The 71,917-nt window shown below is 41.8% G+C and overlaps 4 protein-coding genes across 6 annotated transcripts; 1 reads left to right on the top strand and 3 right to left on the bottom strand.

Moving 5' to 3' along the window:
- The first annotated feature begins 14,366 nt into the window (after nt 1-14,366).
- Nucleotides 14,367-21,453, top strand: zswim2 (zinc finger, SWIM-type containing 2). Its single transcript, XM_076302521.1, has 10 exons — nt 14,367-14,516; nt 14,596-14,672; nt 14,780-14,820; nt 14,929-15,148; nt 15,933-16,071; nt 16,308-16,420; nt 16,870-16,954; nt 17,512-17,603; nt 18,283-18,451; nt 20,704-21,453. Exons 1-10 carry the CDS (start codon nt 14,367-14,369, stop codon nt 21,451-21,453), a joined length of 1,836 nt encoding a protein of 611 aa, XP_076158636.1.
- A 712-nt stretch (nt 21,454-22,165) lies between these two features.
- Nucleotides 22,166-32,506, bottom strand: fam171b (family with sequence similarity 171 member B). The gene is made up of 8 exons (XM_076303466.1): nt 32,273-32,506; nt 30,800-31,033; nt 29,543-29,635; nt 29,256-29,408; nt 28,020-28,196; nt 27,229-27,345; nt 26,818-26,941; nt 22,166-25,680 (listed from the first exon to the last, which is right to left on the bottom strand). The coding sequence occupies exons 1-8, from the start codon at nt 32,481-32,483 to the stop codon at nt 24,423-24,425; spliced, it is 2,367 nt and encodes a 788-aa protein (XP_076159581.1). The 5' UTR covers nt 32,484-32,506; the 3' UTR covers nt 22,166-24,422.
- A 19,309-nt stretch (nt 32,507-51,815) lies between these two features.
- On the bottom strand, nt 51,816-52,595 carry LOC143141813 (leucine-rich repeat-containing protein 3-like). The gene has a single exon (XM_076302520.1). It carries the CDS (start codon nt 52,593-52,595, stop codon nt 51,816-51,818), a length of 780 nt encoding a protein of 259 aa, XP_076158635.1.
- A 10,234-nt stretch (nt 52,596-62,829) lies between these two features.
- LOC143142003 (poly(rC)-binding protein 3-like) lies at nt 62,830-71,461 on the bottom strand. Of its 3 annotated transcripts, none has more exons than XM_076302692.1 (12): nt 71,384-71,461; nt 71,215-71,238; nt 71,075-71,107; nt 70,833-70,949; nt 70,107-70,238; nt 67,913-68,041; nt 66,551-66,700; nt 66,020-66,061; nt 65,117-65,195; nt 64,186-64,238; nt 63,497-63,666; nt 62,830-62,884 (listed from the first exon to the last, which is right to left on the bottom strand). In XM_076302692.1, exons 1-12 carry the CDS (start codon nt 71,459-71,461, stop codon nt 62,830-62,832), a joined length of 1,062 nt encoding a protein of 353 aa, XP_076158807.1. The 3 variants fall into 3 exon arrangements, with proteins under 3 accessions (XP_076158807.1, XP_076158808.1, XP_076158809.1); XM_076302693.1 differs by having other exon boundaries at nt 65,117-65,192; XM_076302694.1 differs by having other exon boundaries at nt 66,626-66,700.
- Nucleotides 71,462-71,917: the final 456 nt, after the last annotated feature.

The following is a 71,917-nucleotide window of genomic DNA, read 5'->3' as shown; positions in this document are numbered from 1 at the left end:
ATTGTCGTCCCCGGCAATGACAGCTCAGCTCACCGCTCACGGCTGTGTCGGTGTCAGTCCCAGTGCTTAGTCCAAGTGACCGGAAAGCCTCCGGCTGCACGATAACCCCTCCCGACTGGAAGGGCTCTCGGCTGCCTCTGTCACGTCAGTTCTCCCCCGAACAAGCACCAGAACCGGCCAAACGTGGGTCGTGGTGTCGCTTGGGCCCTCGGTTTCCCGCCGTGCAGCTGCACTACCTCAAACAGCAGCAAACAGTCCCACTGCAAGCCGAACCCCCGGATACGCTGGAACCCCTGGACGTTTGGTAGCCCCCTCTGGCTACTGTGACAGCTTGTGGCCGTTGCCACCTGTCCACAGTGTGCCGATCTCCAGGCGGTCAGCAGTCCACGTCGAGGTCCCTCCTCGCGCTGCCCTCTTGTAGAACTTTTGTCGGCTGTCTCTCGAGCACAACGATGCTCCACTGTGGCGGGAAATGGACACCCCGACCCTCCCAGCAGGCTCGGGACACACAGGAACTCACACACAAAACATGAAAAACATTGCGCAGACTTGCGTCAACCGGAACGTGCGCACTTAAAATCTCAAACAGTCCACAAAACGATAGCTCCCAAGGCTCTACAGGTCGACGTTACCCTCTTGGTCACTAGCAGGAGCACCGCAAGCTCCCGAACTAGCAGCTATGACTCCATCACACTCTCGACCGGCAGCTGACGCTCTGGAAATTCTTCAGTAGCTGGCGGTGTAAACCCGGCCGCTGTGGCCGTGTTCCAAGGTCGTCAGAGAGTTCGCGCTCTCTATGGATGAGATCCTCAGATGACGGCAGCATCGACATCGGCGTCGAGCCGGGAACTTCTTGCCAGCCGCGGACACTTCCGCGACATCAGCCGGGGCCGCTTCCTCCAGCGCTGGCAGCTCTCGTTGGCTGTGCAGGGCTGGTCCCGCTGGTCGCCTGCACAGGTCCCGCTCCGGGCCGGAAGGTCCTCCATCCTCCACAGTGGCGAGCCCAGCGAGCTGGCTAGTCCTTAAAAGGACCATTGGAACATCTGCTGAGCTTCGCCGCCATCTTGCTGGTCTGGTCTTCGGCCTTCTTCTCCATCTTGATCTGGCGTAGATCTTCGCTCCCCGGGAGGGGCCCATCCCACTTCTGACACCAATGTAGCGATCTCACCCTCAGACAAGATTCACCTTTGGCCAGGACGGCCATTTATTGGAACAGGAAGACTCAGACACAATCAGACAACTACATAACATGGTAAACGTAACTACAACTATTATAACCGATATTACACATTCTAGCATTCACTCGCACTGCATTCTGGGAGACACTCATTCAACGTTAGACATGAACATCCACTGATGCAACAGTACTTTGGACATTAAGTCTTTTGATCTGCGTTTACATTTAATCTTAAAAATCTTAAAATCTTTTAAAAAAACACACACATACACACGCACACACGCACACTATGATTTTATTTGGAATAACCAATACTGATTAAAACAACACAGCATCCAAATATTTGCAAAGAGCCTGTTATGTTTCACCTGACAACACAAACACTGTGGTAATACTCACAACCACATGAATGAATAGACAAATAAATATGTATCTTAAGGGTAGAGATGGCATCGCCTTCTCTAAACATGCAGATTGCGTATAATTGCTGACACAGAGCACTATTTGGCTAGTTCTGAGTTCTTTTTACTCAGTCCAGCAATTTGCAGGCCTCTGACGCAGAGTCTGTGAACATCATAGACATAATATACATAGACGCCGCATTGGCTGCTGGAAACAAGAAATGCAGCCGCCATCTTGGACCGGTCATACTCCTCGTTGCGTTGCAGCAGAAAACACAAGATGACAGCACTGTGCAGGATGTTCCTGCTCAAATCGGCTTTTCACAAGTAAGATTTAACATTACCGTACTATTGGTTGTATTTTGTATTTTCGAACAATGTGGCCTGTATCATAGCTACATCTATGACATTTGCAGCATAAAAAAAACGCGTGAAAATCTGTTCGGTATTCAGTGAGATATGATTAATTAAGTGCGCTGACAGCTCATCGCACCGGCCAAACAGATTACACTGAGTGGAGTGGATGACCGGTCCAAGATGGCGGCTCCACGTCTCGTCAGCGCTAGTAGGGAGTAGCGGTCGGTGCAGCGTCTATAGTATATTATGTCTATGGTGAACATGTCCTAGACTACCATAAATTACTGTAGGACAATAATGAGTCCCATGCGTTTTCCCACCAGCGGAGCTAGTTGGCTAGTTCAAACTTTTGCCAACTTAAAAAAAGCTTAACTCGTGTCACGCTGTTCGCCAACAGCAACATCCATCTTCTTTGTTTTCAAGTAGCAGGGAATTCAAGCTGAACCATTGCATTTCTTTCCGGGACGGTAGTCTCAATGTTGCAAGGCTGGTTTTCCGCCTGGGGATGCTAGGCGCAGCGGGGAAAGTCACCATTTTCACTGAACAGGTCATTTAACCATCCAAATGATTTCTAAACGGGTTTATTACGTTGAAATAGTTGCCAAGTTCCACTTTAAATGTTGAAAAATAATGAAAAATGTTAAGCCCGCCTAACGTCTTTATACACGATGTGATTGGCCCTATCGAAATTGAATTTTTCCAGCTCGCAAGCACACGGAGAGTTGCTAGAGGGCAGTTCCAGCGTTATGGATGTGACAATTGGACTCATATTGGTAAACAAAATGCCTTAGAGTGGGGGCAAAATATCAGTGAATTAATTTGCATAACTTTTAATGTAACCTCTGTCCTCTGAATACTGAGAAATCCTCAAATTTCATATAATCAATTTCATCCTAAGAATACAAGGCATTTTATCAGCGTTATGGATGTGACATGAAATGGACACACTTTTGGGAGAGATTACAGGTTTTCTACAAACTGAGAATTTTGAAGAAAACTGCCGAAACTATGATATATGTAGCATGAAGGAGACATGAATGAACACAAAAAGTGTGATTTTTAAACTATGCGTCATTTTCGTAATGTATTATGTAGGAAAAACTGGCGTTATGGATGTGACGGTTTCACGTTATGGATGTGACGTGTCTGAACCAGTCCTCGACAAACTACATAAAACACATAATTAAGTAGTGAATTTTGATATGAAACAATTGAAATAGTAATCATGAAAAACTAAAGATGAAATTATTGCTTCCTCAGTTAAGATGAAATTATTGCTTCCTCCTTAAAATTAAACTGTGTTAAGCAGACGTGAGCGGCAGGCTGAACAGATCGGCAACAGAAGGAGGTTTCTATGTTAACTCCAGTTGCAAAGTCAGCCATCTTCACCAGCTAACACGATAATCCAGTTACTGTACAACAACAGTATGACAGTTACAGGAAGATAATCGCTCAGATTTTCGTTATTAGGCCACTTGAAAATAGGCTATGGCTAGGCTAATCACTGGAGGTATTTTAATATTAAGTTTGTTTTGCTAATAGTTAGGCAAGGCCTCCTGGTGGTTTTGATCAACCTAATAATCTTTGAAATGTCAATTGTAGGCCTAAACACTAAGGTGAAATGCGTTGAAACTGACATGCCACTAGAACAGACGTTTTATCAACTTTGAGGTATAACAAAGTCTCCAATCTTGTACCGGTAAATTCACATTATGTAATATCCATAACGTCACATCCATAACGCACCATTAAAGATTTTAAAAGTAAGAAAGGGACACAATTTGGTCATCACACTTTACATTGATATAAATCAGCTTTGCACAGACACTATGGACATTGTCGCATCAACACTGTATGTGTAGCATAAACTTTTCCTATAAAACGTTATGGATGTGACATGGCCATGGAACTTGCTGACTTAAAAACAAAAGCCTTACAAATGTAAGGAGTTGTGCTCTTAAAGGCAAGCTGAGCATAGACATTACTCTACCATTCCCTTGTCAATCTAGAATTTGTCAAATGACACAATTTGTTTGAACCTTGGGTCCATTTATCCACTTTTTAAATATGTATAATATTACCATGTGAAAAATTTTGTTTCTGTATGGTTGCACACCATATTTATGATGTAAAAAGAGTGCAATTCTCCATCAAATTCAATCAGATCAGTTACAAACAATAAAATATAGACCTAAATGAAGATTTTAACAACAGTTCTATTTGCATATGCACAACTTTTTCAACTGCTCAACTGTTTTAAAGAAGCCTTTAGAACACGCCACCCAGAATTTCAGTGCGGATGTCTGCAACAGTTCTTGTTAAAACATCAGAGGTCTTTGTTATCTTTGGCTTTCCTAATTTGCTCTGCAGTTGCTCATACTTTGAAGTATTTGTGCACCTGTTGTAAAGACTCTATAAAAACAACAGCTCAGTCATTAGGTATGTCCAAACAGCATGTGCAGCTGGGCCGTGAGTGTAAGGTAAGGCATCTTCTCACAGCGCCAGTGTTGACCATCATAACACTGCTTTGGTATGACAGCACGCAGGGCCTCCGCAGCTCGTCTCTAAAAAAAACAAGCAGTGAAAACACACGCCAGCGAAAGTGTGAGGCTGTTTCCTTTTTATTCACTGATACAGTGCGGAGCTGTGTTTGCTCTGGATCGCATGTCCGCAAGCGCTTAGACCTTTGGGTGTGTACTCGTGTGTGTGTGTGTGTGTGTGTGTGTGTGTGTGTGTGTGTGTGTGGGTCTGTGTGTGTGTGTGGGTCTGTGTGTGTGTGTCTGTGTGTGTGTATTTGTATGCAATTGTGTACATGTGTGTGTCTGTGTGTGTGTGTGTGTGTGTGTGTGTGTGTGATTGGGTTGTGTGTGTGTTAGTGTGTGTGTGTGTCTGCGTGTGTGTCTGTGTATGCGATTGTTTAAGTGTGTGTATGTGTGTGTCTGTGTGTGTGCATTTGTTGTGTACATGTGTGTGTCTGTGTGTGTGTGTGTGTGTGTGTGTGTGTGGGTGGGTGTGTGTGTGTGTGTGTGTGATTGGGTTGTGTGTGTGTTAGTGTGTGTGTGTGTCTGCGTGTGTGTCTGTGTATGCGATTGTTTAAAGGGACACCAGGCAAGCCTGGTGCTTTTTCTCTATGAAACTCCCCCTCGCTCGGTCTGAAGCTCTTTTCCTTTTCTTTGCGTCTTCTGTCAAGGGTTTTCGCTGCTTCTTCGCCGGCTCTGACACGTTTGCAACAATCTCTAGCGTTTTGTTAGCCTGCCTCTGTGCTGTAAACTGATCCTGCTTCGGTCGGCGGGTAGGATACACCGAACTTGCAAGTGGGATATTCTTCCTACAGGCAGTAGGGGCGGGCGAGAGAGCCTTCATTCGCCCCGTAATGAGTCATTTAACCATATACCGACTTACGAAGACGATTAATTAAGACGAAAACGTTGCCTGGTGTCCCTTTAAGTGTGTGTATGTGTGTGTGTGTGTATGTGTGTGTGTGTGTGTGTGTGTGTGTGTGTGTGTGTGTGTGTGTGTGTGTGATTGTGTGTGTGTGTATGTCTGTGTGAGTGTGTGTGTGTGTGTGTGTGTGTGTCTGTGTGATTAAAGCGAGGCTGACCTCCTCCAAGAAGCTTTTGGAACAATCTGAAAAGCACAGAGAGGAGGAAACCCTAAAACACTCAACAATTCATCAGCATCAGGGAATAGTTCATGCTCTCCACATGCTTGCACAGGCTACTCAGCTAATACAAGACATACTTTGTGTGCATTATTTCCAATACCTTACACCCTACAGTACATGGTTAAAATGCCATTACTTGCATAGAACAATGCTATCTCTCCTTTCGTCACATGATATGTCATAACTTGAGATTATCTTCGTATGTTTCTGGTGTCATATTCATGCCACGTTGCATATAAGAAAGGTTATTAACAGAAATTACCTTTATACTGTAGTTATTAAACTGGACATACACCACATTTGCAGGCAGTGACTTTACTCGCTCTGAGAGAAAGATGTTTTTGTATCAGGGTATGCGTATGTGTGTGTGTGTGTGTGTGGGGGGTTCTGTTGTTTTCTTCCATTTTTTGATAGCAAAGCATTTTTCCTCCTCCTGCAGTCTCTGCCAAAGTTAAAATAGACCAGTTTTCTAAAAATGAATGTTTGAGTGTGCTTGCGACTGTCCCGTTTTTTTTTTTGTTTTTTTTTAAATTGTGTTGGGAATGGGGTGGTGACCTTCCAACATGTGCTCAATGAACTTTTACCCTGTGCCTTTCCTGTGCAATTCCTTCCTGTGACAAAGAGAGACAGAGAGAGAGAGAGACAGAGTTTGAGAGAACATCAGATCTTTTACTCCACTTCAAACTACATGTATCATTATTTAACTGAAGAACAGTTACAGGCAGATGTTGACGTCTTGGTCCCAGAGAGACCAATACTCCCCTTGAAAATCTCTAGTCCAATTTCCAGTCCAATTCCAGTTTCTGTCTACCACATATTTGATACATATAGCCTATGCAGGCCCAAATCAGGGTGTTATGTATTTGGATGTGCCATTGTGAGCATGACTGTGCATCCTGTGTGTGTGTGTGTGTGTGTGTGTGCGCGTCTGTGAGTATGTTTGTGTGTTTGCATGTTTGTGTATGTGTATTTGTGTGTGTGCACTCATGTGTGTGCATGTTGTCCGTGCCCTACTTGGCTCCTCCTCTGTGTCTCGTCTGTCTCAGACTCTCGCAGGTGAACTGATCGCAGGTGTTCCACGTAATGCTAATTACTTTCTGGGTTTTGGGTTTTAAAGGCACTCCAGATGTCTCTGGTGGTCGACCACCACTGCTACTTCTTTGGATTTTGTTTTGCTTATTCACTACACCCCATTATCATGATTGCTTACACTTCTATTTTTGAAATCCAACACTAATCTCCGTTGTTAAGTCCCTTCTCTTTGATAAATCTATTTTTGATTATTGTGTTCATGCTACGTTGCCAAAGCCAGGCATTTGTAACAGATGGGGTTCCTGTCCTGGGGCCTATTGCACAAAACTAGGATAAGGGATTAAGCCGGGATATCTTGGTTATCCTGGCTCAATTTATCCGTGATCCAGTTGCACAAAAGCGGGATAGGGGGCAGCAGGATATGTTATGGTATAAGTTACCATGGCGATTTATTCTTTGGAGCTAGCCTGCTCCAGACCAGGCTAAGTTCCAGGATCTATTTAATCTCATCCCTTATCTCAGTCAGCAGTCACCACAAACAGAAACCAATAATTATTCCACTGCCCACTACACATTGTTATCACATGAAGAGTTCAGATGCAAAACCCTCTAAATCCGTCTGACTACTTTTCTTTTAAATGAGCATTTAAATTCAGGCTTCTATAGGGTTTTGCCTATAAATCGATATTTCAGACCAGGAAGAGAGTGGTATTTAGTGGGTTTAGAAGTTAAATTATTGGATTAGCGTATACTATGTGTGGAAAGCATCCCCTCACCATCTTTATCTCATTTTTGACATAGGTGGCATTTAGAGGCTTTTGCATCTGAACCCTTCACATATACCTAGACCCATTGTAATTATTTAAACGTTTGTGATCATTAATTAACTTTTACATACTCGCCATTCCCGACCTGTCATGCGACAATGTGACATCACGGGAGTGCCTAACCATTTCGCATGTGGTGGTCGCGGAACTAGTTGCAATATTCTCCTAAACAGAGGTGTTGCTGTTTGTTGCTGTTGTGAAAAGGCTATCGCTACCTACTTCACACCGTAGAAGAAGCAATGAAGCCGCTAGTTGCCATGGTAAATCAGTGAATCTGTGATCGGTGGCGGGGTCTATTTGAGGGAGCCGTGAGCGCGCACTTATCCAGGATAGGTTTCACCTGGATTGATGAATCCGTGTCTGCTCATCCTGGCTTGGTCTTTGTGCAACCAATTAAGCCTGTACGCTCTTGTTTTGGATTCATTGAGCGCAGCTCAGTAACTTATCCCGGGTGTCTTAATTCTGCTTTTGTGCAATAGGCCCCTGAATTTGGACCATTATTTGTAAATATGTGTTTATTATTCATAGCATTAAAGGAGAAATTCTGCAATTTTTCACATAGATCTCTATTTCTCGAGATCTATGTGCCGGATTTCTCCTTTAAGTATTGAGTAGTTGATAGTGTTAATTGTTAAAAACACTAAGAATTGTTATAGGTCCATTGTTTAATTGAGATGGTCTGATTTGTAAGCTTCTGTATCCAGATCCTGATATTTCTTGTCTTGGAGGACAGTATTAAATCAGAGGAGACTTTGGAGACCTTTAATAAGGAACAGTTGTGCTGATGAACATCAGTGAACTGAATTTGGTTTATCAAAAAGTTAGAAATTGGCCCAAATAATACGGTTAAGGGGAAAGTCCAGTCTAACAACAACCTAGGGACTATTTTTGGATGATACATTTTTGTACATTTTTGTTTGGGACCAAAACGATGTCAATCAATGCAGTTTTGAGTAAATCCAAAAAAAAAGGCATTTACAACTGACTTTGGGGTTAACTTCACTACGTCAAAGTAATCATTGCTTGAGCCATTTAGGCTAAAATCATTAATGTCTATGCTACTGTTGAGAGGGTCTCAGACAATCTGCAGACAAACTGAAGTATGTGTACCTTTGTAAGGACATGATATTAAAAATCACTGTGCAGTTAGTGCACAAACTGCTCATCCTCGGGTTGCTGGCATCATGAGAGGAGAAGTCTGTATAAGTCCATTACTGAACTGTCCACCTTTTAAGGCCATTGACAGTAGTAGCTTGTGCCACATTTGGTAATCGACTTGTAAGGACTCGCTCCACACAAGATGCCATGTGACGTTGCCCTGTTGGCAGACATGTGTGTGCAAGTGTGCAAATATGTGTGTGTATATGTATGTATGTTTTTGTGTGTGTGTGTGTGTGTGTGTGTGTGTGTGTGTGTGTCTGTGTGTGTATACATATGGGTGGCCGTCAAAGTGGGTGGTGTTAAAGTCCCATTTGTCCCGCTGTGGCAGAGCCTTGGTCAGCTCGGGCCGGTTGCTGAGCTGTGCTGACAGTTTAACAGTGTGGCGGGTGCGGGAATGCCTGGGTCCTGGCATATCTGGGTCCCTGCCTGCCTGCCTGCCTCTGCCTTCCCAGCCTGAGGCACAGGGCTGCCTTCTCAGGCTGCCTTTAGAACCACAGCAGCCCAGGCAGCTCAGGGGGACATGGAGGGGGCTTTTAATATGATAACTTCCTGTCTTTGCCAGCACGATGAAGGACACAAACAGGATTTGAGACACCGCCACACATTTTTTCATCCTCTGCCAGAGTGTGTGTGTGTGTGCTTGTGTGTGTGTGTGTGTGTGTGTGTGTAGGAACACAACACAGACAAGAAGGAAATGCCAACCAATTTTCTCAGTGAAATTATGAGCAGTGAGACCTGAATGAACTCTTCCTCTGTGACACACACACACACTATTTTTACCCCATAGAGAAGGATTTACATAACCCTGAATTCAAACATAACTCCTGGATTAGAGATTAATATATTCATACATATTCTAATCCTTGTCTTCCCGTGAGTTGACTGCATATTAGTGTTGCGTATTGTAAATAAGGAAGGTCTTTATTTTTATTGTATGTGAAAATGATAATTGATTTACATGTCATTATTTTAGAAATCGGACATTTTATCTCAAAGGGCCTGACAAACACACTGTAGGTAAAGTGAAAGAGTCCTGCATAATGGTAGTCCTACATAATGGAAAGAAAAATCACAGATTATGAGAGGAAATTAAGTCTCTAGGGTCTCTTATCAACTTGACGCCAAAAGAGGTGGTGTTCCCTTTCTCAGTCTCCTCAACACACACACACACACACACACACACACACACACTCACTCACTTACTGTACACATTCATGCACGTACAGTACACACTACACATTTGTGCACGTACACATGCGACACACACCCACACCCACACACTCACATGTTCCTTGATGTCTTAGCTGTGTCAGTGCATGTATTTGATCTCTGTCCATACTCTGTAAAGAGGTCTGACTATGGAAGCACTGACCCTGTGGAGGGCAGAGCTCACTCTCCACCACTCAGAACCAGGATGGGTGAGGAGGAGATGGGAAAGGAGTGTGGAAATCAACCAGGAGACCTACATCATTATCCAGGCAGGGCCAGGTCCTCTGAAGAAACGGCTTTGATTGTTAGTAATGGTGTCATAAATACAAATGGACTAAATTGGTAATGATGTGAAATGGGGTCAACAGATGGTGTGAATGTGTGTGTGTGTGTGTGTGTTTGTGTGTAGAAATGTGTGGTGTGTGTGTGTGCGTGTGTAGGTGGTAGGTGTGTGTGTGTGTGTGTGTGTTTTTATTATGATTCAAACAGCACATATGTATATCATCTGAAATGATTGATGTTGGTCGGTCCTTTAAACAGTGTGAGAACGCCGTCGTTCCTCTCGAATCAAAACGGCACATGGTTCTCCTTTGGACCTGGCCACCCAGATTAGTCAGATGGTGTGCTCGTGCATACACACACACACACACACACACGCACACACACACACACACACACACACACACACACACACACACACACACACACACACACACACACACACACACATATACACATATGGTGAGTGAGTTTGCATCCTAATAGATTACTTTCAGAGATGAAGTCAAAGGTAGCATTGTCCTGTGAGAGCAAAGCGATTATGTCTTCATTTTTTGCTGGTGAGTGCTACTGCAAATGTGTTCATCATTAAATTCGATCTCAAAAGCCCAATATTGCCCAATAGGTCTTCCTGGGCACGGTCCACTCAAATAAAGCAGAATAGAACAGCGGCTTTGTTGCAACAGGAGTTGACAAGAAATAGTAACTGTTACATAAACACCATCAATCTGAATATAACACAAATATATTTACTACACTAAAGATGGCAAATATACAACACTCTCTTCTACATATACTGTACATGAATGAATGAATGAATGAATGAGAGTGAATGAATGAATGAATATGAGCCAATAGTCCTAGCAGCCTGTTTAGATGTAGAACACACATGATCCACATCACCTTCTGACATGAATGTGATGGAGCCTGTATCTGGCCCCCAGACGGCGCTCCATCTGGAGAACAGGCTGTCCTGTACAGTGCTCTTGTGTCTCCCAGTCCAGCCTGCCCTGGTCCAGTCTGTGCCCCTCTATTGGGATGCGAACTTGACGAGTGTGGTGTTGCTGTGGTCAGTGAAGTTGAGAGAGGTGGGGGTGATATTCTGCGGTGTACTTTTGTGTGTGTGTGTGTGTGTGTGTGTGTGCGTGTGTCTGCATGTGTGTGTGTGTTTCTCTCTCTCTGTGTTTGTATCTTTCTCTGTGTGTCTGTGAGTGTGTCTGTCTCTCTCTGTGTCTGTATCTTTCTGCATGTGTCTGTGTGTGTGTGTGTGTGTGTGTGTGTGTGTGTGTATGTGTGTGTGCGCGCGTGCATATCGTATCTCTCTGGAGAGGAGGAGGGGAGCCGGCCGCTGGCGACCTTCACCCACCCAACACAGGTCACTCGTCCGGCGCGAGTTAAAGTTAAAGGCCACGGCGAGTCGAGCCTCTGGGCCCCAGGGCTCCACTAATCACTCTCACATTGAGCACCAGTGAGGAGGAGGAGAAGACGAAGACGAGGAACGTCCGCTGAAGGCTCTCATGAAAGTGAAGTTTGAAAAGGGAAAAAAAAGATGCAGATCAGCTGGACTTCACAGGAACAGATTTGCAGCATGGTTGATCTTGGCAGAAAACAGCTGTGGCAAAAGAGAAGAAAGGAAAAGAAAAAAGACAAAAAAAAAAGTTTTCTTTATAGGCAAGGAAACATCTCCGCATTGGGCTCTTTTTGCATCTGTTTAGCTCTGTAGTCCGCGGCCCTCTCGCGCGCTGCCTCAAACGATGCGGTCTGTGGCCCGTTATTGGACTTTACTCTGAGGAATCCAATTGATTCCTGACTCTGGTGCAATTTAAAGATCAAAGCCTCAGGACATGTTCTCAGAGCTCGCCCTCTCTGTTCCTCTTCCATGGCGCATTTGCTACCAATCTGCCAGCTGTTGCGTCTCAGTGTGGAGAATCTCAGCAAAAGCGGACTGCTGGTCTACCTCCCCCACCTCCACCCTCCACTCCAAACTCTTAGCCTGATTCAAAACCCTGTCAGGGATCAGACAGTTGTGGCCTATTGTGTTTGAAGTTACACGCTTTTAATATAACAGTCCTGCATAAATTGATTTGGAGCGATCGTTTCAGGCCTGAAAATGACAAATGTCTGCCCTGGGGCAGAGGAGGAGTTTCTTTTGCAGGGGCAAATGTGTTGGACAGATGAAAGGCGTCCCGTCTGAGGCATGTGAAAAGCAGTGGACAGGGCTGTAAAGCTGGGTGTTGTCAATGTGAAATGGTCGAGATGATATGTGAATTATGATGCTCGGGTCAACAGATGTTTAGATGACGTAAGCCATTGCAAACTCCTCTTCGGGAAGGGTGGACTCCGCAAAAGTGGTATGAAAAGCTGTTAATCATCGTTCACGTCGCGCACACAGACGTCACACCCCGACCATGGGCTGACTGTTTGTGTCTGAGCATGCAGATTAAGGCATGGTCTTGAAAAATACTCGGGACTTCCTCTTGAGCGTGATTTATGCCGAGTGGTTTAATTGTGTTAAGATTCTTTTGGTCTTGCTTAATTAGATTGTTGAGAATGACCACATAGTTCCAAGTTAAGCTGGCGACTCACTTGCAGATGGCACTCATGGCGTCATGGGAAATATGTACAGTTAAGTTCGTTTGAAGTAATTAAGAGAATAGGAATACGAAAATCCAAATTGTGTTAACCCACAACATTCAAGAGACATGGAACATACAGTCCCAATGTTAATAACAGATAGAAAATGATTAACGATGGGTTTTTAAACCTGTTTTTCACAAATTAATTATTTCCCAATCAGGAAAAGAAAGAGAAGAAGAAAAAAAAGTAATGAAGAAAAATACAATAAAGTGGGCCGCCAAATCTGGTTTTGCTTGGATGGAGTGAGTGAAGAGTGGTTTATACTGAGGCTTATTTTCTAACACTCAAGCAGGTTCAGAGCAAAGGAAATGAAAGAGGGGGGTCCTTGTTCAGTAAACCAAACAAAAGAGAGAGAGGGGAAAAAACGAGAAACAGTAAAACATGATTCAAGAGTCCATGTTGTTTCAAGACCATCTCTGACTTGCCTGGCTGGGGTCCACGGAAATAAACTGTTTTGTTTCGGCCAGTCATCTGTTGAATTGTGTAATTTAGTGGTGAGGGGTAATCTTACAACACTACTGCATATGTATCTCATTGGTAGTGACGTAAATGTGTCTGCCTCTTTGCTCCCTAGTCTCCCAGGCATCCCCAGTGGAGCCGGGATCCTAGAGCCCCTGGACCTCTCATGTGCGCATCTTATGTGTGCTGTTTATGACCTCCCACAGTACAACAGCTAATATGAACCAGAGCACAGGAGGGGGAAACTACTCCGGGACAGGATATTTCAATTTTCTCTCCAAGCTGGAGTTTATTCCAAACCTATGTCTTTCCCCTCGACTCTCTACCTTAGCGAAGTCTGCATCCGTTTGTACGTGACCCAGATTTACATCAAAGTAGGCTATTTGGCAACACAACAGTCTTCTTAGTGATCAAAATCAGGTGGGCTCATTTGACCAAGCAAAGCTTTGAAATTGTATATCATCAAGGCGGGGCTCAAATTCTCTTGATAGATGGCTTAGACTACTATGTGATATTAGGATGTCCAGGTGTCCCCATCCCCAATGTCATGAAGACAAAATTGATAGGTAGACTGGTGAACCCATTCCAAGAACCTTGTTGAATAAAAGAGAAACATATTATAAATCTTAACGTAACAAATTATGCAGTCAATGAAAACATCAACAATATGCAATGCATTTTATGGGACAACATGCTGTATTTTTTCAACATGAAATGATGGAATAGCCTACTAAACAAAACATTGTCAAAACATTGCCAATATAGGCTAATGTTTCCACTAAGATCATCTGTTTTTAATCATTATGACAACTGTATTCGTCTCTAAGCGTTTTCACTTGTAATGACGGTAGCTAATGGCAGGATACCACCAGCAGACCACAGTCTAATAGAAAGCACTGCTGTCGAGCTTTAGACAAGATGAGTGTTCACGTGTTGTCCAACAGCACCATCTGCCGGTAACAAACGGCACATGATAAATAAGTAATACCATATCACTATAGCAACAGACCAAACTTACATTAACTAACCTACTTTAGCCTAGGCCTACTTTTAAGCAAGATAACAGGTACGCGAATGTTAAAGAGTAACTTACTTGAAGAGAGATTAATCCATAGTCTGCACCTCCTAGAAGGAAAGTCAACGAAGCTAAATGCTGCATCGTCATGTTTCGCAATACGGCGTGGAGAAAGAATGTCAGCGATGCAATAAGTTGGCATCAGGACCAAGCTCTCAACACAACTATTTTTATCCTAAAAGAGTTTGGACCGACAAGATTTTTATTGAAAGAGAACGAGGAAGTCAAAAACTTCAAAGTAAGACAACCCCCTGTCGTGTCCGTTCGGTTCTTCATTGTCATGTCATCTCAGTAAGTCTATCTCTGCGTCTTGACAGGTGTGCTTGGGGGATCCACATGCATGTTCCTGTCCTGCTTTCCAGAAAGAAAAGGAACTCTGCAAACACATTTGTTGGTAGGCTAGTGCTACGCTTAAGTAGGCTAATGTTGCAACTGAGTAGCCTAATCCATGTTACACGTAAAACTGAAAGAGATAGCAACTAACATGAACTCTCATTTTAGGATTTTGATGCGAAAATTTAGATTACCCAGAGATCACGAATGTAAGTGGCTACAATTCCCTTAATTAGCCTAGTATAGTAAGACATTCCTGTGTGATATTTGTTTCATTATTCCACTCTCTTTCAATTGTGTTTGACTTTCTCTGCCAGATTGTTTTCAATTGGGTCTGGTGGAGAGGCAGATATGGGAAGTGCTGCAGGGCTTTCACAGGGTGAAGACTCCCCGTCCCACAGACCGGCTTCCACCAGAGCCTGTGGACTTGGCTGAGGAGGATGGCACCCTTAGACAGAAGGACATCGAAGAAGACGATGTGTGTCCCATCTGCCAAGAGGAGCTCCTTAGCAAGCGTCTACCAGTGGCTCACTGCAGGTAGCCATCAGACTATAATCAGACTATAGCCTATATACTATATCATCAGATTAGACTATAGACTATATCATCAGACTATAGCCAAACTGTGACCACACTTATACCTTTCTTAATATAGATACATACATAGATATACATAGATATATAGACTTTATTCTTGCACTGTTGCACTGTTTGACTTACTCATTTGCACCTTCACCATGACACTCATTCACAAAGAGCACCTTACCTTACCTTATGCACAGAGGACCACAGGCTCAGTGCCTGATGCACCTGATTGATTAATCACCCACTATGTGGATACTGTTTTTTAGAATTGATTTAGATTAAGTTTTATTTAGTATAATTTGTATTTTAGTATATTTAGTATATTCTTTATCTTCTACAGTCCTTATTGCTTAGTTGTGTTTTTTATATTATATACTTTTAATTACTTTTTCTGCTGTTAGTGAATGTGTGTGTGTGTATGTCTGTATGCTACTGTGACCTTGAATTTCCCCTAGGGATCAATAAAGTATCTATCTATCTATCTATCTATCTATCTATCTATCTATAATCTATGTATGTAGATGATAGATAGATAGATAGATAGATAGATAGATAGATAGATAGATAGATACTTTATTAATCCCCAGGGGAAATTCATGTTTACTCACATGTAATTCCATTCCATACTCCAATCACTTATTAATTATGTTATCAGGAGTTGCATTTTTGTTTAAAGCCATTTGCTACTTTGTTAAGTGCTGTGTGATGTTTCTCTCTCTCTTTCTTTCTCTCTCAGATATGGATGTGGAAACAACATTCACATCTCCTGCATGAAAGTATGGGCTGACCACCAGAACCAGTCAAACACAGTGACCATGGTGAAGTGCCCCTTGTGTAGAGAAGACTTTGGACTCATGAAACTGCTTTTGGAGCAGGTGAGGAAAACTTGGTCCTCTCATAATTCACCTAGTTAAGCTTTTTAGTTAAGCACTGTCTAGATGAAAGCTATTTAAATGCACATAATATTTTGTAGCATAACTTGTTACACACACATTTCATTAGTATTTCTTTCTTTCTTTCTTTCTTTTTTTTTTTTTAACATTTCTCTAATTTGTTGTGATTCATAGAAATGTGTGTGTCCTCTGAAATTAAACCTTGGTTTTGATAACAGACAAGAAATGCAAGCAAGCTTCAAACTTCATCAGAGAGAGAGCCTCTTAATAAACACCTCGGAGTCCTTTGCAACAACTGCCGAATCCTGCCCATTTCTGGCAAGTGCTATAAGTAAGTTTGCTCAGCCATCTTGATTGCCAGTTCTTGCCCAGTCGCGGTCTGAACTTAGTTAAACAGTTTGTCCAACATGATGAATCAGCTGTCTTGTCTATACTGACGAGTCATCTGTTTTCCAGAATCGTGAGGTATTCTCAAGGATACGCCCATGCACCAGCATTCCTCTTTTTAAATACAAAGTCAGAACAGATGTCATTGGCCTGTAGGCACTGAAGTGTGCAGTGACTAACCCACTCCCTGGTGCCTTAAGAAATGCGCTGACTGGCAGAGACTAGTACCCATAGATCTCAGCCCACTTGCTAGTATGGCTGCCTGTCTCTCATGTCCAATTACGTATGTGGTTGTTGTGGGTATTTGAGTTTATTGCAGGACTGTAGTACACACGACACATGTAACATCAGTGGCACAGTCTTGTTATATATATTTTAATATATTTCCTCCAGGTGTAGCAGATGTAAGTTCTATCATCTCTGTGAGGATTGCATGATGAGGGGCATCCATATGGATCATGTGTTTGGCATTCGCCTGGTAAGAGCCTCTGGAAAGATCTTCTACATCTATGAACGTGACAGTAACAAATAGGGGTGTAAAGGAACATGTATTCATACCGAACTGTTTAGGTACAGGGCGTTAGGTTCAATACAGATGTGTACCAAATGTACTAAATGCTGTCTTTAACAGTAATGAACAGTAGGCTTTTTTGCTTTTTGCTTGCGGACCATATTTCAAACCCACACAAACATATTAAGTGGCGAACCATATGTCAATTTTGAAGGTACTTATTGTACTTTCAAATCTGAGGTACACACCAAATCGTGATTTTTGTGTACCATTACACCTCTAGTAACAAACATACCTTTCATCTTTGTATCTGCCATTTTATGAAGCACCTTGAGTTATTTATATGAACTGTCATATGAATAAACTTGCCTCATGCATTCCGCTGTTTGTACAGTTTTCTATTTAAGAACTCAGTCATGCTCTGCTGTGTATTTTCAGAAAGTGATGTAGTGTAGAGTTGGTTCACTGTTATGAATGCAGTAACACAGACATTCTTGACTGAAGCTGTAGATTGTCTCTCCAAGAAAAGGTCCCAGCCATGGGTGCAGATGCAGCAGTTTATAGAGGAGAGGAAAACCACTGAAGAACAGAGTGACTCTCAGCTGCTGGACAATGGGTCAGTCTCCACCATCAAGCCTTGTTAGTGAATGCACAGGTGCTTGCATTATGGTTCTAGATCAGGAGAACTTTCAGTAATCGGTAAATTGAAATATACTTGACAATTCAAATTCAGGATTGATTCATTTTAATTGAACTAGAATTTGAATTTGAAGTAGAATGTAAAGTACTGAACTTTAACACTGAAGTTGTAAATACAACTTGGAACCCTTGGAGGTAATTTGAATCACTCTAGCCACCCCCCCTCCGTGTATGTATGTGTGTGTGTCTGTGTGTTTGTGTGTGCGTTTGTGTGTGTGTGCGTGAGTGTGCGTGTGTGTGTGTGTGTGTGTGTGTGTGTGTGTGTGTGTGTGTGTGTGTGTGTGTGTGTGTGTGTCTGTGTCTGTGTCTCTGTGTGTATGTGTCTCTGTGTGTTTGTGTGTGTGTATTTGTTTGTGTGTGTGTGTGTGTGTGTGTGTGTGTGTGTGTGTGTGTGTGTGTGTCTGTCTGTGTCTGTGTGTATGTGTCTCTGTGTGTATGTGTGTTTGTGTGTGTGTGTGTGTGTGTGTTTGTGTGTGTGTATCTGTGTGTGTGTGTGTGTTTGTGTGTTTGTGTGTGTGTGCGTCTATTTGTATGTGTGTATGTGTGTATTTGTGTCTGTGAGTGTGTGTGTGTGTGTGTGTGTGTGTCCACTGCAGTGTGATGGTGCTGAAGCGTGAGCGTGTCCCGGAGGCTGCCCTGGCTGCCCTGCCCCTGGTGAGGGTGCGTCAGGGCGGCAAGCTGCTGGAGGCGGGGATGCAATGTCGCATTTGCCTCAGGGGCTTTTGCCTGGGTCAGCAGGTCAGACACCTGCCCTGCCACCATAAGGTAAACACGAGAGATATACAATACAGCAGATAGGTCATTTATGGTGTTAAACATTTTTATAACCAGGTATACTGAGAGAAGGCTTTCATGGGTTGTGATGGAAATATTACAATTTCATTGCTAATAGTAGACATATTATATAAGTACTCCTTTTTTAGATAACACACTCTGAATAGTTTTTTCATATTCAGATGGCATAATTTCATTAAGAAGCAAAATAAAGCAGCCACTGATATGAACAATCTCAATACCAAACTCACTTATGGGCAGTCATGGTGGGAATAAAGCATGGCTCATATCAGAGCACAATATTAGATACATACAACCCCAAAACAGAAAAAGTTGGGATATTGTGTAAAATGTGAATAAAAACAGAATGCAATAATCTGCAAATCAACTAAACTCATATTTAGTTGCAAAAAGGACACAGACAACATATCAAATGTTGAAAATGACAAATTTGACTATTTCATGGAACATATATGTTAATTTTGAATTTGATAACAGCAACATGTTTCAAAAAAAGTTGGGACGGGGGTAACAAAATGCTGGAAAAGTTGTGTAATGATAAAGAAAACAAAAGGAAGAATGTTTCATAACTAATTAGGGTAACTGGCAAGACGATTGGGTATGAAAAAGAGCATCCCAAAGAGGTAGGGTCTCTTAGAAGTAAAAATGTAGGGGTATTCATCACTCTGTGTAAACCTGTGTGCACAAATTATGAAACAATGTCATGTTAATGCTTCTTAACATGAAATTGTGATGTATTTAGGGAGTTCATCATCTATAGGACAATATTATTAAAACATTTAGAGAATCCAGAGAAATCTTTGCAAACAGGGGAAATAGCTGAAAAACAAATTGGATGGCCGTGGTCTTTTGGACCTCAGATGGCATTGCATCAACACCAGACCTGTCTCCAGACCTGTCATTGTATGGGCTCAGGAAAACCTCTGATAACCATTGTCTATGTCAGTGTTTTTCAACTACTGTGCCGGGGCACACTAGTGTGCCGTGAGAGATCATCAGGTGTGCCGCAGAAAATGACCTACAAATAAAACAGAGGGCGCTTGTTTTATTGAGCAGGTCTTGCATATAAGCCATAATAAGGCCATATCTGTGTATTACTTGGCTATGGTATGTTTATTTTTTCTTCACACAGGATGTTAGTGTGCCGGGGGGCATTTTAAGTGCCAAAAGTGTGCTGTGGCACAAAAAAGGTTGAAAAACACTGGTCTATGTGCCCAGTTTGATACTCAATTCAAAAACTGCAACCAAAAAACAGCTAAAATTGTATTGAGACATGATACAGAAAATACCACACTCTTATCTGGGCCTAAGCTTGTTTAAAATGGACTGAGGTAATGTGGAAAAAGGTCCTGTGGTTAGACCAATCAAAGTTTGCCATTCTTTTTGGAAATCATGGACTCATCTGGGCTAAAGAGGAGCACACTTAATTCTGAATGATGTATACAGGTTTTGGGCAACATACTGTATACTGCCATCCAGGCAATGACTTTTTCAGGGACAACCTTGAATATTTCAGGAAAACAATGCCAAAATGCACATTCTGCACATATTTAAATAGTATTTCTCCATAGAGGAAGAGTCCAGGTGCTAAGATGGCCTGTCTGCAGTCCAGATTTGTAAAATTAGGTGCATAATGGAATGAAAAGCATGACTAAGAATACCCCATACTGTTGAGCAACTGAAATCCTATCGGGGAGAAATAGGACAACATTTCATTATCAAAACTGTAGCAAATGGTCTCCTCAGTTCCTAAACATGTACAGAATTGTGTTAAATGAAGAGGTGAAGCAGCACAGTGGTAAACATGCTCCCGTACCAACTTTTTTTAAAACATGTTGCTGGCATCAAATACAAAATTAACATATACTTTCCATGAAATAGTCCAAATTTTCATTTTCAACATTTGATATGTTGTATATGTCCTTTTTGCTGCTAAATATGGGTTTACGAGACTTGTATATTATGACATTCTGTTTTTATTTGCATTTTACACAGTGTCCTAACTTTTTCTGTTTTGGGGTTGTACAATGTGGTTTAGTAGCTTTGATGATCCCTCTTTTCTCTTTTTTTAGTGTACTAAAAGGTGCATATTGTGAAATGACTGACACAATTTAGTGATTAAAAACGGTCAATTTTTAGCTATTGTAATGTTCATATTTTATAAGTCACTTTGGACAAAAGCGTCTGCTAAGTAATAATGACCATGTCTCTGTTCTCTTCAGTTCCACACAGACTGCATTGACCCGTGGCTCCGGCAGTCTAACTATTGCCCTTTGGACTGGCACACGATTTACAACCCACTGTCTGGTGCTTCTGCGGTCAGGATCGTACCTGCTGTGGATGTTCCTGCCTCCAGGCGTGGCAAACTCCCTGACGACCAGTCTATGGGCCTCTTTGTCCCCGGTGTCGGGCTAAAAGACAGGACAATGGACATGATGGTGGTCAAACGCGTTGAATCGTTCGTCTCTCCCTCAGCTTCCCGATCTCACCCCGCTGGCTGGCCCTTGCCTAGCGCCCAGGATCTTGTGGTCAACAGCGTCCGCATTGATCAGCCCCGCCGCAGCAGCGACACAGAACTCGCCCAGGCCCAGCCCGGCAGGCCCAAACCCCTCCTAAGGTGCCACTCTCACAGCCATGCACTACTAGCAGGCCAGTCGCTCAACAGAAGTGGCTTTAAAGCAGCTCAACCCAACACACGTCTCCTCCCGAGCTCCGGCAATGTGCCCCAGCGGCCGGCTGGCACAGCAGCACCCAAGCCCCAGTCAGGGGAGAGCTACGCTGGGCTGTATGTCGGGGTGAGCGCACCGGATAATGTGGTTAACCCAGCGGGAAGCGTTTTACCCCGTAGGTTCAAACCCCCGAGGAAACAGAGGCCTGGGGGACCCAGCGGGTCAAGCAGTGGGCAGGTACCAAAGCTGGCTCTGTGGATGACAGGGATGTACATAAACATTCCAAGTCCACAGAAGAACTAGAGGGGGATGGAAAATGGAGGGTGTCCAGATGTGCATGTTTACTTGCAAAACGTTGATATTTCTTACAGTTGTCACATATGTCCCTGAAATGTTAGCAATGTGAAATGTGAATATCACCATATAGCTTGTTAAATAAAACTGCCAGTTATCAGACAGCACAACACAGATATACTGGATATGTTCTATATACAGCTCCCACCACATTTATTGACACCCTTGGTAAAGACAGGTAAAAAGAGGTAAAATCTTCTTTTGCTGTTTTATCTTGAAAAAAATGAGGAAAATGTGCCAGAATTATTGGCAGCCCTGTATTTAATTCTTTGTAAAACCTCAATTCGCCAATAAAGTCACATCTATCATCTACACATATAACATTGGAGGATTGTTTTTCTTCTCAGTATAAATTTGCTTCCCTTCAGTGTTGGTCTTTTCCTCATTGTTTTCATAGTGAAACTAAGATGAAACGGCAAAAGATGATTTAAAAATATATCTTTTTACTAATCTTAATAAATGTAGAGGGTGCTGTATGGTTGTATATCATATATATTTATGTTTTTAAAAACGTAATTGTGTGGGTATGAAAAAAATAAATATAAAATGTTAGGAGACAGGGAATTGGTTATACTGATATATAGTGTACAGGTTTTAACACATCAAGTTATTAAAGTTATAATATAATGATGATATAAGAACCAAACAGAATTGAATGAGCTGTTTTGGTTGTGATTTTATTGATGTTAAATGTAACAGTGCACAAAAGGCAGAAGTGAAGCATACAAGTAATGTACGATCATTGTTGCACAACTATGACTGAAAGGCGTCATGTGATTTACCTAAATGTATGAATAAATAATTACATAAATAATTGAAAAACAAATATCTTACAATCAAATGATAACTGGAGCACATTCAGTAGACACTACTTGGAAATGATTTTCACTTAATACAATCATGCATCTCATTTTCTCATATTCACACACCATCCAAGTTTGTCAATCACGTTTCAGGCAAAGGGGATGTAAAATATTGTGAATTTACTTTCCCCACGACATACAGAATATAAATAAGTGCTTTGTGTAGACCAGCCCCAATTCATACATGTGGAATACAGATACATTATCCAAGGAATCTTGGCTTCTAGATTTGGGTTGAGTTGATGAAGTTTAGAAAGGCTCTGCAACTTCAAATCACAGTTTTTTTGTTTGTTTTGTTTTAGTATTTATGGTAAAATCTCCCTTCATTCTCAGAAATGTCAATAATAGATGTCAATTAATGAAAATCAAAAGGAGAAATATAAGAAAAGACGTTTGTGAACCTCAAGTATCCATTCAATCAGAACAAAGCACATCAACCCAGTCTCTACTAAGGCAGAACCTGTACATGTGTGTAGAGGGAGATGAATGGAGAAGGTTGACAGAGGTTCTTGAGTTTCAAAGCACTGACCAGGTCACAGTGTTAATTTCTCTCTTACAATACAGTAGCAATGCCTGTTGCTCTGAAATGGCCATTTTCGAGCAGATCGACCAGCCCAGTTCCTGTCCTACTTGAAACATGATTTAAAATGTTTTCTACTATGGATGACTATTCGTACATATGATAATAAACAAGAAAAATGAGACAATTGACTCATAATATAAGCTACTTTTTTAAGCGAAGTAAACCATACATATAACAATCACTTTGTCCACAACCACATGATAAGTGATAAGCTAAATGCCCATGGTAAATGACTAGCGAAGCTTGATTTGGATATTAAGTGTTTTTTGGTGAAGGCCTTGGGTTGAGATAACTCATCTCACCTGAGACGTCACGTTTGCGAACATTCTCACATCATCAACGAGGCATACAAAGACAGACACAGGGTACGCATGCTCATTTTGTACATTTTTTTTTGTACACACATATACACGCATAGCTTCGGACAAATATCATGTTTGACCAGGGAGGCTTCTGCAATTCTGAACAGCTAACCTGCTGTCATAAATTGCAGTCGCTTCACTTCTTTATCTCACTCTCTCTTTATCGCTCTCTCTTTCTCTCCATGTGGCAGTTTCTGGAAAATCCAGTAGAGCTTGACCAGATAACAAAATAGATGAATCTTGTTTCTGCAAGTGTTGGCTACACTGCTTCATAATTTTTTTATTATTTTTATTTTATTTTAATATGGCGCTAGAGTAGTGGTAATCTAAATTTGGCACAAACTATTCCTGCAACTATCCTACCAGTAGCTTAAATGTTGTTATTATCGCACAAAGAGACTTTTACAAAAATGTCTTTAAAATCTCTGACAGACCAAAAGGCAAAACATCACAGCTGGTTCTAGAACAAGTCTAGCTGAGCACATTTGGAAATCTGTTTAGAACGATGCAATAACCATCAAAACAGTCGCCAATGACAAAATAAATCTTACAGGACAGCAATCAGCTCAGTAAAAACAACTTGTTAAGTGGCATTGTAAAAAGATTTCACCCCATTCCCTTACTTTGCTGTGGTAAATCAATGCTTTGTGATTTATGCAAAGTTGACTTTCATGTGTTCCTGCCTTTGATGTGCTTTTGGATATAAATATGTTCTGTGTCTGGATTTACTTTGTGCAAATGTACCATGTTGCAACTGGTTCATCTGCAGGCTAGCTTTAAACTGTAGAAAAAAGCAGCTATGGTTAGGGTGTGCTTTCTTATAACAACAGCATTAAGAGAAGAAAGTAATGGAACCACATCTGTCAGAAACATCAAACCAATGTCATGAATAGAAGCATTTTTTTCCCTCAACCTTTTAATCATTTTACATTTAATAAACATGCTTTCCAAACAGCATGTAGAAATAGTAAATTTGGTCATATTGTTTGAGATATATTTCCTAATGCCATGTAACATAATATGGCAGACTGATGACAAACAGATGCTTTTACACAGATGGCAAAAGCCTGGTTTCTTTTCTTTTGGAGCTTGGCAGAATTTTAACTCAGGCTAGCGTTTCATTTGTGGCCTTTCCTCACGTACATGACGACCACTCTTTTTGTCTGGTCTACACTTGTCTCGGACCTTTCTAGGCCGTCGGGGTGGCGGGGTGCCCCTGGACTCGCTTGACGTGTCGCCCACGTCCCTCTCCTCTGAGATGCTGCTGAACGGCATGGCTACGTTGCTACTTTCCAAGGTGTGCCTCAGGGCTCCATCCTCGGGACTTCCGATTTCGCTGCTGCTCAGGTCGGGCTCCTCTTGGCTCGCAGGGCCACCTGCTCTGGGCATAGCTGGGAAAGAGGGCCCCTCGCGCTCCATTTTCAGGAGAGGTTGCTGGTGCTCATTCATATCCACCCCCGAGTCCAAGCTGGTGTCGTTGCTGCTGCCGGGCCGGTGTCGGCCCTGGATCTCGATGACTGAATGACGCACCGAGGCGGCGGGCTTGCCATCTAGAGAGACAAACCAGGCTCTGGGCGGGTGTGGTGACGGCTTGGCTTTGGAGAGCTCCACCAGGGTCTGTTCTGAGATACCCTGGAGCTCGGCTCGGAAGGGGCCCATCCCCACTGCTTCGTTCAGAGTTCCCGGCACGGAGACAGATTCCAGGAGGTGGCTATAGCGGCCCCAGACCCCAGGGTTGATGGCTGCACCCTGGATTGCGCCCTCCGAGACTGGCTGTTCGTCACTGTCCTGCGTAGCATTTTTGGGGAGTGTCTGGGTGAAGCTGTCCTTCAAATTGCGCTCCGACTGCGGCCCATGCTCCATCCCATTCCTGGGGAATGTGGCCGATCGGCAGCCTGAAGGCTCAGCCTGGGATGTTGGCGGCGGATGGCTAGCGAAGAGCTCTGGTGCTGGGACAAGGGCTACAGGCTGGTTGTAAATGTGGAACAGCTTGTCCTTGAACATCATATTCTCGCCAGCGCCCTGGGCCGGTCGGTTCTGGTCAGACATCTCCCTCAGCCTCGCCACCTCCTCACTGTTAACGTAGACCGATGGCATCGGCGACTTGTTGCCCTCGGTCGCTCCGGCGCTGCCCACATTCTCGTACAGTTTAAACGAGCGGCCGACATCCTCCACATAGATGTTGTAGTTGGCTTGATGTCGGGGGGTTGTCGAGGCATTCCGCTGTGCCATGGTGGCCAGCGAGAAGGTGCGGTCATCGTGGGGATACTCGTCATCTTCTCCATCGCAGCTGGTGGATGTGGTCTGGTCTTTCTGAAGGATCACACGGGCGGAACTCCGCCTCCTCACTCTACCCCGTGCAGAATGTCTGCAGAGGAAGTTAGCGTTAGAATCACAAGTTCTGTGAGAAAACCATGTATGACGTACTAGTACATGAGATGCACGCCATGGATAACCTGACTCTCGCCAGATGAATTTCGTTCCGCCTAGCTCCACTCATCCATCTGGGACCAATCCATTGGAGTGTTGCTTCAGAAGGCTGGGCCTAATCAAAAAATGCTTGCATATGATTGAATAAGCCACTTGTCCGTCATCTATTGACCTGCTACTTCAACCACTCACATTGAAGCCAACCCGTGACGCTGATAACAGTTTCACAGTCGCTTCTACGCTATGTCACATCTATGAAACTCCCGCCCTGCGTCCTGATTGGCTCTACCATAAAATCTGGTGCAGAAATCACTCTCAATGGAAGAGGTCCCAGATGGATGTGAGTGAAGCTAGGCGGAGCTAAGCGGAATGAAATTCATCTGGCGAGAGTCAGGTTACGCCATGAAGGCCCTATTTAGAATAACTGGGCCACTGGCAGGCCTGAAAGGGCCTTCCATTACAGGTCCTCTGCTGATTGATCACACTGCATCACACTACATGATCAAAACAGAGACTACGTCATAATTAAATTAGTAACATGAGGTTAGCGTAAGTACACAACATTAAAGCATTAGTAAACTAATGAAAATTGTCAAAATGGAATGCCTCAACCAGAATTAGGTTGAGTTGAAAGGAATCGAATCAGTTCATCTTAGAAAATAAATATTGGTACTAAATTTAAAGCATGTGCCTCAAGGCATTCTTGAGATATGACATTCACAAAAATGAGACTTTCATGGTCACAATGACCTTGAAGTTTGACCTTTGACATCCAAAACCTAATCAGCTCATCTTTCAGTCCAATTGAACATCTGTAACAAATTTGAAGCACGTGCCTCAAGGCGTTCTTGAGATATCACATTCACAAGATCGGGTTGGAGAAACATACGGATGTACAGATGGACAACCCGAAAACATGCTTCCGGCCATGGCCACGCAGCCACAGAGGCATAAAAACATATTTTTGAGCAGCAATCAGAACATGCAAAAAATGTAAAGACAGTAATTGCAGAATTTCATAGGTCACATGACGTAAACAATGAGGTGTGCGAATGAGTCAGGAGTGCTACCTTACCTACAGTGACACAAGATCACGGACAAAAACCCAATGGCTATGAGCAGCGTTCCTCCCAGGCTGCCCATGAGGAGGTACGTGTGATATGAGATGTCCAGAGAGGGCGCCCCATGGCCCATGTAACCTAGATTTTCCCCAAACAAAAATCCAGTTACTGGGCAGTCAAGTGGTGAGAGAACAGTACTGAAAAACAGTACTAAAAAAAAAAAAAAAAAAAACGCACAAGCACAGTGCCCCCTAGAGGCGAAGGCAGGCAGCTGTGTGGAAACAATATAATAAAGGGTATTATATTGTTCATCTCTCTTAGGTATTGTGAAGAAGCAAAGCAGAAGGAGCATAACAGTAAATCGTCTGATTTACACAGGCTGCTGTTGACCACACTACCCAAGAGTGGTCAGGAGTTGGACTCACCGTGGAAGGCGGGTATGGGGGCAACGAGCCAGTCCCCGAGGTGAGATGACACGTACGTCCAGATGAGAGCGTCCCCATCTCTCTTCACCGTCCCCAAACCTTTATTCAGCCAGGTGCCTGAAGGAGAGGAATGTCTCTGTTAATGTCAGCACTTCATGTTAAAATTACACTCGGAATTTCACCCTGGTTGGAGAGGATGTGGCTGTGTTGAAAATGTACAGTATGAGAGCTTATACAGGCAAAGTTATGAGGGCGAAGTCAACAAAGACCAATTCTGAAACTGGATAAGAAAGCCTTAATGCCTCTCAAGGTAAACCCAACTGAGTCTTAATTCTGTTTTTGGTGGTATTTTTGGTGGTTTTGGTGGTATTTACAGGGGTTCGACAGAAAAAAAGGAAATCAGTGATCTCTCAAACTCTGCAGATGTTTCTGCAAATAAATTATGTCCCAATGGTAAATAAATCTTATGAATTTCAGGCATCCTGTTCTTAATGTTATAACCAAGAAATTTTTTGCAATTCTGGAGCACGAATGACTGGGGCCACAGACACAAAAACTGGAGATTTATTAAGACTGTGTCTTAAGTCATGCTGGTATACCAAAAATAAGGGAAAAAACGTGCTCTGGGAAGCCTATCTCAGGACGGAAGGCAACACAGTGACAGAGACTGCAGTTTATCTAACCTGGTGCTTCTATTATTTTGTCTAGCTCCTTTGTATATGACCACATGCTAAAACAGGAACAGAAAAAGTAAAAAAAAATTCTCTTGTGAGGACAATCTCCCTCCTCACCTGTCTTCCTGTCAAATGCCCATGCGGGTATGGAGTCAGATGCCCGCCAGTAGGCGGCAGCGCTGTGGGGCAGAGGCACGGTGATCTTGACCGGTCCACTGACAGGAAGCTCTTTCCCATCGGCCAGAAGCTGGGTGCTGAGACCGGCCACTGGACTGAGCCTCACGCTCCTGAAGCCTGAGGAAAACGTGTGATATTTGAATCACGCCAAGTTGTCACACCTTACTCTAGCTGCCACATCAAGATACGGAAACTCAACACTGTGAGGAGAGAGGACTCCAGCTGTAACAACACTGGTGAAGTGGTGATCAGTTTTCTTGACCTGACCATTGTAAGTGCTCAGGGCCAACTCAGAGGTCCAAAGTTAGAGCTCACGCCCATCCCCTACACACACACACACACACACACACACACACACACACACACACACACACACACACACACACACACACATACACACACACACACACACACACACACACACACACACACCTCCAATCAACACTCCATCAGAGAGAGGCCTGAGTGGGGCTGCTTGCCAACCTGAAATGCTGGAGCTGTTGACCGATACTAATGACTACTGGCATCCTGCTGTCACGCTGCCTTCTCAGGCTTCATGAACAAGCACTGGGCTTTTGAGAAACCAAAATCTCTTCAAGTTACTTGGCTTTTGTTTATTTTAATACCACATATGCCCCTTATTAAAGGACCATTTGTTTAGAAATAGACTCCGTTAACTTGCGATATGCTGGTATGTGGTAGCCAACACTGAATTTAACCACAATCTCTTAAAATACTTGCCTAAAGTTAACAGTTACTCTTCCTACTTCTTACATGCATGGTGTGATGCAGTGTATCATTTCAGAACTGGCATCTGTTCAAGAGTATGTCAACGTGAGGCTAATTTCCTATGATACATGTATATCCTTAAATATTTCATATAATAGTGTTTTTCTTACTCATTACATAAAAAGATGCTGACTTTGAGAACAGACAGTCTCCATGGACCAAATTACTATAACATTTGTCTGGACTAGTAATAGTGATAGGTCTATAACTCTGTCTGTGCTTGTATTTAATTACTCTTTCATGTTGATCTTTCTGTGCCTATTTGGCATTTGGACCATCACTTGCACCTTTTTAATGAGAAAATTAAACATCTGTCAGTTGATTTACATTTAACTGGACTCCTGTGGAGTGTACATGTGTGCCCAGTAAGTCTCAGTATGCCCATACCTGAACGGTTGCTAAGGAGACCGGTTGTGCACAGGTGGCAATCCTTGTCAACGGGTGGCACCGTCAGATAGGCTGTAACCATGGAGATATTGGTGTTGTCCGGAAGCTCCAGCAGGCTTTTGGGGAACTGTACACTGGGCTGGGATGTGTACTCTACAAGACACAGGAGGACCACACAACACATGCCTCTCTGTCTTTAATACAACAGATATGGCACTACTGCTATGCTACACCAAACAATGAGTTTGGATATTTATATTTTTGTAGGTTTATATTTGATGACATACCAGATGTTTTCTGGGTGATCAGCACAGAGTCATCAAAAAGCCAGATGTTGCCTTGGGTTTGTGGAAGCAGAGCCAGAGTCACGGAGGAGAATACTGAAATGAAAAACCATAACATGACACTTATATCCCAGCAACAAAATGACAATTAAATGGTAATAAAGTATCAAAGTCTATATAAAATGCGACAAGAAACACATTTATACTTGTTTTACCAAGTTTTAGCTATATTAAAAACTGAGACACTTCATATTATGGCTTTTGGGTTCAAGCAAAAATCAAGAAAAACGTTTGGATGATGTGTGAGATCAGTTGCATAAGAGCAACACTTGGTGGGGATGTTGAGTAGGAATTTGGGACCCCTCCACAGGCACTCCCATGCCTCATCTCCCTGCTCTCCCACACCAAACAGAGCCTACACTGTCTGCCTTGGACACCCAATAGGAAAGCACATGCTATGAGGGACACACCCCTAGAGAACCACAACCCGAGTAGTACATAAATAATTGAAAGGTCTAGGTTCATGGACAACCTGAAATCACACGCAACTGTATTTCCGGGGGGATATTGATTGAGTCAGACCAAGAAACAATGCATGAAATAAATATATATATTGATCCCATAAATACACAATTGCCTTTAATCCTTAATTCATTCTCTACGCAAGATGGTCCATTTGGCAGGAAATCAATGGCTCTTATAGAGATTATTGCTGGGACTCGTCTTAGCACTTCATTCCAAGGACTTTGGCCAGAAAAGCTTCTGAGCCTTGAGAAGAGGAGAGGGGGGTGGTGTTAACGTGCAAAGCAATTACATTTTAATCTAAATCAGCATCAGTAGCCAAGACATCTGTGCTTCTGTGTCACATAACTTACAATGACAAAGGGGTGTCTCAGTATACACACTCTCTCTGTCAGACACTCAGTGACAGCAACACTGCCAATAGCACTTGGACTTGGACTAATGATGGATGACCTACTGAATATACTCCAGGAAATTATGTCCATAAGAGAATAGTACGTGTGGGAGAGCTGCACTATTAATGCTCACAATAAACTTTAGGATGGTATTATACTCTTAAAGCCTTGATCACTTCCACATGAAGCCTATTATATGTCAATAGATGTCAAATGAACACGCTATTACTTGCCCCATGAACATGAATTCAATGTAAATATTTATCATTTAAAGATGTGTTCCAATCTGCTGGTGACAACTTTACTACGATGGACCCAGACTTTAATCCTCTGCTGTACTTACTGGGCATCTTGGTGGTCTTCCAGGGTAGCTGCTTGTGGACGTAGCCATCCATGCTAGCCACAATGCTGAGGGTCTGACCCAGGGCGTAGGGCACCCGGAGCAGCACCTCGCCATTGTCCTGCGTCACGGCGCTGACTGCCTGCGTGCCGTTCACAAACACCTCCACCGACGCACCTCCGATGAAACGCTGGCTGGATGCATCCTTCACCCAAACTCTCAGGGCTAGAGGAGGTGCTGTAAGCCAAGTCAGATGATAGGGGTGGGGTGGGGGTTGTTGCCACGGTTACAAGTGGAGTATGATCCAAACTTGACCCTGCTTTTCTGTTTTTGTTAAATCTATTTTGTTTGTTTGTCTGATGCAGTCATGATGAAAACGCTTATTTGAATCAGGTAGCCTACTGTGGATGGGACTGTCTCAACAAGAGATTCAAACACAGCACAGTAGGGTTCCCATCCCAACAGGGACGGCCATGTTTGTCAGGTGCCCAGGAAAATCCCGCGATAACCTTTCTCTGAACATGAATTAGTAATGAAACCAGAGATCCTCAGCACAGGCAGGGAGTTTAAAAATAGATCAAAGTGCCACAGACAGCCAGATGCCAGAATTTTTTGTGCTAGGGTGCCAGCAGCACACAGATACAGTTTGTATACCTTTCATGTGATTCTTTTATGTAGCCTACAATTCACATCCTTGTGTTGGAAAACCCCTTATCCTGGAAGTGACATTTTTGTTTATGTTATGAATGTCTTATAATAATGCCTCTGACAGACCACGTGGCCTACCATTAGGCCTATGTTTTATTTATGGGTCAACAATACATCTATAAACAATAATGACAGTAAGAAGTTCAATGAAATAAAAGCAAATTATCCATTTAATTTTGTAAGCCGCTTTAAGACACTCATAATATTGTGCCTAAGAATGTGACTGACCAATGGGGGTGCATAGGTTTGCTGATATGACGGGATTACAGACAATATGCCATTTGCCAGTGATAAATACAATAATCCCTGATAATAAAGCTCAAATCCATTTCACTACAGACTAATTATGTCTGTATATTTACAGATAAGCGGAGACCACGTTACTGGTAGAGGCCTAGTCGAGGCAAAAGCATGCTGCCATCTTTTAATTATTTATTTCGGGTAATTTTTAAGGTAGGCCTATGTTTAAGTAGGCTATATAATACCAGACATGTTTTGAATATTATTAAACACCTGTGTTAATAAACGCATTATGTTCCTATGAGACAAAGGAGCATATCGCTAGGTGGCCTCTGTCATCTTCTGTGGTCAAAAGCCCTTTGTTATTGTTGTAGGCTATGGGAGAGAGAGCTACGTTTGGAGGTTTCCCCATTACAAGCAAACACACGATTCAAGAGCGATAGTGTCCAGACAATTGAAAACTGTCACATTAAGGAAAAAGAAAACAAGCTATGAAACAAGCTAAAAAATAACGTTTTGTGCTCTAACCTGGGACAAGGGGCGACGTATGAACTTGATGTTCTTGAGGCTGGAGCGTCTGTCTACTGACGGATCCATCTGTACCAGCGGCGCTGGCATTGTCCTCCAACGGCGGGGTAGGGCCAGGGGAGACCAAACCACCCTCCGCCCTGTTCACGTACCCATCCTCGAAGGATATCAACAAAACCGAGAGGAGCAGGTAAGCTGAGAGCTCTGGCATCGCGCAATAAAGCAGTGCCACTGAGACATAACTGCACGAAATGAGACGGAGAACTGGAAATGTTTGTCGTCGTTTAATTCTTCGGGAGATCCAGCATCATGATGCTCCAACGTGGCTGGGGTCGACGTGAATCACGCATGGTAATCAGCAGCAGCGGCGTCACCACTGTTGTGCCTGGTTGCTTTCACTTGCATGGGAAGGAGGGGTGCGAATTACATCATCTGGTGCTAGCCCGCCATCTGGTGGCACGTATAGATAATCGCATCAATTAAATATCCCTCTACAGATTGGATTCAATCACCTAGCAGCGCTGCCTATGCGTAATTGTGTCAAATCAAACGAGTTACTGCTACATTATTACTGGAAATTATTATATATGACAGAAGAAATGTTCCACCGACTGTGTGATAACCAAAACATTAGCTTAGCTTTATCTATAGAGAAAAGCTGAGAGATACAGAAATAAGGCTTCTCGAAATAAAAGCACAGTCATTGACGCCAGAAGATGGCGATGTGCACCTGCCAAACCGGAACGTGTAGACTAACTGAGGTCTACACTGTGCTAAAATCATTATCTTTCTTTCTTTCTTTCTTTCTTTCTTTCTTTCCTACACATAACCAACCCGGTATAGACCATATGATATGTAAAGTGTGTGCGCCCTGAAGAATTAATTTAATCAAGTGAGTAGGTGCGACTCCATGACTACCATCCGCTAATTACTCGCAAAACAATGAACTGCCACAGATGTTGTAGCCTATTACTTGACTGGTTGCCAAATTAAAAAAAAATCCGAAAATAAATCTCATTTAATACGGAAAGTAATTTAATGATATGCTGACTTGCTGTCATCAGTCAAATATGGTTGATGAATGTCAAAAAAGGAATGTATCAGGCCAGCTATCAATGCAGATAAGTATGGGTCTTTGTGAACACATGTTGAGCAAAGCCAGCCCTCATAGAAATGGGAAATACCATAGGCCTACAGCCAGAGTCAAGGACAAAACAATGAATCATGAAGAGTATGCACTTCACACAATTAAAGACATGTGACTGATATACTGCATGCCATCCATCTATCCATCCATCAATCCATCCAGCTATTTTGTCCATGACTGACCTGAACCCCACACACATGTGCACACAGTTATGCTCTGAGAGAAACAGAGAGAGAGAGAGAGAGAGAGAGTTGAGCACATGTCTCCTCCTCTTCCTGTCCTATGCCTATCCACGATGGAGCACTGGCAAACCTGTTAAACACTCAAACAGCCAATAATCTTAACAATAACAATCAATCCCGGATTTTCAGCAGGAGGTGATGAATAAATGGCCAGGCTTGAGAATCCCTACAGAGTTCTTTCGGCACACAGTTGTTACAATGGGCTATTCTCTTCCACTTCCTCAAGGAAAAGGGCTGTGTTCTGAGTCCCTTGCTCTACTACCTCTACACACGACTGCTCCCCTGTCCATCACAGCAACACCATGGTGAAGTTTGTGGGTTGGGGGGTTTCATTTACCCTTGTTGATAATGAAATAAATCAGCAAGAAAAAAAGATTTTTTTGGAGTGCGACCAATTTTTGATTTTCTGTGTGTGTGTGTGTGTGTGTGTGGGGGGGGGGGGGGTCTGAGATGAGGTGGAGCGGCTGTCAACATGGTGCAGGGCCGACAACCTGCTCCTCAACAACTCAAAGACCAAAGAACTCATCATAGACTACAGACTACCATTAACGGTATGCTATGCAGGATAGGTATTTTTGGCAAGTGAGCAATGTATTTATGTGTCTGCTATTGCAAATAGCAAACTTCTCACAACTTATCCCCCCTGTACACAATGCAAATGCTTTTGTTGTGGAGGTGAAGGATTAACAACAGGCAAAAACTCCAAAGAGATATATCTACTGACAAGGTAATGTTTCACGATTCTCGCAAGATTTGTCGGGGTGCCGCTCTTTGAAATTGCATGGCTGGTTTTCTCGGTAGGGAATCACTACGTCTATGCTGTATAGCTATATGCTAGGTGAACGATTCATCTATTACAAGTTTGTTTACCATCAAATTGGCTTCGTTAAGGTGAAAATCTTGCATAGTGTGCCTTTAATCATCAACTGGGACTGTATGGAGAGGGTGGCAAACTTCTGCTTCCTGGGAGTCCACATCGAGGAGAGCCTATCCTGGAGCGTGAAAACCTTTGAGCTGCTGAAAAATGTCCCAACAGAGAGAGAATACTCAGGAGGAATAACATCACACAAAGACTGCTGGTGTCCTTTTACCGGGCCTCCATTGAGAACATACTAACATACTGCATGTGCATATGGTACACCAGCTGCAGCGGCTCAAAGGAAAGCGCTCCAGAAGATCATCAACATTGCCCCAAAGATCGTCGGCTGCCCTCTTCTCACACTGGAAGAACTACACAGTTCCTGCTGTCTCGAAAAAGCCCAGAACATTAAAGGACACCCACCATCCCGGTCACTCCCTGTTTGAACTGTTGCCTTCTGGCAGACAGTAACACAAGGACAAATAGACACAGTTTTTTTATCAAACTGCAATAACCACCCTCAAACCAAAACAATGTGCAATATTGAATCTGATATTAAATGGATCATTGCAATGACAGAAAGTATGCATGTCTGTAGATGTTGTATGTTGATACTGTTTTTATGCAATGACTGTGTGTTCATACTGTTTTTTTATGCAATGACTGGGTGTTCATACTGTTTTTTATGCAATGACTCTGTGTTTATGTATGCTGCTAATGCTGTTATATGTTTCTATTTATATTAGCGTTTCTCAACGGGGCGGTACCGCCCCCCTGGGGGCGTTTGAACACCGTCGGGGGGCGTTGTGAATGAGATAGCTGAGAGGGGGGCGATCAGGCACAAATGGGGGGCGTTGATCACTGATATTTACCATAATGTTTAAGCATTACATTTGTTTGTTTTGACACGAAATGGAATGATTTGTGCCTGGTGGCTCCGTCTAGTTTCCTCCTTAGAGCGCTCCGATTTGAACCCGAAATCGCGACATTCATATCCACGATACTGTGTCGCGGTGTGAAAAGGTAGAATCGCGACACACCCTTTCTAGTGTTTCACGCACTGCTTTGCAGCTTACGCGGCCGCAAAACAACCCACATCTCCCGCTTTACTTATCGGTAGCCTACGTTGTCCAAAAACAAATAAATAAATAATAATGTCATACCTCTCCTTGCTTTCATTGTAGACTATGTGTGCAACTTTACCAAACAGTATAGAAGTAAACCCCCTCTCCTTGCCCCGCTCTCTCTCGCGCTCCCTCCCTCTCCCTCTCCCTCCTGCTCAATGAACACGCGCGACTTAAATAAAACATTCACAATCGTGAAAGCAAGGACGCATAGAAGACGACTAGCTATATTACTATTAAATCCGCTTAGCATCATTAGCTATCATTGCTGCACATATTTGTTTAAAACTCTTGCATTGAAGTTGACTGATCATCTCAATACCAACGTTTCCCAAAAGGGCCTGTCCCAAGGAGAACAAGTATTATCTTGAAACTTAAACACACATGGGGAAACTGAACAGTCCAATCAGTAGACTATGATAGGCTAAGCTAGCCAACTATGCTACTTTGTTTACAACATTTCCAGGCTTCAACCAGACAGCTGAATTAAAGAGGTAGAGTTATAATAATAAAAATAGTAGGCCTAGGCTATAGGCTAATCTACATAAAGTGTGCTGTCATAAATATCAGTCATTCAGAAAAATATAAAGGATATAAAATAAAATATATATTATATTGTAAACTTTTGGTGTTCTAAGGGAGACTATTAAAATGTTATTTAATAAAAAATACTGGTTATTTAATAAAATGTCTAGCCTCCCCCTCCCCCCCCCAAAAAATGTATTGTGCAATGTTTTTCCCTTATTACTAATGAACTGAAACAAGTAGACCACACACAAAACATAAATGAAGTATTATCAAGAATTTGATCATGTTCCACAGATCTGGCCAAAACAGCATTCAAGCACAAAGCCTTGGCTACTCACTCGAGGTCTTATCTCAAACAAAACCTTAATTTGACTACTCATAGACCACTTTGATTCCAACACTTATACAACCATTTGTTATTATTATTATTATTATTATTATTATTAGTAGTAGTAGTAGTAGTAGTAGTAGTAGTAGTAGTAGTAGTAGTAGTAGTATTATTAGTAGTAGTAGTAGTAGTAGTAGGCTAATAAAAAAAATAATAATAATGATAATAATTATCACCATCATTAGGCAGTTATGAGCATATCAGTGGTCTATATCTTTGTGTGTGTGTGTGTTTGTGTGTGTGTGTGAGTGCAAGTGCGTGTGTTGGGTGGGGGGCATCAGGAGATTCATGATGAAGTCAGGGGGCGTTTGTTCAAAAAAGGTTGAGAACCACTGATTTATATTAAATATAGTAAAAATACTGTAAATTATTACTGTAAATTATTACTGTAAATTATTACTGTAAATTATTACTATAAATTATATTTTATAGACTCAATGAATGATGCACTGACTGGAGAGCACTTTAAATTTCATTGTACCTATGACAATGACAACAAAGACCTATTCTATTTTATTCTATTCTATTCTATTCTATTCTATTCTATTCTATTCTATTCTAAAGAAGCACAGTATTGAAGATGCTGTGAATGGCATTTAGAAAAAAATGCTGATTCTTTTCACAGTGCATGTCAATAGGCTGCCCACCGCCACCAACATGGCCTTTTCTGTGAACAAATGATAATAACAATAACAAAAGCAGCAAAGAAAAAATGCATTCTTCAATAAGGAGTCCAACAGTGGCCAGGAAATGCACCTGTCTAAAAGCATCTGAGAAATGAACAAATTGGACAGCCTTGTGATGTTCAGAGGATGAGAGACAGCTATAGTAGGACATCTATTTCTGTCTCTCCAAGCACTCAATCGATGTGGCAGGTTGTTTGTCTGTTGTTCACCGTGCAATTCACAGCTACAGGTTATAGCTGCTCTTTCATGATAGATGCTGGCACCAGTCTGCCTTCAGGTAATTTGTGTCGAGATTCATGTAATGGAAATTTAAATGAAATTAAAATGTATGTCTCTCTCTCTCTCTCTCTCTCTCTCTCTATGTGTGTGTGTTCTTAATGCATCTGAAACTTGTGAGTTTGATTAAACTCAAGAATTGATAAATAACATCTTTGGGCCTGGTCCTGGAACTTATGAATGATTTTGTTGAATGAGTTTATTTATTTATTTTGTTTATTCTGGAGATGCCATACTACGGAGTGTGACAGCCCCTTTTCAGAGTGTATGTGGACGATAAACAAAGAGTCTATCAATAAAGATGTCAGAAGTGGTTCTCTGCAACTAATTACATTATTTCCAAGCAGCTGGGCTGAATACTTGTCATTACAACGCATAATTTCACTTATGCACTCGTCTTTCTCTACCAACTTCCCCACAGAGTCAAAATTTCACTTTGTTTGTACGCTTTTTGTTCTTTCAACTGGTTTCTTTTTTCTGCACTGATTTACTTCACTCAGCTAACCACACAAATGGCTGCTGTTTTAGGGACAAAAGATGATCTTCCTTTAGACAACAGATCTTATTTTCATCCTGTTGTTGAGAGAGAGTGAACCTGAAGAAGCTGACAGAGAAATGTGCTGTTTGCTCTAAATAAACCATCTGTAGTAGTACTATACCAGTGTGCTGTGATGAACTTTACTTTTGAAGCCTGTTTTTTTTGTCTCAGGCAATATGCATTGTTATTTGTCTCGGTCAACACCTTGCATATACACATTAAACTTTGTCAAAGTGATTAGTTCCCCCCTGTTGAGGAAGTGAAAGAAAACATCCAAGGAAGTCAAACAGATGGTGTGATAATGGCTGTGATTAGTTCTGATCAGCCACCTGGTGAGGAGTCAGAGCCCAACAAAACGCACAGCCAGAGATGTAAAGTAACTAAGAAGAAATACTTAAGTACAATACTTAAGTATGAATGCAGAGTATCTGTACTTTATTTTACTTGAGTTTTTATTTTTGTTCCTACTTTAACTTTTACTTTACTACATTTTAAAAATTAAATGTATACTTTTACTTCACTACATTTTCTTTAGCAGCAAGTAGAAAGTAGGCTAAAATAATGTTCAAATGAAAACAAAAGCCATAGTTTCCATTCAGCATGTTAGATATTTGCAACTCCAGGATTTTCTGATCTGATGTCACCACAGGACCCAGCAATGAATGATGACATACTAAGCAATGAATGATGATATACTAAGTACTTTAAATATAGATACATTAAGACTTGTACTTAAGTATGCTTGTACTTTTACTTTTACTTAAGTCATTTTCTGATCAAATATCTGTACCTCTACTCAAGTGTAGTTTTCGGATACTTTAGGCTATACAACTGTGCACATCCCAGTAAAGCTGTGCCAAGGAAACAGAACATATAGACCCATTCGATCTGTTCCCAGATGATTTCTGGTTGAAACGCAGATACTTTGAAATGAAAATGAATCGGACTTTAGCGTAATGCTCTTCAGAATGACTTTAAAAATAATTTTTAAAATATCTGTTTCTCCCCAAGTTACCATTAGCTCAATGTTGTTTTTCTGTGCCACCTGAAATGCATTTAAAACACATATGTTTGTTTAAGCAGTTGAAAGGCTCATATAGTATTGCCGAGTTTTTGGCCCTGGGAGGCCTATGTTCATACAGCATCACAATACCCCTGAAAAGCATCATGAAGGAGAAGGGATGACGTGTTGTGAACATGCAGACTGTAAATGACAACAGCATACATGACTTACCTCAGAGCAAACCCAGAAGTTTTTAGCAGCAGTTTCAGTGTTAACCTATATTTGCTTAGAAAGTGCAAAGAGACCAGTGAAGTCTCAAAGCTCAGCTGATATTGTTTTATCAAGACAAACCTTGTTGAATTTGAAAAACTGCTTTCGCAATGCAGAGCTACACAGCACCCTAGGCTGTATTGCTAAAGTGGAAAGTATTACTAATATTTGAAAGCTGTTTACTTTCATATGATTTAGAGGCATGATAAGAAAAAAGGAATGATGTAACAGTGCCTGAAACAATAATACTTACCAGAGAACAGTGGACACTGCATGATCAGACTGATCGTGAATAATTTCCTTAAAAACTTCAGCTTGCAGTGCAGACAAGAATGTTTTTCACGACATGTCAGTGAAATGTTTTCAACATCATCTAAGCCACCAATGTCTTCTTCATGGCGACAAATGACACTAATTTAGATGGAATATCTAAATACATTTTGACATGTGCTATTTTTTATTTAGTGCTGTCTTTTAGCCCTCAAGCCTCTGTATGAAACTTTTCTCTAGGAGGATGCCACCCTCTGAAGTTTTCCATTCAGTCAGTGATTGCTAAAGTGCTTTCACTCACTCATGTACAATTCACTGATGGAGGCCTCAGTGATTCAGAGATTTTAATATGATTTTCTGAATCTTTATTTTTCATTAATAATTGATGAAGTACATCACCAGCCACATCAACACAAGAATATGTGTTTATTGAATATTCCTTTAATTAATTATTATTTAAATTTAATTAAACATGTACTGTGTACAGTATGTGTGGTTTCATGTTATTGGTATCAACATGCTATTTCCATAAAAAAATCACTTATTTTTCATTGTATGAAATCTGATTCTCTTGAGCACCTACAGTATGTAAGCATGACTGTGAATACAAAATATTGGCAGAATTATATTGGACAGAACTGGAGCAGATAAAACAAATTAACCTCACTGGCCCTGCTCATTGAATATCCATGGCACACAACAACACAAAATGTCTGTCTTTTTTTCCACACCAACAACTGTGACCTGTGGAGAGAGCAGAGTATGTGAAAATAATTGTACTGAAGGCGAAACCTTGTAGCCGAAGAGAGCTCCACAGAGTGACCTGACTGTTGTGCGGTTCTAGCGTTGTTCCAGAGACACTCAGGTGATCCGCAAGCATTAGCCCATGCAGAGCCACACTGCGGGAGGAAAACTGAGTGGCTGACTGCACCAGTGAAAAGAAAGAGTACTGTAGGTCTAGTTCATTAGGCATATGGCAGATTTAGTATGAATACCAATCAATCAATAGCTTCCTGACACTAATTCTGCAAGGAAATGTATTGTTTTAAACTGGATGAAAGTGCTACAAGAACTGCCTCTCAGACCACAAAACAGAGAGAATTTTTCAGAGAATGGCAATCAATAATGTTTCTAATGGTGTCGGGAAAATAAAATTACATATTGACATGAACAGGGCTAAATCTGAAATATGCTGTTCACAAAACTGAATGTAGACCATTTAAAATCCTAGCTTTTGGTGTCTATTTAGTAGTCAGGAATTCCACACCACTCATACAACTGAGCTCAAAACAGAGTTTGATACAAAACCCTAAAACAACTATCCCTGTCAGCTTGGCTTTGGGGACATGACTGCAACACAAGCTTCTATCAGAATGTGATAACTCACCCTTTTTATGGTCACTTTTAGTGCACATGGAGAAGCTAATGCCACATCTGCTGCTTGGAGGCAGATATCTCTGCTTTTTTACCCCATTGTTTTTAAGAGGAACTGCTTGTAGACAAAGAATAAATTTGGATTTTATATATCTAGCAAAACTATTCTCTAAAGTGATTTACAGTAAAAAAATGTTTTTTTCTCTTTCCAGTATATGTCCAGTATAGGCTACTGTATCTGTACCTCCTGGGAATGAATCCTATAGTGCTGGCTCCTGCTGGCTCCTTTCTTCTACCGATTGAGGTTCAGACATTTGTGCAGGCCATGCAGCAATAATCATGGAAAAATACAGGACTGCAGGGTTTCTGTCTCCAGCAAGCGTTGACAAATAGAAGCACGCATGATAAAAGGCGAACGCCACCGTACCACCACCTTTGAAGAGCTTGTTGCTAAGACATCTGAAAGTAGTGACTGTGTGGGGCTTTATTGGCAGATATTGTTAGCCGGTCAGTTTGGCATCAATGGAAACAAACTATGAGGAATCTTCATATTTGTTTACCTTTCAAATGTCCCATGTTAAATAAATATTTTAATGTATTTTGATTGGTAATTGTAATTTAATTTTTTTTCTTTGTGACAGTAACTGATAACATTTTGTAATTCAATGATGTAACTGTACCAGCCTACTCCCTAATACTGTTTGTATTTTTGTTGTATTTTGAATGTTTCTTTGTTTGATTTCTGTTAGTGTTGAATAATCTCTATATGGCTTCATGTATTTGTAACGAGTAAGAGGACACTACAAGACTGTGTGTAGCCTACCTACAGTACCTGATACCTATTGCAGTCTGCTAGTAAATATAACACCAATTGGTCTGCAGTAGCCACAGCATTCGGCTTGAAGGAGTAAAGAACACAGTCAGCAGCATCAGTGAAGATACAAAATGGCCGATGGTAGTGCAGTGGATAAGGGGCCGAGTTTGCATGCAGTCGCCTGAAAAGTTGTGAGTTTGAATCGCAGCTGTCACCGTTGTGCCCTTGAGCAAGGCACTTAACCCTGAGTTACTCCAGGGAGTCTGGCCCTGCGATTAGTTGACATCTGTAAGTTTCTTTGGATAAAAGCGTCAGCCGAGTAAATAAAGATAAAGACAATGCTGAAGAAGAGGTCATATCTTTCTCAGGACGTATTTGGTCCTTTCTAGGCAAACGTCCGTTTTTCCTGCCATTTACTGTTTAGTTTTTCTGTGTTTCCCAGTATTCAGGCTGTCACTTGAACTTTCTAGTTGCTGCTCTGGTGATGGTTAAAGACATGGTTAATTGGATGGTGGAACAAATGTTAGTTCATATGTGATTTAGTGGAATTATTGCAACTGGTTTCAGTTCTGTCTTTGGGAATTTGTTATGTTTTAATTTGTCTTTATGATCTTTGTCCAAAAGGACAATGATTTCTGTTGTGCTGGGTGACAGATGGGAGAGTGACAAACTAAGGGCGTGTGTGTGTGTACAGTATGTGTGTGTGATGGACATCAGGGGACCATGAGGGTGAATAGTTTTATTCATGTTCCAACAACAACAACCTTGACATGCCAACAAAGCAGATAAAAACGATCTGTTTTGTGTGTGTGTGTGTGTGTGTGTGTGTGTGTGTGTGTTTGTTAGAGAGAGAGAGAGAGACATACTGTACACTTGGCTCTGTTTGAAGGACAGCAGAGCTGTGAACATCCACTCAGCAGATATTTAGCTATAAAAGTTCTACATAAAACATGTTTGAATTGAACACATTCTTTGGAAACCCTTCCAGTTAACATATCCCAGATGCAAGCCCAGCTATACATTCAACCCAGTGGCCCGTCATGGTGCCTTGCCCTAATGCTGTTTGCCATGGTTACTTCACGGCCAGCAAAGGTCCCATGGCGTTAAGCTTGCACTGCTGGTCTTCCCCCCTGAGGAATTGTTAGGTATTTTCGTCTATCCTGATATTTGTCCATTAGGGATTTAATGAGCAACAAGCCTACAGCAGCTTAGGCCCTGTCATCTGTGTCAGAAATGGACACATAGACTAAACTCTGACAGTAGTTTTATATACATGTTACCATGCCTGTTTAAGGTTGCAGCTGCACCACCTGCAGGATGTATTATGGATGGGCTCTGCTTGCAAAGTCTCTTTCTCTTTACTTTTTACCATCTTAGGAGACAGATTCCATGGAGAAGCTTGGAATGAAGGTTGGTTGGTTGCAGCAAAGTGGTTTTGGTTGGTTTGGTTTTGGTGCCCTTTGTGAAGTTGAGTTAAGTTACTTTATTGTCCTGTAGGAAAATGTGTTAGCATTTGCATTTTGTGTTAGCATCTGCATTTTACCCCTCCGGGGGTAGTGTGCACCCATACACAATTGGAGCAGTGAGCTCACTCGGAACCCAAACACACTAGGTGCACACATACACACCCAGAGCAGTGGGCAGCCCTTTTAGAGAAACTCATTTTTCACCTAAAAGAAAGGTGAGCAGAGTGCAACAGGCCTCTTGCGTCATAGTGTCGTTGGCTACATTAAAGTATCGGTAATATCCATGGACCATGCTAAACTGTGTGAATATCCTCTTGATCGTTCATGCAAGAAATTAACTGATATCACCCAACAGGGACAGCCGGGCACTGGGCAGGGACCAAACAAGTCGTTATGGGGAGAGAGAGACGAACACTGCAATACTGGCATCTGAAAGAGGCACATAAGTTGAATAATTTAAAAGTGGGCTCTAGGCCAGAAGTAGTGAATGAATGAATGAATGAATGATGTGGAAACAGTGTCTATCTAGTAGAAAATGCCCTAGAGCTTCCACACCACTGCTTCATATGGGGTGGTGAGAGGGTCCTGAATAGACTAATGACAGGCTCATTCATGTTGCCTAGCTTCCAGTCTCAAAGACGAGATGACCTCTGGCGTGGTGCCGAGTATCTCTCTTCAGGGTTAATTGATAACTTTCCGTTAATTTGTGGTCCTGACGTTTGCCTTAGTTCGCCGAGCCACCAGGGCAGATTTCCCGTCGAGCAGAGGAAGAGGACAGAGAAAGAGTTCTGTTGTTCCAGAACCATCTAATTTTTTGCAGAGTGTGCTGTGCTATTAGACCCCGTGGTGATCTTCAGTCTGTTGTGTCCAATTGGTGTCACTCATGTAAGGAGCATGCTAATGGGAAAATAAACAGAGCCAATCCACGCCCTTCTCAAACTTTGACAGTTGAGGTCTTTTCAGACTGAGGTCTTTTCAGAAGGCCTCGAACACCATTCACACAAACTCATCCCACTACATTGAAGGACGCATAAAATGTAGGTTTAATCAATGTTTATCCGATGCCTTTAAAACGATGACAGGAGATGATGTTGAATCTTGAGTGGTGACAGTGAAGGGGGTCTATTTGGGTCCAGTATCACTCTGTCAGTACATTTGTGTCAGAATATACAGTAGGACATCCCAATTAAGTGGCCATAAACGCCATATTTTCAATTTATAATATGAATGAATAAATATTAATTTATTACAGGGACTTCATAGTGGATGCTTTCATCCTAATGTGTTTAATAAAACTCTGATAGAAACAGCATTTAGAGTTTTGGAGAGGTTTGTACATTTTACATACAACCCACTCTATCACCTGAAATTTTAATTTAGACTTAACATGCCCCTCAAAGAGGATATTGTATCGTCTGAGATCCCTGGGGAAATTAATGCCCTCACAAATTGTGCAAATGTTTCTTTCACTCAAATTTGGCTGCCACATTAGCTTCAGAGTCCTGGCCCCCACTGAAAATACCAATTAATCTGGCTCATTGCCCCTAGAGGCTGATTGGGGAAGAGAGGGTAATACATCCCATAAATGTAGCTGAAAGCTCTTGACCTCTCACGTTGGCGGGACTCACATTGCTCTATCATCTCTTCTGGAAAAGCTAATCATCCGCTCTGCAGCTCTCTCCGCGTCTCTGTTCCATTTTGATGTATCAAATGGCAAAATTGAAACAAGTTCAAGAGATTGAGAGAGACGGTGGAGCTTCTTTAAAATTACTCTAAAGTCAGTGGAAACAACTAAGCCTATGTAAACCCTAGAATAACTTGCATGTCAAACATCTTGGGGAATTTAGAGTATGCAGACTATACCATACATTGCTTGGTTGCCTTTCTGTGCAGTGTTATTTATTAGGGGTAATATAAAGTGTTGTGGTTTGCAGACCCAGAGAAACATCATAATTCAGGCCTTTATGACAGGCCCAGTGTGCATCAAATTAAACCTTTTTTTCCCCAGTTGAGCATGTAACTTATTAGCAACACTGTATTAGTTTTAGTTGGTTACTTGTCATGGCACCATAAGGTATGCCATATTTTTTCTGCTGAAGCAATTTGTTGAGTCAATTAGCATACTCCAGGCTGAAGTGTGTGAATGAAAAATAAGACAATTATTCTCAAATTAGTACCAAACATTCTGTAATAGAATGACGGTCTATGATTGTACCCACTTGATGCTCTGCTGTCTTATAAGACCGTTTCAATCTGTTCCTAGAGGGTTTCCGGTTGAAACATTCAAAATCAACGCAGATACTTTGAAATGAAAATGAATTGGAATTTGGTGTAATGTTCTACAAAATGTTGACTCCAAAACTTGGTTTGTTTATGCAGTTGAAAGGGTCTATATCAGGCTTTACCACACTACCACACTATGAGTAGGGAAGAGGTGCAACATGTAATCATATAACACATTGTCATTAGACTGAACATTCGACTTAATGTGTCTGTTTGCAATGTTTGTCTATGGGAATTTTATCTGATAGGGACAATGCAATTTCAATGTGCATGATACCGCATTTGTTTAGAGAGGTAGCTCATCCCTCCCTTCAGTATTCCCCAAAAAACTCCACACAGTGTTTCATTATTTTTTGGCTGCCCCCAATTTGTTTGATTCCAGTTTTTGGAGCCGGGGCTGCCTACAGACAGACTTTTTTACAGTGTATAGATTGTAAGGAGATGTGACAAAAAAATGTAGGTGCTTGAAATCACGTACAATCACTGACTGTACCTTTAACAGAGTCACCATATTAGGATAAGTTTTATTTTGTAAGTCGCTTTGGACAAATTCCGTAATCATTCCATAACCATAAGGTGCTGTACTTCTGGGTTTTGTAGCTATTTTTAATTCCATACTATTGCCCATAGCTGGGCTTTTACCATTACATAAAAAATCTACGCAAATTATATAAAATTACAATGTAAGCAATCTCATACTGGACACTAACCTTGTTTTTTACCCCCTGAGTGCAAGTCACCTTAAAGTCAAGGACATGAGTTAGTCTAGCAAATCTTGCAGATGTCTAGCTGACATTCTGGCCTTTTCCTCTCAGGGGTTCATGCAGCACAACCTTAAGGGGAATTTGAGTCGCCTCACTGTAGTTTTGCCAGCGATTTTGACCTTTCTGCTATGGCGGACATGACAGGAACCTTCTATGCGGCCAAAAATGTTAAGCAGTTTCACATTGTATGTACCCACAATAAATTTCAAAATAGAAAGTTCATCTGTGTTTTTGTTCAGACTTAGAAACCGCAAAGCGATACACCAATCACGCTTGTCAATTTGTCTCCATCTACTCCATCCCCTACTCTTGCAACTTTTGTGTATGTAAATGAGTGCATGTGTGTGTTTGCTTTTGTGTGTGTGTGTGAGTGTGTGTGTGTGTTTGTTTACAGTATGTGTGTGTGTGTTTATCTGTGTGTGTGCTTGCTTGCCTGCATGTGTGTATGGTCGTGCACGCGTGTGGGTGTGTTTATGTGTGTGTGTGTTTGTGTGTGTGCATGTGCGTGTGTGTGTGTGCATGCGTTTGGATGTGTTTGTGAGTGTGTGCGTGCCTGTGTAGCTTGCATGATTGTGTGTGTGTGTACTGTGTGGGTGTATCTGTACTGTGTGTGTGTGTGTGTGTGTGTGTGTGTGCGTGTGTGTGTGTGTGTGTGTGCGTGCATGTGTGCATGCATGTGTGTGTGTGCATGCGTCCGTGTGTGTGAGTGTGTGCGTACCTGTATGTGTGTGTGTGTGTGTTTGTTTATGTGTGTGTGTGTGTGTGTGTGTTTATATGTGTGTGTGTATAACAGACCACTGTCAAGGAAAATGGGTTTTGTGCTTAATATTTACGTCTTTCATATCCCTCCGTTAGTAGTCTGATCACTTCTTGCGTTGGAACTTCATTCAAAAGTGAAAGCTGACGGTTGATCAGCTGTGTTCTAAAGAATGTTTGAATCAAGTTCAGCGTGTTTTGAAAACTATTTGTTTCTGCAAAAGCCACGATATAACAGTAACAAATAAACATAAAAAGTCACATTGTGTGGAGTTTATCTCCTCCGCTGCGCGTCGGGGAGTTCTTTGCCCCTCGCCCTCGTCCATAAATTCCGTAGCCTATAACAGGACACCTCGGCGGCCGTTATCCCTTACATAATGACCGGCGTTCTATACATTGTGCCTTACTTATGGCCCCCCATGAATGGAATTCCAGAAAACTTGGCAAGCATTCAAAAGTTGTCATAATGATCCTACACTTCAAATTCTGTGCAGTTTTGAACATGTCAGCCAAAGATACCTGCGAATACAATGCCTCGTTTTTACTTTTTATTTTTAACTAGGTGTCGCTATACCTCAAATGAGTGAATATGGGATGGGTTGACATGGCCCCTTGAGGCCAACATACAAAAAAATTGGTTATCCTAGGCCCTACAGTTCTCAAGATATTCACAGAAAACTCTGTCCGGCCATCTATAGGCCGATTGGTGTAGTCACTAAATGTACACATATATTAATTTATTGAATGGCCCCCCATGAACGGAATTCCTCGAAACCTGGCATGCATTCAGAAGGTGTCATAATGATCCTACACTTCAATTACATGCAGTTTTGAACATGTCAGACAAAGATACCTGCGACTACAACGCCTCACTTTTGCTTTTTCATTTTTAACTTGGATGGCGCTATAACACAATGGGATGGATATGGGATGGCTTGACATGGCCCCTTGAGACCAACATACCAAAATTATTTGGTCATCCTAGGCCCTAGGATGTCATCCTTGTGGGGCTACATTCGTAAACGTTTTATGCAGCTCGGCAGCTCAGTGTCCCGGGAATCGTTGACACAAATTTACTGGAAAAACTAAACCTATATGACTGCCGTTTGCTAGCGCCGCAGTCATAATCATAAGTTCTTGTTGATGCTGAAGTTCCATTTATAGTAGGCCTACACTATACTGTACTATATGCACTGCTCAGGTGGTAAAACCTCCAAGCATGTTATTCATCTCCTCACAGACATTTTTTCCTTGGCCAGGCCTTTTCAGTATACGGTCTGTACACACTGACCTAAATTCTGTCCGTGTGGCGCACTTCTTGACGTGGCGCACTTTTGGGGAGTGATAACAAGTATACATCTCTCCTCTCCACAAGTGAACCTTCCACACATTACAAACCCATGAAGTGTTATTTTTGGACATCACCGAAAGCTTATTTCCTCTGTATGAGTTTGGTTCCAAAATCTCCAATTTTGAAATCATTAATGTTATTTAATTGTGTATTTCAAGTAATATCAATAAAAATCGTTTTGGAACTCTCAACTCTTCATATACTGGTGTCGTCATTCATAACGTATTAGCTGCAGTCTCTTTCAGACAGCTGTCAGTGCTGGTAGTGTGGGGTCACAGAGGGTGATCCCAGACATGTGTTCACTGCTGCACCACTGAACCCTAACAAGGACAAAAACTCCACAGCCTCGTGGAATCTGGTCAAACTCATGTCTAATCCAGTGAGAGAGAGAGAGGGAGAGAGAGAGAGGGAGAGAGAGAGAGGGAAATCTGCATTACGATGAGCAGATGGCTTAGGGGCCGTGAGCCAGACTAAGAGAATGTCCATGTGAGTGAGGAAAAAAATAGAAGAGAGAGAGAGGGGGGGCATGAAGACAGGTGGGTCAGACGCAGTCTACATGGAGTGTGAAGATAGCCCACCTTGGATTGGGTTGGTGCGTGCTTTAGAAGTGATTACATTTGGGAATGGGTTGGCGTGTGTGGTTTAATGATTACATCTGGAATGGAGGGGTGTTGTAGGCTGGGGGCAGAGAGGTGAGGTGATTGGATGACATCTGGGACTCCTCGTAGTCTTCTTGAGGTCTCAGATGAGGAGCAAAATATATATACTTCTGGCTACCTTGATTCTGATGCATTTTCAGATGTTGTGAAAATATTGTGGTACCCTATTATTATAGAAGAGCAGAGACATTTCTGGGGCACGTATGCAAATACAGTGCTGTTTAGAGAGCTATTTGTTCCAAGAAATCTTGCTAATGTAGATTCCACCATAACGGTTTATATATTGTGCAGTGAAAGAGCTATTGTGTTATTTGTAGCTTAAGAAGTTGGTGACTAATTAGATCCTTTCATGTAACCCTTCATGTTGTGAAGAGTCCCTGTCGAGAAGCGAAAGCAGTCCTTTGTTGCAGCTTTGTGATTTAGTGAACACACGATATCACAGTGAGAGGTCATTCAACACCTATGTTGCTCAAAAGCCGATTATGCAGAAGAAGCAAACACAAATTGGCCTAACAAGTCCATGCACAAATATGCACATAACACATTTCTTAGCAGCTTGTCCAGCTGTTGTTTTTAATGGAAACAAACTGTGATGTTGTTAATCACTGGGAAACCAGTTATAACAGTCCCCCAGGCATTATGACACATTATTTACACAGAGTGAAAACAGTGTTCCTGTCTGCTACGGACATGCCAAACCATTCTAGCCCTTGCAATGGAATACAATACACTCACTAATCTCCATTCATTCTTCAGAGTGATGCTTTTCTGTTGCTTTTTAAATGCTGCCGGTGTTACATTGTACTACCTCTTCCTTTGGCATCACAGTCTAATTTCCAGTCAATACACTGGAAATCTCAAAGCCAGACCTGGCTGTAAAAATACCCTGCTTATTCCTATCACTGCTGCATTCCTCCTGTGTCATTTCTCCTCTTATCTCCACTAACAAAGCTTGTCAGTAGGAAATGTATTGGCCATTTGCACTAAATCCTAAAATGATCTCTGTGAGCACTGGTCTGGAAGATGCTGCATGATCCCTGAATAATGTTTCAAGGCTCTGCAGTGGCCAGAGATATCAACTACAGATTCAGATCACATTAAGTATGCTAACTTATTCTCCCTGATATATTTTCTGAGGGAAGTGCTGATAAAGATGTACAGTGAGGTTAATATCCATTTAAAGACACTTTAATAGAAAGTATTAAAATTGGGACTGGCCACATCTAAGCCACACAGTTGAATACAGATTAAGGAATTCTGGCGAACATTCAATGGCACATATCAAATGGAAAAAAAAAATGAAAAAAATAAAAACAATAAACTTGGACAGTTTGACACAGAACTTACACCTCGACTGTGGGGGACACACACTGGGCTACATATTTATGTCTGGTTGGGTTGATGGGGTAGCAGTATATCCAACAAGACTGGCTCTCTTTTTCTTGGCTCACGTGTACACATCCCAAATTCTGTGAGTCCACGTCTTCTGTTTAATTTTGGATAACTATCTTCTCAGACCCTCACTCATGCAGCCCAGCTTCTGGACAGGCCATCTGTACAGACCAGACCTACCAGCTGAGGGGGACAAAGAGGAGCAATACAGATTCTGTACAGAACATTTTTGTTGCTTTTTTGTACTTAGCTGTATTATTGTGAAATTCATATCTATATTATTCTGAAATTCTTGGTTAATTTCAGATGAGGCCTCGTCAGCAGCACATTTGGCTAGAACTTTTATTGAATGAGACTCACAAGCCCCCCACCCCCCCCCCCCTACCCCAGTTAATGATCTCATCTCACAGTTCCTGGCTATGCTACTTGTAAATGACCTTAGTTTTAATAACCAGAACAAGCAGACATTTTTGTTTTTACCGTGAGCTGCATGCCCTTAGTGTGAGATCGATGCAGGAGTGGAATCGATATGCCCGGGACAAAAGCCTGGACAAAAGAGTGGAGTAGCTGAGAAGCGAGTGGTCACCTAACGTCTCGGTGCCAGTGGAAACAAGCAGAAAATATCACTGATGATGATGAGGCAACAATAGTCAAGTCTCAGCCCTTACAGTCATCTGATTGGGGGCGGAATCACCACTATGGAGGCACTTCGGAATATAGTCAGCCTGTCCAAATATGATTTATGTCTAACCTTACCTGCTGTGATGTTATGCTATCAAGATTTTGCCTTGCTGGGATTGTAAGAGTATGATATGCATTTTAGCCGCCTAGATCCACACTGCTAACATGATTGATGGTTGTTAGGGCCCCATTTTTTTTGATCAACTGAAAGATGAACAGGGAGGCGAAATACCCAACTTCACACATTCATCACACAATTTATAGCCTTTTAAGAGCTGTATCAGATAGAGCACAAACATGAAAACTGAACCAACGTATGAAATGATTTGAGACGTCAGATTTCCACCTTAAGGAGAGTTAAACTCTACTGTTCAGGTTTCAGGTTGTCTGAAAATTATCAAATCTTTCAGATGTAACAGAAGTACAAATAAAATGTTTACATTTTCTTATAAGAGATTACATTCACAGGAATGTAAAAAACTGGATTTGTGTAATAACCCCTAGAACACTTATACAGACAGAAAAGAACACATACACACAATGGGTCCTTCTTTGTGCTGACGGTCCAATCTCTTTCTGATCTACGCAGAGAATAGACATCCCAGACATAATGTGTCCCTCACTCCCTCTCTCTCTCACACACACATACACACACACACACACACACACACACTAGAGCACAGTGCTGGCTGTGTCAGAGTCCTTTGAGCTGCTCTGTGAGCTGTTGGGCAGTGCCTTGAGGTACTCCAGATGTCGCCGTGTGTCTTCACGATTGTGCCGAACATAGTAGACCACATAGGCGATTACCATGGCGAACCAGCCGAACATGGTGACAAACATGGCCACGTCGGTAGTCTTGCGCTGGAAACTGCAGAAGTTGACCCCCGAGTCCAGCACCTGAATGATGGGCCGTCCGGCGAACTCCTCCCGCACGGCTGTGTGACAGCTGACCTCGTTGACCGTGTGCTCGTCCAGGCGGAGCTCGCGGAGCACCTCCTGCAGTGTGCACTCGCAGTGCCAGGGGTTGCCCGACAGGCTGATCTTGGCACGGAGCCGGCCGAAGGCCTCCTTGGGCAAGGTGTGCAGTCGGTTGTCGGACAGGTCGAGCGCCCGCAGGCTCTCCGCCACGCCCTGGAAGGCGCCCTCCTCCACGGCCTCGATGGCGTTGCCCGACAGGTCCAGCTCCTGCAACCGCCACAGCCGCACGAAGGCCTGGCTTGGCACACGCGTGATGCGGTTGGACGCCAGGTGCAGGCTGACTGTGTCCTCGGGGAGGTCCGCCGGAATGGCGCGCAGGTCGCGTGACGAGCACTGGACGCTGGTCTGGCCGCCACGCTCCGAGCAGTGGCAGGGCTTGGGACATGTGCACACCGTGGCAGACAGTAGAGCCAACGCCATGACCCCTCGAAGCAGCACCCCCATGTCAGAGATGTCCACAGTTAGTCGATGCATTCTCATGCATGACAGACAGGTAACTTTTTTACCACCAATCTTGATAAATGGTCCTGTGACTGAAATCGAGTGAACACCTTGTTTGATTGTAATGAATTGAACATTTCTTCTAGTTACATTCCCAAGACTGAGTTCCCTTCCCCCTTCTCTGGGTACAATAAGCAGTAAACCATACTCAGAAGAAAATCAGAGTTCTTTCCAGTGTCAAGACAAGAGCATTTGTTGGTTCAAAGCAGGCATAGTCTTCAACTTGAAACAATAAGATAACAGTTACAGAGAACAAATCAAACATCTGCCTGTGTTTGGACTTTCAATGTTGTCAGGCATTCTTTGGTGAATATCCAGCCGATTTCTTTTCATCTGAAGGTATTTTTCCCCCTCACAAGTTTTGATCCATGAAGAAGGGGTATCTGGACTTACATATTATGCACTCAGCGCCATCTGGTAGAGCTGAATGTTACATCACCCTCAGACACATGGAAACTGGCTACAAAAGAAAGAAATGTCAGACAAATAGAAGTCCCCTAATGAGACCCGTGCAGAAGATGTGTGCTGTCTTTTCCATCAGAGATCATCCATATTCATTCAATATTTCAAATAGGAGAAAATAATTTCACTGGCATTGATTTCTGTGACTCACACTGATCTTCAGAATGGTTCATTGTGTCTTGTAAATGGAACATGCAATTGATCTGAGATCAAATTACTTTCTGCAAAGGTACTGTGCATAATCAGTTGGACCTAAAACAGAGTGCATTTGGGGTTTAGACTGCTGTGTCCGTGTGCTATGAATCATCTAAAATGCTTCTTGTAATTACATCAAAGATATCCACAGAATCCTAAAATGCTAAAGAACTCATGGCAAGGCATAATAGCTTTATTTCAGAAGGGCGGTGTGTCTCAATTACAGGTGGTGTGCTTTTAAATTTGTGCATCTCATTGTGACATTTTTCTTTTTGACATTTTCTGAAATAGAAAATAGGCTTCAGGAAAGGCATATCTTCGGCTGTAGCTTTTGTGTAGACAATGTAAGTAATTAGCTTTAATTCCAGGCGAGCTTTCCTGGAGGCTCAGAAGCCTAATTAGTGGGTTAAATGTCAGGTACCATTGGCATCAAATTGTGACAACATTGTGTCAATCTCACCCTGTCACTTAGTGCCTATTCATAGTTCTATGTAAGCACCCCAAAGGTCAAAGCTCTAATCACAGAAATATTTCCATCATGGCTTCAACTTAGGGTGTCAATCAAGGCATTCTATTGCACCAAAATAGTCTATAGACGAGTGTATGGATTAAATAAAGTATGTATTGTACTGACACTGTAGCATTTTAGAGTTTTGTTTTGACTCCAAAAATATAAGCTTACCCTAGGCTGCAAGCATAGTCATTTTAGGTCGTCTTTGACAACAAGTGAGGTCAGGCGTTTTTGGAGAAATGTCCAGTCTAATCCTTTTAATGTTATTTTTTCCTTCAAAGATGTTAATCCATGAGGAATGTGTATCTAGACTTATACTACATTGTGCCAAAAATAATGCCCTATCCACTTCAATCATTCCGAAAAGTTTTCAGTAAAGTTCTGGAATTTCATTCCAATTTAATTGAAATAGTTACCTTCACATGAAGTTTTCAAATGAACCTTTAATTGTAGCATCACTTGTTGCTTCTCTTCGGTAGAATGCTAGCAGATTCTAAGGAAAGACTCGTTATGCCTGTTTGGAGTGGGAGCGGATGCCTTGTCTCGCTCGCTTTGTGGACGAGCATAATCCGCTGCAAAAAACAAAACACTCCAATGGTCCGTCTCAAAAGTATCTCACTCTCGAAAATAGCTCATAAATTCCTTATCAGTAAATCATTCTGATGCCAAATTTAATATCAAGACGATCGGTTAAGGATTAATATTCCTGACTTGACAGAATACAGTTGGTGGTCCACGGATACAGTATCGTTATCCCAATTTGCCACTAATCTTCAGCCGCAAAGACAGCCTATCTCTATATTTTAGGCTACCTGAAAGAGGACCATGGTATCCAAAGTCTAAAGATGTAGCCTACGACTGCAAACGCATCCACGTCGGGTAGCCAAAGTGTGAGGCAGAGCGGAATCAAAAACAACAATCCAACAACTCACAAACAACTAAGCACCAAAAACGTGATAGTACCTAATAGATAAGTTAAAAGACACACAATCATAAATAGCAACGACTGCGAGAAAGAGTATCACGTCGCCCGGACTACCTTGCGCGCTCAGTTGAGGAACTCGTCTGAGGTCTTCATGTGTAGAGTGACTGATGGAGCTAGAAATGGCCCAATCAGCTCTCTCTCTCTCTCTCTCTCTCTCTCTTTCTCTCTCTCTCTCTCTCTCTCTCTCTCTCGCACACACACACAAACACGACATACGACACAGGTGCACTTTATGTGACAGAAGCTATTACAGTAGGCTATCACTCAACTAACTCCTTATACGTTTGGCTCAGGCGGCAGGCCACACAAGTTAGCATGAAATATCGTCACGTAGAAACCTTTGATACAGCCTACATAATGAAATTGGGTCCTCCCCTGCGGGACATGCACATAGGGTACACGTTGATATACTGCTGCTGAATCAATTGGTTTGCATAAGAGGGCGTGTGACATTTTAGGGAATGCAGAGTAGAAACAGCAACATCCATAAATTAGTATCGATGTCACTCAAATAATTTTCTTTCAAAATAAAAATTTCCCTTTCAAATCTCAATTTTTTTTATGATGGGAAAAAATATAAAAAGGATAAACAACAAAAGAGATTTAGATTGATCTGATCACCTTTAAAGAGTTAGAGATTTTATTCAAACTACAGGTGAATAGCCATTTTACTGTAGCATATAACCTCATTGCCCGCCCCCCCCCCCCCCCCCCAATAGGCGTTTCTCTCAAATTAAAATCTCCAATGGATGTACAGAAGTGATTATTTAGGGTTTTAGTGATATGTTGACTTTTATTGCCGCTATCTATATTAATTAGGCCTGGCTGTGCCCAAGCATTCCTGTACTTCTGTACTTCTGTACTGTAACTCTGTTTTTATTTGCAATTGGATGAGTCTGAAATTATACAACTGTGTGACCATTAAGCTTTCAGCACCCTGTTGTGTTAGTTAGGTAGCAGACTAAAGATTACTACAGTCATAAAAACAGCAGGAAGGAACCGTTGTGTTTGTTTGTTTGTTTGTTCGTTTGTTTCCGTTTATACTATATTGTCTGTTTCAATTACAGGCACTTAAAAAGAGTCAGTAAATGAACCCACAGCCGTTTCAGTCTGCCAACATATTGTCATTTCAGTCTGCCAACATAACACAGTTAGCAGTTATTCTCAGTTCCGTTTATTAACCACCAACAATGTTAAAAAATAAAAAATAAAACACAGAGTGCAGCCAAGTATGTGAATTGATAATGGAACTCAGCAGGAAGTGACACACACAGCCTTTAGACACATGGGTGCAAAAAAAAAATGTCTCCCTCCACACTTCACCCAGCCAGGCTCCATTATGTTGGAGCAGCTCTTCTGTGTCACCCCTCTCTACTGGATATAGCCTTGGGAAAGCGCAGCACCAGCCATGAATGCAAAGCGCTTGCAGCTCACTACTTGGGGCCCCGGCGAGATAATGATGCGGATCTATGGCGCAGTCCCTCTACATGAGTCAACGAGCCTTCTAGTCATTAGAGTTGCGAATTCTAATTGGGTGGCACAAAAACAGCCCCTAATTGACAATTAAAGTATCCTGTGTGTGTGTGTGTGTGTGTGTGTGTGTGTGTGTGTGTGTGTGTGTGTGCGTGTGCGTGTGTGTGTGTGTGTACGTGCGTGTGTGTTTGGGTACAACTGCCACAACCTTGTAATCAACATATCTGCTTCTTGGCTGAAAAGGCAGTTTCAACATTGCTGTTCGCTGTATTTGGCTACAGCCAATTGATTTCACTTATGGTCTCCATTATTAACGTGAGTGTTTGTTTTAGGGGGTTCTCGGGCAAGTTTCCTGGAAAACTCGGCATTGAAAGGTTATTGCTATTCAAAATTCAATAATGTGGGCTACACTTTGGGGCCAAGGTTAAGGATCAACAGGAAGACAGAATAATGGTTAACATATAGACTTCATAACACAGAATCCTCGAAACTGCAATGGGCAAACACAAAAAAAGCTGAAAGGCATACAAATTACCAACCTTTAACTCAGCTTGGTGCAGTTGTGAGGAGAAACTGATGCGATTATTAACGAACATGATACACAGTGTGGTATACAAACATCAGTGTCTTATTGTCTGTTTTTCCCCCTTGTCTGTTTTGTCAATTAATTACACATGCCCTTTTCAAAAAAGCTTGAAGCTCAGATCAGTGTCTGAATGGCCTTAATTGTCACCTGTGTGATGTTTATGAAAGAGTTATGCTGCAGGATTGTGAGAGACCATGCCAAAAAACATGATGCTGTTGATGGTCAGTTTTAATTTACTTGAGGACCAGACAAACACTGTCACCAGCCCCAGACTACTGTGGAGAGGCTTTTCTGACAAAGTAAACAAACATAATTGTACCTGGTGATCATCTTTGAGATGTCAGATGTCACTCAAACATCAGCCCAAGAGGAATTGAATTCCTTCCTAAAATGTTGCCTTCTATTCCTTTTTGACAGGGCTATATCTCTAAAGCACTGTTTGTCACAGTTTATAAATCCTCAGCAACATTTGTGTTATACTCTTCAGATGATAAAGGCCATTTTATTTCACAATAAACCCCTCTGGCGTGACTAACAATGAAGTGATGGTTTTCTTACAGGAAGGATTTTACTTTGTGTGTGCGCGCCTGTGTGTGTGTGTGTGTGTGTGTGTGTGTGTGTGCGCACCTGTGTGTGTGTGTGTGTGTGTGTGTGTGTGTGTGGTGTTTGTGTGTGTGTGTGTGTGTGTGTGTGTGTGTGTGTGTGTGTGTGTGGGTGTGTGTGTGTTTATAGCTCTTCTGGAAGTCTGGAACAGCCCTCTCAACGTATTCTTAGAGCTTAGTTACAGTAATGGCCTATTAGAGTGAACTTGACCAAGGATGACTCAAGGTAAGCAGTGATGCTTGTAAATGCGATGCAGTCATCCATTCTGCCCTCCATAAGGACCTGTATCTAGCTCTGTCTTCCTTTCTGTCTGCTTCTTATCTCTGTTCCTGTTGTTTTTTCCTTCTTTCCTTCTCTTCTAAGAGTGTCTTTCTCACTCTGTGTCTTTCTCACTCTATTTTCAGCATTTCCCTTCACGTCTTTCAGGTCAGTATTCTCCTCTGTCTCGTGAAATCTTTTGTTCGTAGTTGTTTTGTTCATTGTCTTCATTCCCCCTTACCCACCCACACTCCTCCCTCGGCATACAGAGTCCCATTCGGTTTGTCTCTGCTGATGCAAGTGATCGTTCAAACTTTGTGTATGTGTGTGTGTGTGTGTGTGTGTTTCTGAGAGAGATAGAGTATGTCTGTGTGTGAGTGTTTGTGTGTGTGTATGTTAGTGTGTGTGTGTCTGTGTGTGTGTATGTGTGTGCATATCTGTCTGTGTTTGTGTGTGTGTCTCTGTGTTTCTCTCTCTGTGTGCGTGTGAGTGTGCGTGTGAGTGTGTGTGCATATTAGGAATTCATCTGCATCAATTTGAGACTCACTCTAGAGGGAGAAGCAGACACCTCACATACCCTTCTGCAACCCTTGATGTGTTCTGTGTTATGTATAGCAGACTTTCACTGCCAGCAGAACAGAAGTGCAGAATTAAGGCAATCACTCACAGCCAGTGATGTGACAGTCAAATGCGATGGTAGAATTCTGTTAATCGCTTTACTACACGCACTACTGGTGACGCGATCACCCATTGATTCAGTGGAGATACACTGACCAGACAGCTTTTTTCTATTTTGACACCTCAAAATCGCCCTGAAAAATAAAAAAAAGGGGCTGCGATGCGACGGCCATTGTTCCACTTGCCGTATGTGTTGCCCCATTCACTTCAATAGATTATATTCAATTTTGCCGGTTGCCAGCCATAAATCACCGTCGCATCACCGGCCATGTGTATGCCTTTAATTGTAGCATCCCTTCATATAGAACTTCTTTCGGACCAAGGTCAAAGGTACCTACCCTTACCCTATGAACTTTGTTCCCATATTAGTTGTATCACATTATGCTCTTACAACTCAACAAGCATCACATCAATAAGTCACATCCTATGCTGTTTTAGGTGAAGTATTCTGTGGTTGTCTAGAAATAATCCTTTCAACATTGCTTGCTGAATATTGTACTAGTGATGTACTATTGTACCCCATTCAAGTTTTGAGTTGGGCACCATCCATCAGCTCTTGAAGTACTGTAAATGACAGAATATTTCCTCTCAAAATTATATCTGTCTACCTTGCAAGATAGTAGAATATGCTGTATTCAGTATTAGAATATGTTGTGACTTATGGGAAATATACTTTGGAAAAAAAGCAGATGTTAAGGAGGTCATGTTTTTGTTGTTCAGTTTCTTTCGGAGATTCAGGCCTTATTAAGCTAAACCTTACTGCAGCATGCCTGGGCCACCACCTGCTGCTTCTTAAGCCAAAGGCAATGTTTGCCATTGTGCTACAAACAGGACTGCTCTGGATTTCCACAAAATCTGCCAGCCTTTGATAGTCCAGAGAGCAGAGGAAATTACCAGTCCTAACTTTCTAATCTGTCACAATTCTAATTTTCTGTACTGTAGTGTGCCTTGACCTTTGTAGCCTACACCTTGTCCAAGACATAGTTTCAGAACTGCTCTGACACACAGCATAGCATGAGACTACAGTATGCTTGAGTATGCAGACTCCAATTGATTTTATTGCCAGTTTCTCTTTTGAAAGTGTGTATGCTGCAGAAATAAAGAATGGAAAAAAAGAGAAGAGAAAACCCTGAACTGACTGAGCTTGCCATAGACCAAAAAAAGCCTGGGTATTATTGTTTTCCTCCAGTACTAAAGCAAGCTTATGCTTTGTGTTGGATGTCCTCTAATACTATGTACAGATGAAAGGAACTCATGGTCTCTTAATCAACTACAAATTGAGTGGAAGAAAATTGCGTTCCTGAAGTCTATATTTAAGTGTGGTGAAGAAAGGTGACAGGCGTGGGACTGAATTGAGAAACAATGACGAACCTCTTTGCAAGGCAGGCTATAAGAGAAAATATTCATAAACAATTTGAAGACAAAGAAGAGGAGAAACAGAGAGGGAGAGAGATGTTTTTTGCAGAGTTAGTTATGCTGTGTGTAGATGTGCTAACTCATTATTTTGAAATAATAATAAAGCTGGGCTGAGGAAAGAGCTCATGTTGAAATGAACATTCTTGAATTTCCCCTTGGGGATCAATAAAGTATCTATCTATCTATCTATCTATCTATCTATCTATCTATCTATCTATCTATTCTGTTTAAATGAATGGAAAATGTGTGCATGGGTCAAAAATTCAGCGCCACATCAAAAAAGATCCCCAGACGGAAATACTGTAAGTCCTTGAAGTCAAGAGTGGAATAGGATACTGTAATTTAAGCTCTGCTCAAGAATACCATAGCAAATAAGAGTTTTGCAGGGGTGAACATTTCAGTCAGATCTTTATCAGTATGTGAATAAAGAAACAACACACTTCAGTGACAGAAAAGAAGAATTTATTGATCCTCTTCACAAATCATTTCAAAAGAAACCTAAGAAGTTAAATAATGTTCATCTAAAGTAGATCTGCAAGCAGCAAAAAATCACCCGACTAAAAACCAAAACCTCCGTTACACTTTTTTTTTTTTTTTTCAAACAGCAAATGTTTTACAGAAGCACAAATTTTTAAATATCCGCTAGCACATGAGAAACACAAAAATAACATATATACTAGTAAATGCATCTGGATTACACCAACAGTTCATGTCAGTCTTTTTTGTGATTTTCTTTTTCTTTTTTTGCGAACTGCAGTAAATAGTTAGAATCAAATATGACAGGACACGTAAAAATGTGTCCAGAGCTATAATAACTATGAAATACTGGATGTACAGTATCCGCAACAATTGTTGTGTACTATGGATTAACAGACAGAAGAGACAGATCAAGCACGTATCTGTCTACCCCTCTGCCTGGTAACACATAGACTGAAAACATGTATGTCACTCTACGAGCTGCATCATATGAGATGGCCAGTTATAATAAACTACAATGCAGAAACAAATCTGATCATGCACTTCATGTACTTGTTTGGATGTCCTAAGAAATATTAATGCATGTTACAGTTATAATCATAGTCATAATAATATCAATAATAGTAACAACCGCAATAATGAATTTGTCAATGCAATGTCATGTAAAACAATAAAATCTAGTCTATAGCTTTGATATAAACGACATTCCATAGAATACAAGTTCCAGTTAACATAGCTAAAGAATAAGACATACAACACAATTTTAAGTACAGCAACCAATTTGTAGCCATTTGTAAAACACCATCTTAACACACCAATTGTCTAACTGTGTTGATTCATTCTGTACTTTTCGGTTTGTCCTGAAATATCAATTGTCCACAGCAATATGGCGTCACTATTACAAACACTAAATAATGAAGATTGCCTTTTGATCGTTCTTGAAAATTACATTCAAAGGCTAGTTCCATGCTTATTTTGGACAAAGAACAACCCTTCATTCTCAGTTATTTAAATTGACAACAGAGAGGATCATCCGAACACATTTTTATACAACTTCAGCTCCACCCATGTTGTCCAGGAGACATGTCACACAGCTGAACATAAATAACATTGAGATGGCTTCAAATGTCAAGAGAGAAAATATGTCAAGTTGACATGTTCAACATCCTTTCCCTAACCCATTCTTTTTTAAATAAACCATGAATAAACATGAGAATGGCATAAAATAAAATAACATTCTGCAGGCTACCGCCTATCAGTCAAAACATATTTCATAATAATAAAAAAAAGCCTTTTACAAGGAATGTGGCATATGTTTTTTTTTAAAAACCATACAATGCTGTTGACACAAGGCTTTAAACAAAAGTGACAATTTAGTCAACTCCCTCCCACAAAATTTCATCTCAAACTTGAGATAGCACGTCAAACTCACTGACCATGGCTCCTGCTATAGCATTCATAACTGCGTAAAGTGAACATATACGAACAAAGAGTACATGGATGTGACTAGAGCTGAGGGTATCTGTGGCCCCCCAGGCCCACTTGTTTTGCATTAGGAAGAGTGTCAAACACTGTCACCATCAACTGAGTATGACCAAAGTCAGCCAGCGTCTCTGTATGAATGTGCAAATTAAATATACAGCAAGAAGCAAGTTATTGCATTTTTCAAAGTCAAGGAGGGAAACGGTTTCAGTCAGGGGGAAGAAGAGGGATTTTGTGACTCTTATGGGAATTGTAGTCTTACATTGTTCATGAGACTATGGAAGGGGGGCATGACAAAGACTACAGCCCTCTAACTGTACCTCCTCCATGACAGATAAACAAACAAAACAAAACATACAATAAACAACATGCATTTACAGAGCACAGTTAATTGGTCTCCAGAAATGCAGTTGACCGCCGCATCAAGCGCACTGTACATAGCGACTGAATAAATAAGCACTCACAGGCCGACAGAAAGAAGAAAAGAAATAAGCTCAATTCCAAACAAAATGACTAAATATGCAGCATGCTCACACACTGGGCTAAACCTATACAGACAAAAAGAACAAACAAACAAATCAACTGTGACATTGGCTCACACAATAGCCTACACAATGCATCCAGTGCATGCTCAACACCTATTATAACCATTCAATGTACTTCATGCTGTATATTTTGAGTGCGTTACTGAGAATATAAGCCACAGACACACATACAGCATCAGAGTCTGGAATGGTTATAGCAGGGGTTGCGGAGTTCTGTCAACATTCTGACAAGAAAACTATGTAGGTGTGTTATGGCTAGCATGTCACAAATGAGAATCAATCAAACAAACAAACAAAAAAACAAATATTTTTTATATGAATCAATGCTTTTTTTTGTCACTCACAGCCGTATAAACTTCCTGAGAATAAAGCTTCAGTTGGGGTTGATTGCTCAGGTCGTTATTGAGGCTGAGAAGGTCCAAAAAAGAGAAAAAGGGGCGGAGGAAGGGAGTGGTTTGTTTTTCCAATAGTGCTGTATCGACGTGGGAGGGTCATCCGTCGCGGGCTTCGAGGGAGAGGGAGGAATGTCAGGGGCTTCAGGAAGTCGTCATAGAGGAGGGGTCAGTCCACATGGCCGCCACATCCCTGAACCTGCCAGAGGTGTCGTTGGGAGGAGTGACAGTCATTAATTTGTGTCTCATTATTCTATCAAAACCTCAGGGCACTAAATTATAGCTTTCCAAGAAAAGCATGTCTGCTTTGCAACAGTCAAAGGAGTCAAAGGAATCCTTGTAGATTATTTAGCATTTTACAGGACAGGAGTTTCTCCTTGCTTCCATCTTCTCTGACAGACAGTAAAATATATATTTATATATTTATGTATAGTTCAAGGTTTGTCCACCTGATTAGGGATATTGAAATGTACATTTTTTATTATAACATTTATTTGAGGTGGAAGAATGGGTAAAGCTAGAGTGAAAATTAGTTTTACAATACTGTACATGCAGTAAATTTTTGTCTTTTTCCCTTACTAACCAGATATAAAATATATGACCAGAGGTGTCAAAATACTGACTGTGTTGTTAATGTTTTATTAAAGTTGTTAAAATGCATCCACATCATTTCATGACCCCTTGCATAATGTTGGTGACTCCTCTTGGAGGTCATCCACACCCCCCACAGTTTAAGAGCCACTGGGACTCTGGATCAGATTTGACCCAGGAGAGTCCCTGATTCTGGTGTGTGACATAACTGAAGGCTTACCTGGCATTGATGAGATACTGGGCAAGGCTGATGTTGGCGGGGGTTCCAGTGATGGTGATCTGGCGCTCGGATGACCCTTCCATGGCGTTAGCAATTTTGATCTGTGCCCCAGACATCTGTCGGATCTCGTTGATTTTGGTTCCCTGGCGCCCGATTATGCAGCCTATTAGCTGGGAAGAAACAGAAGAGGTATGATGCAATCCCTGTCCACCAATCACAGCGCATCCCTGGAGACCCTGCGACTCGAACCGACAGAGAAATCATTCTTAAACCCAGAGGCAAACTTCAGGAGGACCGAGTAAAATATGTCTTTATATGCCGTAGCTTACTTGTTTCTTGTTATTCCCACTGTATTCATCATTCACCGGCCTCCTCCCTTGTCAGGCTGTGATTAACTTCCCCACCACACACATCTCTAATGATGGCATTTTTTACAGCATTGTCATCAACATCAAACATCATGGGGGCGATGAAGGATTTGGGACAGTTTGTGCAGTTAAGGTGTTTTCACAATTCTGAATGATGCTCAGTTGGCAGACCCGGAATATACTTGACACTGAAGGGCCCGGCAATGATGTGGCCCTGATCTGGCCAGGATCTGGGAGATCAGAACCACACTGGGCCAGATTTGGGTCTGATTGTGCTCATGTGTGATAATAAAAAGATTGAGGAAGCCACACTATACTCACATCATTGGGAATGGTGAGCTCATGAGTACTGGCCTGTGGACTGGCATCCACACCTGCAATGAAAAGGGGATGGCGGGAGAGAGAGGGAGGAAGAGATAGGTAGAAAGAGAGATAGAGGGGGGTGATAGAGAGAAAGAGAGACAGAGAGATTTAGTGAAGGAGGACATAGAGGAAAGTTAAAGAAGAAGGGGGAAGAGAGGAGGGGAAAGAAAGAAAGAAAGAAAAAAGACAGGAAGAGGAAGAGAGAAAAGTTGAAAGAATAGCAAGAAAAAAGAGACAGGGAGATACCAAGAGAAAGACAGACAGAGAGAGAGAGTGAGAGAGAGAAAGAGAGAGAGAGCGAGAGCAAGCAAGAAATAGAGGATACCTTAAAGACTGTTGGGTTTAGCAACGGATCAAGATGATAATGTCCACTCATGGTCCTTAAGAATATACAGTTATTCCTATCAACTGCTGTTTGCGCTTTTTGAACCTGTTTTTAGGCTGTAGTTCAAAGCATTCGTAATGCATGAAAGGAAGCTGACAACTTCACATGAATATTTCAAGAATGATCAGTACAGCACCCCCTTCTGGATGCTCTTCATATTACACAAAACTCATTCTACAACCTGGGCTTAGTCCAGAGATGCTGAAAAAAATGGACCCCTCTCTCGACTCACTGAAGACACCTTTCCCATGTTCATTTAGGAAGATAATAAATAAATAAATAAATGAATAAAAAAATCAATAAACAAACAAAAAAAATATAACCTCAATAGCATTGACCAGGCTTGTGTTGAAAAAAGAGGGTGGAAGGAAAAAACAAGACGAAAAAAAGAGTGACAAAGACAAACGGACAGACGAACAGACAAAAAAGAGAGTGGTGACTCTACGGGTGCTATGGTGAGAAGGAGCGTGTTTTTTTTTAAGAGTGGGGAGCGTGGGTACGTACCAGGGAAAGCGGGGGTGGTCTGCCCGAGGGAGGTAAAAGGGGTTTGCTGCATAGCCAACTGGTGAAGCTTGGTCAACTGCTGAGGGGGGGAGGAGGAGGACAGTGAGACTAAGAGGTTATCATTAGAAACACAGGAGTCACTCTGAGTAAGACGCCCACAACTCCACCACAGAGTGAGAGAGAACGAGAGAGAGAGAGAGAGAGAGAGAGAGAGAGAGAGAGAGAGAGAGAGAGAGAGAGAGAGAGAGAGTGAGAGAGAACGAGAGAGAGATAAAGAGAGAATGACAGAAAGAAACAAAAAGAAAGCGAGAAAGGGAGAGACAGACAAAGGAAGAGAGAGCAAGAAAAAGAGAGAAAGAGGGATAGAGTGAGGAGAAGTTGTGGACCGTTGTGGTGGAGGAGGAGAAAGCAAGAGCAACAGACAGACAGAAAGAAAGACAGAGCGAAAGAAAGGAAAACAGACAGAGAAAAGAAAGAAGAGTCAAAAAGCTAGAGGAAACTTTTGTAAAGACTTGGCCTGAACGGAGATATGAAGCCTACTGAGGCGCAAAGTGCTAAAGCTAGCGTTGGGTTGGGGGGGGGGGGGTGTCCGATTCGCTCTGCACCTCAATCCTCTATCATTGACGAAACATCGAAGGCGTTTAAAGATTAATGATCAATTCGACCCAGTTATGCATGGGTAGGCAATCTTTCCTCACAGATCTCCCTCAAGCCATGTCCTGTCAAGTTCTGGAGGGTAGAGATCTAATTCGGCTCTGACAGACAAATTATCACATATCAGAAATGCGCTATTAATATTATGATGAATATTAATACGGGAGGAAGTCCAAAAAGAAGAGGCATGCAGAAGGCTGGTCATAGTCAAAGGCATCAGTGTCTGTGTCAGAGGGGGAGAAAACTCACGTCTGGGTGCGGAATGGCATACTGTCCCTGAATGGTGTAAGCCTGCTGATCCAGAGAAATGGAAGGATGCAGAGTGGAAGAGAAAGAGAGGAATAAAAGAGAGAGAATAAAGCCAGTGGACAAGAGAGAAGAGAGAGATATAGAGATGGGGAGGGGGGGGGGGGCAGACAGCATGTCAGTTGGCAGTTTGGAACTGAAGAAGTAATACATATGTATATATATATATATATTATATATTTATATATATATATATGAGTATCTGCATATTTTATGTCAAATAGTTATAGGTTCCGTGATTGTGTGAGTGAGTGAGTGTGTGTGTGTGTTTGTGTGCCTGTGTGTGTGTGTGTGTGTGTGTGTGTGTGTGTGTGTGTGTGTGTGTGTGTGTGTGTGTGTGCGTGTGTATGTGTATGTGTATGTGTATGTGTATGTGTATGTGTATGTGTATGTGTATGTCCGTGTGTGTATGTCCGTGTGTGTATGTCCGTGTGTGTGTGCACATGTGTATTAGAGTTTGTCTGTGGTACTCACAGGCAGTGGCTGGTGCTGAAGCAGCAGGCTGAGGTTGGCTGTGGAGGACGCAGCCAGAGGGTCTGCTGCCCTCACCTGCCCGCCGGTGAAGATGACTGGGGCAGCGGCCGGCTTGGGCCGGTAGGGGATAGTGGCACCTTTGGGAGGGGACTTAGAGAGGCGTGGACAGGAGCAAAGCCAAGGATGGACACGGAGCCGGAAAGAACGAGGGCAGAGAGGAGAGAGAGAGAGGGGGTGAAGAGAGAGAGAGAAGGGCAAAAGGCAGACACAGTATTAATTGATAGGTCCGTGTCAGAGAGAGGGACTTGTAAAAACTGAGGGGATGGAGGGACCAAAAGAGGAAGAGAGAGAGAGTGAGAGAGCAAAGAAAAGCTGTGGATCTGGTTCCATCTGTATCTGGGTAATCAGATGTTAACACGGGTAAAAGGATAACAAAATGTTTCTCTCTAAGTTTGTGGTGCATAGCCCTTGTTGCAGTGTAACTGTACCTTTAGATTTACATTTACATCTATTCATTTAGCTTTTATGTCAATTATATTACAAGAGCCATTGTGCCCAGAGCAACTCGGGGTTAAGAGCCTTGCTAAAGGGCACAACAGTGGGTATTGAACCCACAAGTTTTCAGGCTACTTAGCCACTATGCTACCACCGCCCCATTCAGATGCTGTATGACATATTAAGTACTGATAAGCATTAGCACTTTGATACAGTGTAATTACATAAAACCAGGGCCAGGGTTAGAGTTAGGATAGGGGTAAGGTTTGGGGTCATGTAGGTGCAAAGTATCAAAGTGCTGCTATAGTTGGAGAGATAATATGTTGACAAACTGCATTTAGAGTAGATACAATGTAACAAGGACTATATGTCATAAAATATCAAAACTAAATTTAAAATGTAAAAATGTAACACATCAAATTCTAAATTTCTCCATTGGTGGGTCATTTTTTCATGTTTTTAGGCATGTACAGTTTCAGCATGTTATAAAATGGATTTTTAATATGAATCACACAGTATCTTGTACAATGTTGTGTTTGGTGTGCATTTGCTATTTGAGATACATTACAATATGCATTAAAAAACAGAAAAAAATATATAAATCTGTTCAAAGAAATGGAATCCCCTCACTTATATTGAAAGTACAATCTTTTCAAAGGCTTTCAACAGGCTTGTCTGAAACTGCCAGTCAATTTGAGACCAAGTCTCTATGGGCTCTTCTATGTGATTGCTGTTATTAACCACTAGCAGTTGAGATGTCTTCTATTAGGACCATAGATAGACATTTAGACATGCTTTTACACACACACACACACACACACACACACACACACACACACACACACACACACACACAGAGCCCAATACCTCCAGCATCACCACGCAGATTTGCTTGACACACTGGATGATGGCCTCTGGCGTGCCCGAGATGGTGACTGCTCTCTCTGTGGAGTTGGGCAGCATGTCCCCCGCCACCTGCACCTGGGCTCCCGTGGACTAGGGAGAAAACACCAGCAAATGTGAGCTACAGCCAGACATGGAGTTTCAAGTTCAAGTTTATTACACCCGGGCTACACCGCGTTTGCAACTGAAGTGCTCTGTTTTAGAAGACTTTTTTTTGAACGTACACGTCACTATCATGCCTGGTATAGCCAGTTCCATCGGTTGTAGTGGAAGCTAATTAGATTAGGTACGAGTACAGAGGCAACGAAATGCAGTTTGTGTCTAACCAGAAGTGGAAAAAAGCAGAAAAGTGCAATGTGATATACAAAGTAGGTGGTGCATAGACAGGACATGTGCAGTGTATTAGCAGTTACCTTATAAGAGCAAAATAAATATGGCTATGTAATATGAACAATGTGTGAACAACATGTACAGATATGTGCAATGTAGTGGCAGTACCATTATAGTAGTAGTAAGAACAATAGATAGATATGTGTAGTGTATTAACAGAATATATTACAGAAAAACTGAATAAATGTGGATATTTAGTATGAACCATATAAACAGATATGTACAGTATGTGCAGTGTGGTAGCACCATTGTAGTGCAGAAACAGTAACATTATATTAGTATTAAGAATAAGTGTATGTGCAGGATGAAGAGCAGTAGAATATGGCTATGTATAAGTGTAATTACAGTATGCACATTTGTAAATAAATAGACACTACGGATGGGATAGGATAGTGCAGTTTTTTTTTTTGGGGGGGGGGGGGGCTGTTGCAGCATACACTACGCAAACAGACCGCTTCAGTTACGTGCCTGGTGGGGCCTCCCTGTTACATATCTAAATTTAATGTCATACACTATACATATGAAGTTACAAATGTATGTAGGTAAAAGTGTCTGCTAAGTAACCATGACCATAACCATACATGCAACAGCATTACCAGTGATGAAATTCATAATCTCAGAGTCAGAGCTAGCTAAAATTTTACATGGTTAGTTAAAAAGGAATATTTAAATAGTAATTCAAACACACATTTTTTGTGTAAAGAAGTTCAATATGAAGGAGATAATTATAAAATAAAATGTCTAATGGTAAAACAGTGCAGACAGTAAATTGACTCAGGACAGGTAAACAAGACAAAGCTTTTTATTCACTAGCACTTCTGCCAAAGATGATGATAACAAAGACAAAGAGGGGTCTGGCGGAGCATCTCTCTCTATTTGTAGGTGGAACTTGATAAATACTGTACCTATGGGTGTATGAACTTTACACAATAATCTGCACATGAAAAGGACCTTAACTGGCCCTTAACTTTTGTGTATTTTCCTGAAGTTTGATATTCTATTAGTAAACATTGATTTTTCAAATTTGAAAACAAAAAAGTATCTAGTCCTCTCGGAGGTTGCTCCAAACTACAGTAGATATCTAATGGCGACACCTGAACATCTTCAACATGGACAGGATTATGGAGAGGGAACGTTAGCATTCACACAGAATCAACCAGGCAAGTAAGATTCAGTAAATGGACAGGAACAGTATGCTTCAGTACTTTTTATAATGATTTATATCTAGTCATAATGAATGATGTATGTGATTTATATACTTTATTTCTGTGCTACAGGCATTAAAGAAAGAAAGGATTGAACAAAATCAATAAACGCCTTTCTACTGGGGAGATTATGTTCTCTTATCACCCCTTCATAATCACAAAAATATGTTGGGTCTACACTGGGGGCAATCATAACTGTGTTCAAATTCGCAAACATAAACACGTTCGCGAACGTTTGCAAACAGTTTTCTGTTCGCTGTGAATTCTCCATGAACCTCTTGCTTTATTGATGACAATAACTACATGGTGTATCTTCTGTAGGAAGAGTCTGTAGTCTGCAGGGTACTGCTTTCAGTTCAAATAGAAAATCCACACTTTCTAGAAGCCTGAAGGCAGAGGCATACCATACTGAGCCTGTCTACCTGAGAACAATAAAGCTTTGTAGACTACCTTTGTACCTTTGTTTGATACCTGACACACACACACACACACACACACACACACACACACACACACACACACACACACACACACACACACACACACACACACACACCCCTTACCTCTCTCATCTCCTTGATCTTGGAGCCCCCTTTCCCTATGAGGGAACCACACTGGCTGGCTGGGACCACTAGGCGCAGGGTGACAGGTGGTTTGCTGGTGGCGGGGCTGTTGCTCATGGAGTTGATGATGTCCTGAGGGAGGATACAAAATGGAACATTCCAGATCACCAGCTCCTCCATAATGCTCAGAACACTTCCATGACACAGCATTCTAGGCTCTTTGCTAAACTCCAGACTTTAAAAATGGGGCGATTAACATCTTCATGAAGTAGTCCTTGGCATGCCTCCATAGCAAAAATAGTGAATGTTCTACTTAGAGTTTTCTGATGACAGGTACTTTGTCTTAGCACAAAAGAAATAAAGCATCATTCACAAAGGTATCAGCTATAGTGAAGCCAATGTTATTTCACAAAGCGGTTATGAAAAGCATCTTACAATACAGTGAAGTCAAACAGTTAGCATGCACCATTTACCGTAGCTGAATGCTTTCAGATTTAGTTTTTTGTAGAGAGACGGTCAAATAAAAGTTATTCTTTTAGAAAGTCCTTTGTGGCTTGAGATATTCTTATCATTTGTCAAATAATTAGATATGCTCCATAAATCTGTTTTAAATATAAAATTAATGGAAACTCTTTGCCTCTGCCTCGTTCATTAATTTTGTAATTTACTGGGACACCTCGGCGGCCATTACCCCTTATGTAAAGTAAAGCAATTGCATAAAAGTACCTCTTCAAACTTGTAGGCGATCATGGCAAAGGCCTTAAAGATGGCATCTGTGGGGCCGGTGATGGTCACTATCCTCTCAGGGCAGTTCCCTTCTGAAATGTTGATGCGAGCGCCACTCTACACAAGAACCACAGGAATACAGAACCACACACAATACAGTTTTTAAGCATACAAAAAATGGCCTGCTGACCATATTATCACACTGATAAAGTAAGTATGACACAGTAAAGGGCTGGTCTTACCTCCTCACGCATTTTCTTGACTGTTTCTCCTTTCTGAAGAGAGAAGATCAGCAGAGTCACTGGACTGTTTAATTATTTAAATCTTCAGTTCTTGGAAAACTATATGTAATAAGTTACATTCTACAAAAGCGGTCATTTACCTTTCCAATGATGCTACCAACCTCCTGCAAAATGACAAGCAGATGAACAAATCAATGACAAAATACTCTCACTACATGGGTCAGATGTGCATGCATGCAATACTTAATTTAATTATTATTTTGCCAATAAACAAACAAACAAACAAACAAACAACAAACTTGTGCTTACCTTGCCATGCATGAGGAGCCGGATGGTGAGGGTGACATTCAGCCCGCCTTCGGACTGGACTTTGGCAGGTTCCATCATGGGTTCGGTTGAGAAGGGCTGGGTGTGGTCACGTGAAGAGGGATCCGATAGGGTCAGAGAGTGAGTGATGGGAAGGACAGCCAACCAGTCACCTGCAATGAGCAAGATTGACAGGCCAACGGTAAGGTGATATATTCTAATAAACACATCTACTGTACATTTGCATAGCATGCTACTTTGTCCATGCACGCACTTACAAGACAGTGGTATTGTGCATCTTTTGAAAAGGATAGTGTACACCATTTTAGGAACTTGCACATCTCAAAGCATTATCTTCCATTTTATACCAGACTGAACCACAAGGGGGGGTAGTCTAATCATACTACCCAATTGGATCATGACAACATGGATGTATGGATAATTGCTTTGAGAGGAGATATGGAAATATGCATTTGTTCATGTAAGAGTATTAAGCCTGCGATAATACCATTTTAGTAAATCTGTGAGGCCTACCGA

Source organism: Alosa pseudoharengus, unplaced genomic scaffold (genome assembly GCF_046254945.1).
Source record: "Alosa pseudoharengus isolate Yale_2024_CS ecotype anadromous, Long Island Sound unplaced genomic scaffold, YU_APseudo_1.1 YU_APseudo_1.1_scf_24, whole genome shotgun sequence".
Lineage (NCBI taxonomy): Eukaryota > Metazoa > Chordata > Actinopteri > Clupeiformes > Clupeidae > Alosa > Alosa pseudoharengus.
The sequence above is the reverse complement of the archived record's forward strand: the minus strand, read 5'-3'. Positions and strand labels throughout refer to the sequence as shown.

What these genes read in the sequence shown, in the direction of transcription:
- zswim2 (XM_076302521.1), top strand. Translation starts at nt 14,367, where the DNA reads ATGTTTCGCAATACGGCGTGGAGAAAGAATGTCAGCGATGCAATAAGT. An exon ending in CTCTGCAAACACATTTGTTG is followed by an intron (nt 14,673 to 14,779) that starts GTAGGCTAGTGC and finishes CTCTCATTTTAG; the next exon opens with GATTTTGATGCGAAAATTTA. An exon ending in TGAAACTGCTTTTGGAGCAG is followed by an intron (nt 16,072 to 16,307) that starts GTGAGGAAAACT and finishes TTTTGATAACAG; the next exon opens with ACAAGAAATGCAAGCAAGCT.
- fam171b (XM_076303466.1), bottom strand. Translation starts at nt 32,483, where the DNA reads ATGCCAGAGCTCTCAGCTTACCTGCTCCTCTCGGTTTTGTTGATATCC. An exon ending in GGCATTTGACAGGAAGACAG is followed by an intron (nt 27,346 to 28,019) that starts GTGAGGAGGGAG and finishes CCTCTCCTTCAG; the next exon opens with GCACCTGGCTGAATAAAGGT. An exon ending in GTGATCTTGTGTCACTGTAG is followed by an intron (nt 25,681 to 26,817) that starts GTAAGGTAGCAC and finishes CTTCCTCTGCAG; the next exon opens with ACATTCTGCACGGGGTAGAG.
- LOC143141813 (XM_076302520.1), bottom strand. Translation starts at nt 52,595, where the DNA reads ATGCATCGACTAACTGTGGACATCTCTGACATGGGGGTGCTGCTTCGA.
- LOC143142003 (XM_076302692.1), bottom strand. Translation starts at nt 71,461, where the DNA reads ATGATGGAACCTGCCAAAGTCCAGTCCGAAGGCGGGCTGAATGTCACC. An exon ending in TTCAGCACCAGCCACTGCCT is followed by an intron (nt 66,062 to 66,550) that starts GTGAGTACCACA and finishes CTGGATCAGCAG; the next exon opens with GCTTACACCATTCAGGGACA. An exon ending in AGCTCACCATTCCCAATGAT is followed by an intron (nt 63,667 to 64,185) that starts GTGAGTATAGTG and finishes GTTTCTTCCCAG; the next exon opens with CTAATAGGCTGCATAATCGG.